The 71274-nt window shown below is 49.0% G+C and overlaps 2 protein-coding genes across 5 annotated transcripts in view; one reads left to right on the top strand and one right to left on the bottom strand.

Moving 5' to 3' along the window:
• The window catches only part of cmpk2 (cytidine monophosphate (UMP-CMP) kinase 2, mitochondrial), a 14867-nt gene extending 3377 nt beyond the window's left edge, over window positions 1–11490 (top strand). The window contains exons 2-5 of one of the 2 annotated variants that reach the window (XM_085996369.1): window positions 504–618; window positions 2953–3154; window positions 8618–8851; window positions 10826–11490. In XM_085996369.1, the coding sequence (XP_085852495.1) occupies window positions 504–618; window positions 2953–3154; window positions 8618–8851; window positions 10826–10955 (681 nt within the window). In that variant the 3' untranslated portion in view covers window positions 10956–11490. The remainder of the gene's footprint in view (window positions 1–503; window positions 619–2952; window positions 3155–8617; window positions 8852–10825) is intronic. The other variant, XM_085996370.1, reaches the window with a different exon arrangement.
• Window positions 11491–21005: 9515 nt separating this feature from the next.
• On the bottom strand, window positions 21006–54605 carry LOC147112260 (uncharacterized). 3 transcript variants are annotated; one of them, XM_085996368.1, is made up of 5 exons: window positions 53635–54605; window positions 52496–52906; window positions 46439–46840; window positions 45562–45709; window positions 21006–21209 (listed from the first exon to the last, which is right to left on the bottom strand). In XM_085996368.1, the coding sequence occupies exons 3-5, from the start codon at window positions 46683–46685 to the stop codon at window positions 21128–21130; spliced, it is 477 nt and encodes a 158-aa protein (XP_085852494.1). In that variant the 5' UTR covers window positions 46686–46840; window positions 52496–52906; window positions 53635–54605; the 3' UTR covers window positions 21006–21127. The 3 variants fall into 3 exon arrangements, with proteins under 3 accessions (XP_085852494.1, XP_085852492.1, XP_085852493.1); XM_085996366.1 differs by lacking the exon at window positions 46439–46840 and having other exon boundaries at window positions 53635–54602; XM_085996367.1 differs by lacking the exons at window positions 46439–46840; window positions 53635–54605 and adding an exon at window positions 53527–53602.
• Between the last annotated feature and the right edge of the window lie 16669 nt (window positions 54606–71274).

Here is a 71274-nt window from a genome sequence, read left to right as displayed (position 1 = left end):
GAAACAGAGTTAACGTTTCAGGTCGATTGGAACTTCTGATGAAAGGCCAGGGCTTGAAACGTTAACTCTGTTTCTCTCTCCACAGATGCTGCCTGGCTTGCTGAGTATTTCCAGCATTTTCTGTTGTTATTTTGAATAAACTCTATGCTCATTTTCATGAGGAGAGCCCGACTTCCTCGTGAGTGAGATGGGAGATTCCATGTCAAGGGCTTTGGCGACTTGAATATAAATCCTGTGACCGTGAGCCATGCAATAGGATGGATTCCACCAACTTAACATAATGTGCTCCTTTAAAGGCTGCGATAAAAGCCTAACTTATTTTTTTTTACTGATTGCATCTTTCTTTACTAAACATAATTTTTTTTAGAAGTCAGATACATGGATAACAGGGCTAAGCAATAGCATTCAGACACCAAGAACTAAGAAAAATAGCAATGATTTACAGACTGCTCTGAAGATTTCTCTTATGTTGAATGCTGTCTTTGTATTTCTGCTCATCAAAGTGTGCAGAACTGATTCCCAAAGCCAAGGATGTTCTGCAATTAGCTGATCAATGCAACAGGACTTCCAGAAAGGGCCCACTTCCAGTAATCGTGATAGAGGGACTCGACGCGACAGGTGAGAAACATCAAGACCTTTTATATTTTACACAACTGGAATACGTACCATGTAACATCCCTCACAAAATATGCTGTGAATTCAGTTCAAGAGTCTGTGTAAATTAGTACTGTATAAAAGTCATAAACTAAACCCGACGTGAACAATAGGGCAGAATTCCATTGAAGGAGCTACAGGAAACTTTTTTTTATCCGGCACGGACGGGACCGACGTGGTGCCGGTTCATCAAAAATTCCAGATAACCGAAAGCTACAGTAAAAGATACGGAGCTGAGAGCTGAGAGCTCCATATAAAACAACAAACCCTGTTGCTTAGCAACAGGTTCAGAACAATGGCCACAAGTTGCAAGCGTCTCTGTAGCTTAGCAACAGCTGCAGCCACACCCTTGCACAGCAACACATGGAGGAAGGCAAGTAATAAAAGTTACCTGAACCTACTCCTGAATTTTGCCGGTTAACCGAGATTTCCGGTTATTTAGGTGCCGGTAAATTGAAAGTTTCCTGTAGTTCCATTAATGTAGTGTAACTCAAGCCATCTAAAGTTTAAATGTCAGATATCATTAGACTGATATTGGCAGTCCTGACCTGAAAGTGTTGGGGAGTGATTAAGTCAATAAAACAGGTTTTTATAGCATCTTACAACACAGAAGGAGGCCGTTCAGCCCATCGTGCCTGTGCCGGCTCTTTGAAAGATCTGCCCAGTGTAGTCTCACATCCCAGCTTTTTCCCCATAACCCTACGAATCAGTCCTCTCCAAGTACATGTCCAATTGCCTTTTGAAAGTTCCTCTGGAATCTGATTCCGCCGCCCTTTCAAGTAGTGCTTTCCAGATCTTAACAACCCTCCGTGTGAAAAAAACTTCTCCTCATTTCCGCTCTAGTTCTTTGCCAATTATTTTAAATCTGTGACTTCTGGTTACTGACCCACTTGCTGTTTCTCCCTACTTGCTCTATCAAAACCCCTCATAATTTTGAATACTTCTATTAGATCTCCCCCGAACCTTCTCTGCTCTAAGGAGAACAATCCCAGTTTCTCCAATCTCTCCACATAACTGAAGTCCCTCATCCCTGGTATCATCCTGGTAAACCTTCTCTGTACCCTCCCCAAGGCCATGACATCCTTCCTAAAGTGTGGGGGCCAGAATTGTACACAATTGCCCAGAATTGTTATGTAAGTAAAACAAATCAGTAAATTAAATTATAACACTATTTGTTCAGGTAAACCTTGCAACTGAGATTTTAGTCATTTCAATGATAGTATTCAGCTCCTCAGATATATTCGGGGTGGGGGGGCGAGTGTGAGGGAGACAGAACAGTTGCCAATTTCTCCCCCTCCTCTCCAAAAGGTATTTTCATGTTAGGACACCTCGCTCAAGTGCCCCTTTTGTTCGTACGAGCCTAGCTAGTGTGTGTGGGCAGGCTATTCAATGATAAAGGGCCTCAGAGCTCACCCAACAAACACATACATGTCTCCTACTGAGTTGCTGGATAGAAGTCAGAGAGGGAACCCTGGCTGATTTTTCGTTCCCTAGTCTAGAGGTCAGTTGTGGTGTCTGCTGTCCCAGATCGACTAAATCTCACCTGGGACCTTCTGGCTTATATGGCTCACCAGATAATCCATTTAACCTTCTTCTTCTTCTTAGGCAGTCCCTCGGAACCGAGGATGACTTGCTTCCACATTAAAAATGAGTTCGCAGGTGACTGATGAGTCCAATGCGGGACCTACAGTCTCTGTCACAGGTGGGGCAGACGGTGGTTGAAGGGGCGGGTGGGTGGGGTGCTTGGGTTGACGTGCGCTCCTTGCGCTTAGCTTCCGCTTGCTCCCGGCGAAGAGACTCGAGGTGTTCGGCGCCTTCCCGGATGCTTCTCCTCCACTTTGTGCGGTCTTGGGCCAGGGATTCCCAGGTGTCGGTGGGGATGTTACACTTTTTCAAGGAGGCTTTGAGGGTGTCCTTGAAGCATTTCCTCTGCCCACCTGGGGCTCTCTTGTCGTGTCGGAGTTCCGAGTAGAGCGCTTGTTTTGGGAGTCTCGTATCGAGCATGCGGACAATGTGACCCGTCCATCGGAGCTGATCGAGCGTGGTCAAAGCTTCGATGCTGGGGATGTTGGCCTGCGCCAAACACTGACGTTGGTGCGCCAGTGTTCCATTTAACCACTGGGTTGTTGGGTAGCGGAGCATGTAGAATTTTAAAACCTATATATTTTCCTCATTCAATGCTCTGGTTATATGTAGCCCGTGCACTTTAACTGAATAACAAACAATTAAATAGAACTCCTCTATTATGTGTTATGGGAGCAGTTTTTAACTCTTTATATTTATTGGGGCAATCTATAGGAAAAAGTACTTTGACTGAGGCTTTAAAGGAATCTATTCAAGCAACACTTCTGAAGAGCCCACCAGACTGCATTGGCCATTTGAGAAAAACGTTTGATGCAGAACCACCTCTCATTCGACGGGCTTTTTATGCTTTGGGTAATTACATTTCTGCCGCTAGCATAGCGAGTGAATCTGAAAAGACTCCAGTAATCGTGGATCGGTAAGTCTTAACCTTTAGAAATACCCAGTGAGTGGTCATTAGTGAATAACCTTCATGGATATCCAATGATGGTCCATTAGAGTGTAACTTTCAATGGTGTCCAGTGAAGATCTAACAATGTAGATCTCTAATGAAATTGATGAATTTATAACTTTCAACATACACTTGTTCTTTAAGTTCTTAAGCACATAAGAACATAAGAACATAAGAAATAGGATAAGGAGTAGGCCAATCGGCCCCTCGAGCCTGCTCCACCATTCAATAAGATCATGGCTGATCTGATCCTAACCGCCAATCCACTATCACAGAACCATCTCCTGAATCTAACAGAATTAGACACACGAAATAGGAGCAGGATCAGGCTACACGGCCCCTGGGCCCGCTCCGCTACCCATAGGGCCATGACCGATCCGAACCTAGACTCGTGTCCAAATTCCTGCCCGCTCCCCATAACCCTTAATTCCCTTTACTTCTAGGAAACTGTCTATTTCTGTTTTAAATTTATGTAATGATGTAGCTTCTACAGCTTTTTGGGGCAGCATATTCCATGGACCTACCACCCTCTGAGTGAAGTAGTTCCTCCTCCTCTCAGTTTTGAAAGAGCAGCCCCTTATTCTAAGACTATGCCCCCTAGTTCTAGTTTCACCCATCATCGGGAACATCCTCCCCGCATCCACCCGATCCAACCCCTTCACAATCTTATATGTTTCAATAAGATCGCCTCTCATTCTTCTGAACTCCAATGAGTAGAGTCCCAATCTACTCAACCTCTCCTCATATGTCCATCCCCTCATCCCCGGGATTAACCGAGTGAACCTTCTTTGTACTGACACATTTAGCTGTCAGCATCATTACTGCTGCAGTAAATGGAAATTCTGCTGGAAGGAAAGGCAGTCTTACAATGTGATCCCTTTCCCAGGGTTCGTACAGAAACACAAACACTGCAAATTTAGGAAAACAATGAAGAAGATAAGATTACTATAACCACAGAACTAAGGGATATTGGTTTAAGATTCACAAGCCTAAAGCTACTTTTATATTTGAGCCCAAGTCTTTGGAGAGCAAGCTACTTGCACCGTCCTCCCACATTTAGTTATGGATAGTGCAGCCTGTCTTCACATAAACCAGCTACACTCTGGGGGTCACTATTCCACACATGCTCAAATTAGCTCTGGCATTTTGGCTGGTGCGCATATGAAAGTCATGACAAATATGATGTTGTGTCACAGAAGTGATTAGCTTCTCATATACCTAATTCCATGAACACATCGCTGCCATAATGTAATGCTGCAGTCAGAACAGCTTGTTTACTGGTCCCAGGAAGGCTCGGTAGGAAACAGATCTTCCGGGCTGCTAGGAAGTTTATCTTAACGTTTCTGCAAACTACAAAAGACCCGTGTTACAGGAGTCAGCAGCTAAAGAAGACCAACAGAAAAGCAGCTTCTAGTGAATCTAAATATCTCCCACCGAGAGTAGTGGACATGTAGAAAAGGCTGTTAGTAAAAGCATTTAAGGCTGAGTTCGATAAAGCAGTTCCACAGTTGTCAGGTCGGAGATGGGATTGATGTTTAAAGGGAGGATTGATGGGTTGCATTGTTGAAAGAAATAATCCATGGTTCTTGAGCCATGGGGTATGAATGGGGAACATAGTGCGGAGGGTATCAAGGCAGGGTGAATAGCGGAGAGCTGAGGGCTAAAGAATACTCTGGAATTTTGATTGATTACTTTTGGGGATCATGAAATATTTACATTTCCCTCAGGATAGTGAATAGGTGGTGCAGAGTACATGACAGGAATTTTCCACTTCATGACTTTCTGCTTCCAGCTTCACGATGTATAAAAGCTCAGTTGTTGCAAAGGCGGCAGAAGTGGTGACATACACTTGGATACAATTTGGAAATGATCACAATCTATTTATTTATGATTCAATATTATTTACTCACGTCCCACTCAATAATCTTATTTACTCACATTCAAGTCCCACTCCAGGGACTTGAGCACATAAAGCTTGGCTGACACTCCAGTGCAGTGCTGAGGGAGTTATCTTTCGGATGAGACATTAAACCGAGGCCCCGTCTGCTCTCTCAGGTGGATGTAAAAGATCCCATGGCCACTATTTTGAAGAAGAGCAGGGGAGTTCTCCCCGGTGTCCTGGGGCCAATATTTATCCCTCAATCAACAGAATAAAAACAGATTTTCTGGGTCATTATCACATTGCTGTCTGTGGGAGCTTGCTGTGCGCAAATTGGCTGCTGCGTTTCCTACATTACAACAGTGACTACACTTCAAAAAGTACTTCATTGGCTGTAAAGCGCTTTGAGACGTCCGGTGGTCGTGAAAGGCGCTATAGAAATGCAAGTCTTTCACGTCTTTCTTTCACAATTATTTCAGCGGTAGATGAATACGTTTTAAAGCAAATTTACACACAAATTCCAAATTCATTACTTCTTCTCCTTCTTAGGCAATCCCTCAGAACCGAGGATGACTCGCTTCCACATCAAACATGAGTTCTCAGGTGACTGATGAGTCCAATGCGGGACCTACTGTCTCTGTCACAGGTGGGGCAGACGGTGGTTGAAGGGGCAGTTGGGTGGGGTGCTTGGGTTGACTTGCGCTGCCTGCACTTGGCTTCCGCTTGCTCCCGGCGAAGAGACTCGAGGTGTTCGGCGCCTTCCCGGATGCTTCTCCTCCACTTTTGTGCGGTCTTGGGCCAGGGATTCCCAGGTGTCGGTGGGGGATGTTACACTTTTTCAAGAAGGCTTTGAGGGTGTCCTTGAAGTATTTCCTCTGCCCACCTGGGGCTCTCTTGCCGTGCCGGAGCTCCGAGTAGAGCGTTAGTTTTGGGAGTCTCGTATCGGGCATGCGGATAATGTGACCCGTCCAAATTCATTACACAGATTAACAGGCAATCAATTAATACTTTCGGCCCTAAATTTCCTCAGGGTTCTCCTGATCTCCGACTAACTTCAGCACAACCCCGAGAGAATGGCATCAACGGCTGTTTCTCCAGCAGGGGGTCAGGAGAAATCCCACAGAAACGTAGGGGGGATTAATTGGGGGGGGGGCCATTTTGGGGTGCTAACGTCACCGGGCGCTAATTCCGTGTACAGAAATTACTAAAAGCTTGTGGACAGGTTCAAAAAATTAATAAGGCTAATGCAATATTGGCCTTTAAAAGTTATGTTACAGTGGTGTAAAGTTCTGGTTAGATCCCATTTAGAGCACTGCGTTCAGTTCCAGGCCTCGTACCTCAGGGAGGATATATCGGCCTTGGAGGGGAGCAGTGCAGATTCACTAGAATGATACCGGGGCTAAAAGGATTCAATTATGAGGATGGGTTACATAGACTAGGCTTGTACTCCCTTGAGTATAGAAGATTAAGGGGTGATTTGATTGAGGTGTTTAAGATTATTAAACAATTTGATCGGGTAGAGGGTGAGAAACTATTTCCTCTGGTGGGGGGAGTCCAGAACAAGGGGGCATAACCTTAAAATTAGAGCCAGGCCGTTCATGGGGTGATGTCAGGAAGCACTTCTTCCCACAAACGATAAGGGAAATCTGGAACTCTCTCCTGCAAAAAGTTGTTGATGCTGGGGGTCAATTGAAAATTTCAAAACTGAGATTGACAGACTTTTGTTAGGCTAGGGTATTACGGAATCAAGGCGCGTGCAGGTTTGGTCTCCTTATTTAAGGAGGGATATACTTGCATTGGAGGCAGTTCAGAGAAGGTTCACTCAGTTGATTCCGGAGATGAGGAGGTTGTCTTATGAAGAAAGGTTGAGCAGGTTGGGCCTATACTCATTGGAGTTTAGAAGAATGCTAATGCAACATATAAGATTCTGAGGGGACTGACAGGGTAGATGCTGAGAGGATGTTTCCCCTCGTGGGGGAATCTAGAACTAGGGGGCATAGTTTCAGAATAAGGGGTCGCCCATTTAAGATGGAGATGAGGAGGAATTTCTTCTTCTCAGGGTCGTGAATTTTTGGAATTCTCTACCCCAGAGAGCTGTGGAGGCTGGCTCATTGAATGTATTCAAGGAGGAGATAGACAGATATTTGAGCTACAGGGGAGTCGAGGGTTATGGGGAGCGGGCGGGAAAGTGGAGTTGAGGCCAAGATCAGATCAGCCATGATCTCATTGAATGGCGGAGCAGGCTCGAGGGGCCAAATGGCCGACTCCTGCTCCTGTTTCTTCTGTGTCTTAACTCCATCTGCATAAGAACATATCAGCCATGATCAAATTGAATGGTGGAACAGGCTTAAGGGGCTGAGTGGCCTACTCCTGCTCCTATGAGTTGTGTAGAGACCAATAAGTTTATTGACTAGCTTTCTTATTCTTTGAACTAGACGATGCAGTTTCACAAGATAATTCAATTGCTATTTAGTTGATGAACTAGTCATCAAAAACTAGCCATTAAAAATCCAATGACATGTAATTCGCAGACTATGCTGCGTATTATTTGTTAGGTTTTCTGGTTTCTTAAGTTAAAAAATTACATGATTAGATACACTGACACTCGTCAATACGTCTTTTGACAAAGCAGAACATAACCCTGTGTAAATTGGCAGTGCTTTATTCCATTTAACGACAGGCCTCCATGAAGTCAACAAAGAAGCTGGGCCTTGTTGCCAGTCTAAGTTAAACTATTCTGAACTAAGATCACAAGAAGGTGATCAGCTTTGCGAGGTTAAGACATTCATTAATAATATCAATTGCACAAATTATTGTCAATCTTTCTCACAAGTTACCAAACTTTTTTTTTATAGATACCGTGGGGGGAAAAATTCAGTTGTTTGCACCTCCCGTTAGCGCCTTAAGAGGGCGCTAATAGGGCACAAAGCAACTAGCGCCCGGGCACGGCGATGTTTGCGCGAAATTAACTAGACATTTTGCAGCGGCGCTAAACACTACCGCCAGCAGATTGTGACGTCAGTCGAGTGTGCAACGCCCCGGTAGTGCCCCGGACCGGATATTGAGTGGCGCCGCCTGCCGCTAGCAATGACAGGTTGAGGGGAGCGTTTTGCAGTCAGAAAGGGACTGGGGGAGCCCTATTTAAAGGCGACCGCTTCCTGCCTTTTTTTGTTGGTGACATTTTTGCACCACGCATTCTGAGAGAGAGAGAGAGAGAGACTTCTGGAGAGATTCAACGCTGTGTGAAGGAGTTTTGAGTACTGAGCAGCACTTTGCAGGTTCTTTTTGATTTGCCAATCCTTGCTTCGCCAGCGCCCTGAGGCAGTGCCTCGCTGCTCAGCCTTTGCACCTTAAGACAGGTGTGAAGCACCTGATTTAGCGCTCCAATCACCGCCAGGGGCGATAAAAGCCAAGTTTGCCGTCGGAGGCGATAATTAGCGCCAGGCGCTAACCTTTGCGCACGGCCGATAATGGCGCCCCAAATGGGGCGATACTGAATTTTTCCCCCTGTATGTCTTTATAAGGAATGGGTATGTTGTGTTATGTTCTAGATTCTGGCATAGCACTGCAGCCTATGCAATCGCAACGGAGGTCAGTGGAAAGGTGGAGAACCTCCCGCCTCCTCACCATGAATTGTACCAGTGGCCCCAGGATCTAGTGCAACCAGATTTGGTGCTGCTGCTTACAGTCAGTGCAGAGGAGAGAGTCCGCCGCTTGGAACGAAGAGGAGAGATGAGGACAAAGGAAGAAATCGAGCTGGAAGCAAACAGTCTATTTCGACAAAAGTAAGGCAGCTGTTACTTAAAATGGAGGAGACAGTGCAGCCATTTTTTGGGTTATTTGCTTAGGACTTATCCAGAATATGCTGATTACTCTGCCTCTTCACCTCCCTCTCCTCGTTTGACGCTCCTTAAACCCGCCTTTTTGACCAAGTATTTGGTCCTTTCTTTGCTTCAGCATCTGTTCCCATGTCTCTGTGATGATTTTCTCCGCTAAAGGTGCTATATAAATACAACTTGTTGTTAACTGGAATTTACTTTGCATTCATTAGCGGGCAACAAAGTAGTCCCAGCATTCCAAGATCCCTGTCCTTGTTTTGGAATCCTTCCATGACTTTCTTCTCCAGCAATATGTACCCTCTGCTTCTCTGACCCTCCCCCTCCCCAATTCCATTACTCCCTGTTCAGTGTTCACCTCCCAGCTTTGTAAAGTGTTGGGACGTTGTTACATAAAGAGTACTATATAAACATATATTTATGATTTATGATAATTTTAAGATTGTTGGGTCCCTGTTTGCTTTCTTATTGAAATGTTTCTGCAATTGGGATTGGCCCAGAGTGTTGTGGGGACTGATAACTCAGCACGTGGGAGACTGGTGCAGCAGCTCAGTGCTGGGCCCTCGACTCCAATAGTGGCGGCAGGATGTCAGTCAGTCAGCAACAGCTGGGACTGTGTCTCTTCTCTTGGAGAAAATCAAAAACTGCATTCCAGGCCCCTGTGAGCAATGCAATAGGATATTATATTATATGAAGAAATAATTCACGCTGACTGACGTAAGAAAACTACTAGGCACTTGGTCTAAGCGTTAAACAAAGCTTTAATCAACTGTTTTACAACATGGAGGTCTAGTTGTGTCCTTCACTAGTTCCTGTTAAAGAATGTCCTGAGCAAGCTGGGCCCGTGCCCGAGTATTTATACTCTCCCTGGACAGCGCCCCCAGCAGGCCGCCCAGTATCATTTCATAAGTCATTTCCACATGAATGACAAGATTCATGTCACTGACGTTTATGGAACAGCTGATCATAAAATCATACAGCACAGAAGGAGGCCGTTCAGCCCATCGTGCCTGTGCCAGCTAATATCATTTATAATGATTTATTAAAAATACACTACCAATTTATAGGACACACACCATGCTTTCATGTGAAGTTGTGCTCATTAGTGCTGATGGAAATAGTAATGGAATGTGCCACAAACAAGTCCTTCAAAATATTTGTTTGAAATTGTACCTCGATGACCGAGTTTATTTTCGTGTAATAATAAACATTTGCAATTCCGTAGCTAGCCTCACAATTAGAGCCGCCATCATCTTCTCGGTGGTTGTGAGGTTCTGAATACTCCTGGTGGGTGCAAACCTTCACGGATAAGGTAACAGTAGGACGTTACTCTTCTTTAAAGAGAACCACTTTGGTCCTGTAATTCCGTGGTCTCCTGCTGAGGTTACTGCAGACCAGGAGAACCTCCATAGTCTTTGCGGTGACTCAGTAAAGTACCCTCAAGTCACTTTGCAGCGTAGTTTAGACACTACAGTAAACTCTTGTTTAAACGGCACTTAATTATCCGGAATACTTTAATAACCGGTAAAATAGATAACTGGTAATCTTGCCGAATCCATCCAGCACTCGTTTTGCCGAGTCCGAGTCTCCCGCCTTCGCCGAGTTAGTCAGTGGTTTTTATTTTTGTTTGTGTTAAAAGTTGCCTTGGTAGGTATACCTCTGTGTTATCCAGAATTTTTCATCAACCAGCACCATCCTGGTCCTGTAGATGCCGGATAAGAAAGAGTTTACTGTAGTTCCAAGTACTGAAGATGAAACTAAGAACCAGATTCTGAACCACAAAAACCAGAAGTTCATAATACTGAAACTTCAGGTTACTTATTGGCTGACAGGAACTGACCAACTCAAAACAAATTTCATGGTTTGTACCAAGAACTGTGTTGACCTTTCTTTAAAATGTGCTTCTAATTTTTTTCACAATAGGGTGGAAGCAACTTACAGAAGAATGGAGAATCCAGCTTGTGTCGTACTCGATGCCAGTGCTTCAAAGGAAGAGGTCCTCAAAAATGCTCTTCTTGTGATCGAAAGATACTGTGGCATTGAAAGAACTTGACTTCATACATTGGAGAATCTGAGCTGCAATCATCTCCTACTAAAATACATTTCATGTCTTTATTTAGTACACTTTAACAGGGCACCAACTTCGCATGAACAGAGTAATTTGAAGTTGAATCATGCAAAACACTGAAGTAAGTTTGTTACCCCAGAGTGCCTTGCAAACATAGTTGTCCACTCTTTTCTGGTCACAGTGCCATTGATGTCAGGGATGCGAATGGTCTATTCAACTAATTTTAGAATTACTTTTTGCTTAACATATTTCAGATTTTAGAAGTTGCATCAAGTTTCATTCCAGTAAAACATCGCACCCACACCTAATAGGTCTGCAGTGCCTTAACCTGCTCTGCAGTAAACAGTGTACATAACAAATATATTTTATCTCACTGTATTGAGTACTTCTGTTATGTGTCATCATCCTGTAGTCTGGTTATATTTTGTAATGAATAAACTTAAAATACATCCGTCCAACATTATTTGTGCATCGATTTCATTGTATGGAAATCTCTGAAATAAAAAGAAAGTGTTCAATCCACGTTGCCTCAGGAAGTGATTTTTGTTGTTTTTAGGAAAGGCAGTACTTATTGCCCACCCAATGTTTCCCGGAGAGCGTTCGGAGTCAACCACATAGTGTGGGACTGGAGTGACATGTAGATCAGACCAGGTAGACACGTGGCATGTCCCTTCCCTGAAAGGCAACTTCAATGGAAAGGAAAATTGGGCTGGGCGGATAACGGGCGGTCGATCTTATATCACCCGTTTTGTGCCCCGTCAACACGTTCCAGCGATTCTCTCTGCTTCAGCAGTACTGGTCACACTTGTAAGAGTTTCAAGTGCCTTACGTTCGGAAGCGTGCCTGTACTGCCCAATATCAAACTATACAACAGTAGGCGTAATAATAGGAACAACAGAAAATGCTGGAAATACTCAGCAGGTCAGGCAGCATTTGTGAAGAGAGAAACAGAGTTAACCTTTCAGGTTGATGATCTTTCATCAGAACTGCCCACCCTCAAGCCTTGAGGTATGGGTTCAGAGAAACCCTCTCCTGCCCATTGTCAAAATGAACGGGGGCCATCCCGATACAGTGAATCTGGGATTAGTCAACTAACTCTTAGGGCTGGGTTTTACCAGCCCTGAGGAGGTGGGTCTGGAGGCGGGACTGCTGGGAAAATCCAAAAGAATGGTCTCCAACCAATCTTCCCAGGAGTCGGGTACCCGATTTGTGCAGGGACCCGACTCCTAGCGGCGGGAAGGGGATTACAGCCAGGTTAACAGGCAGTTAAGAGGCTTTTACCCATTTTGAGACTTCTGCTGTGGGCTTCTCGATGTCGGGGACCCCTGCCAGGGTAAGTGAGGCGTGCTGTGGGTCTGTTGTAATGTGACAGCTGCAGAAGTGGTGTGAAGGACGAAATGGGACACTGATGAGTATCAGAGGTGAGATGTTGGGAAAGTCATTTTAATGTGTTTAGATTTTTCTGTAGGTGACAAGCTTTGAAGTGTTTGTGTGGCCTCACCTCTTTGGGAGAAGTGACAGATCGCTTCTGTATCTTCACCTACAGCTGCCATCTGTTTTATCCTAAGGAGAGAGTCATTGGAGAGCCTGGGAGCAAGGGCTCACCTTTGTACAGTCATTGTCAGTGTTTGACAGCACCTCAATGCTGTCAGCTGATTTGACAGTGTTTGACAGCATTAAGGTGCTGTCAAACACTGTCAAATCATCTGTCAAAAAAAAATTGTGCGTGGCCCCTTTAAGAAAACCAGCAGATGAAGCATCATCAACTGACGTCATCTGACACCGGCTTTCTCTTAATTGGCCGGCAAGCCCGCAGGGCGGGCTTAACAAGGCCAATCAGGGCAAAATAGCCTCTGTGCGTCGGACGTCGCTGGGGGCGGGACTAGAACCCGAAAGGCAGCAGTCCCGCCCCCAACTCATCTCGGCAGGTAAAATCCAGCCCTTATTGTTTCAGTTTGAAGTAATGTGTGAGTGGTGACATTCTACAAACTGGTCCGTCTACCTTTAATACACATCTTCAGTGCTCGGCCCTTTAACAAATATGTTGCTCTTCGTCTCAGCAGCTGCAGTATATGACTGAAAAAACATTTAAAACTTCATGAAACCACTTTGATTTAAAACACACCACGCCCTACGGGCTTGCTGGCCAATTAAGAGGACCAGCCACATAAATACTGCGGCAACAGAGGCTGGGTATTCTGTGGCGAGTGTCTCACCTCCTGACTCCCCAAAGCCTTTCCATCATCTACAAGGCACAAGTAAGGAGTGTGATGGAATACTCTCCACTTGCCTGGATGAGTGCAGCTCCAACAACACTCGAAGCTCGACACCATCCAGGACAAAGCAGCCCGATTGATTGGCACCCCATCCACCACCTTAAACACTCACTCCCTCCACCACCGGTGCACCGTGGCTGCAGTGTGTACCATCTACAAGATGCACTGCAGCAACTCGTTGAGGCTTCTTTGGCAGCACCTCCCAAACCCGCGACCTCTACCACCTAGAAGGACAAGGGCAGCAGGCGCATGGGAACACCACCACCTCCAAGCTCCCCTCCAGGTCACACACCATCCTGACTTGAAGTATATCTGCGTTCCTTCATCGTCGCTGGGTCAAAATCCTGGAACTCCCTCCCAAACAGCACTGTGGGAGTACCTTCACCACACGGACTGCAGCGGTTCAAGAAGGCGGCTCACCACCACCTTCTCGAGGGCAATTAGGGACGAGCAATAAATGCTGGCCTCGCCAGCAACACCCACATCCCATAAACGAATAAAAAAAAACTTAAATTTAACTCATTTCCAAATCGTTGCTGTGGTAAAACGCCTTAAAAAAAAAACCCTGAAACAAAACACATTAGAGATGTGACTTATACTGACGTCACATTGGCGTTCCAACATGTTGGATCTTGGTGTGCTGTAGCGTGGGTTTGCAACCACAACCTGACTGTTCAGCAGACGCCATACACTTACACAAAGGAATGGGAGTACGGAATCAATTCAGGCCGCTCGTTCACATCCAAATTCACAGGCGTTTGATGGAAGTACCACATAATAGACTTGTTAGCAGAATTGAAGCCCATAGGATTAAAGGGGCAGTGGCTGCGTGGATACAAAATTAGCTGAGACAGAAAGCAGAGAGTAATGGTCAACGGTGCAGATACTCAGGACACTAAAGGTGCAGACACTCAGATCATTATGTATTAATGACCTGGACTTGGGTATACAGGGCATAATATCAAAGTTTGCAGATGGCAAATACGCCACATCCACTGGTTCTCCCTTATCTAGTCTACCAGTTACATCCTCAAAAAACTCCAGTAGGTTTGTCAAACATGATTTCCCTTTCATAAACCCATGTTGACTTTGTCTAATCCCATTGATATTTTCTAAGTGTCCTGTTATCACATCCTTTATAATACTCCAGCATTTTCCCTACTACTGATGTTAGGCCATCCGGTCTGTAGTTCCCTGTTTTCTCTCTCCCTCCTTTTTTTAAATAGTGGGGTTACATTTGCAATTTCCTCCAATCTGCAGGAACTGTTCCATAATCTATAGAATTTTGGAAGATGACAACCAATGCATCCACCATTTCCATGGCTACCTCTTTTAGTACTCTGTGATGCAGATTATAAGGCCCTGGGGATTTATCGAGATTTAGTCCCATTAATTTCTCCAGCACTATTGGAAGTAGATCGCCGATCCTTCATCGTCGCTGGGTCAAAATCCTGGAACTCCCTGCCTAACAGCATTGTGGGAGCACCTTCACCACACGGACTGCAGCGGTTCAAGAAGGCAGCTCACCGCCACCTTCTCAAGGGCAATTAGGGATGGGCAATAAATGCTGGCCTTGCCAGCGACGCCCACATCCCAGGAACGAATATTAAAAAAAACGAATGTCCTGTTCCTATCTAGGAGCCACCTGATAAAGCCGAAACGTGTTTTGTTCAACAATTTAAATTCACCTACGGGTCTGTAACACAAAAAGATTCTAGTTAAGCACATTTAACTGAACATATATTATTTAATTTATTGACAATTTAACATTATTCTGGGATTTTTGTGGGTGGATCTAATCATTAGTAAATCTGGTTTCTTAACAAGAGATCATCCTTATCGAGGTTTGAGCTTCTCCAACGACTCTAACAGAACTTTTACAGAGATGAGCAGGAAGATTTATTTTTAAAACGGTGAGTTTCTAATGCAGCTTATTGAAAGATGAGTAATAATGCAAGTCAGCAATGCCAGAGATTGATAAAGATTAATAAGAGGTCTGCAATGAAGTCTGTAATAACATGATTTGCAGTAACAAGAGGTTGTTATCACAAGGTTTGTAATAGCTCAGTGTAATAACAGGGTTCCACTGTATTATTTTAAATTACCTCAAGTAGGGCATTTAAACTAGTTTATAAGGGCAATAATTTCCTTATTTCCCAGTAATTCTGAAATCTATTATTATATTACCAAGGAACATCTAATGGATTAGATTTTCTAAAAAGTTAAGAGCTGAAATTTTGATGGGGTTTCTTCTGATCTCCCACGATAACTTTAGCCAAAGTCACGCCGGGACATTGGGAAATTCTGAGTTGTAAATAATCCTTGTGAAGTGCCAAACTTTTGACAGAAATGCCCAAAAATGGCCGGAAGTCTCTTGGACAACACTGATCAGACCTGTCGACTGACGTTATGGTTCTGATTTTGTAATTGAAGTTTTAGGTAGAGAACGATAGATATCCAAGAGTGATTATAAGGCACTAACTCATATTGATCAATTCAGTTATTCTCATCTGTTGGGAGGAGATTGCAGTTTGAGGAGGGTTTTATAACTTACTTTGTGGATTTTATGGAAGTGGGATTATGACTTTTTTGCTCACACTGGCTTGGAGTAAATGATGAGGAAATACAACCTGTTCATTGATGTGTGATTACATCCACACTGCATAAATAGTTTTATTTAACAAATACAATCCTACTGGCCAATAATCAACAGTTGATGAATGGGAAATAATGGCCCAGAAACTCGGGTCGGGGGCTTCCCGCGGGTGCAAGCCCCCGACCTGCACTTACCTAGCGCGCCGGTCGTTGTGCTGTGGGCCCGCGTGGGATTCCGATCCTGGGCCTCCTCCAACTGCCGGCGCGCAGTGCTTGCGTATCCCAGGGGCGCAGTTAGTTCAAAGCATCCCCTGAGATCACGTGGGCCATGGAAAGCCAATGGTAGCAGGGAAATGCCCATTCATAAAATTGACAGGAAGAGCTGTCAAAACTATAAATACTATAAGCCCCAAAACATAACTAAAACTTCAAATAATTTTTTTTTTAAATCACATTTTTAAAATAACTATATAAATTACATAAAATAACTATTTTAAACAATAATTTAAATTTTTGAAAAAATTACATTTTCTAACGGGGCTAAAAATAAACTTACCTTTCTTTAAAGTATTTAAAAATAATAAACCTGTGGAAAAAATGTTTTAATTTTAATTAATTCACCACTTACCTTGTTAAAAGCAGGCCTTGCGCCTGCTTTTTAAAAGTGTAACTGCTGGAGACTTACCCTCCCGGAGAAACCTGCAAAAAAAACGTAAGTTCCAGGCGCACGCGCTGCCTCTCCGGCGCACGCGTTCAACCTCTGAACCCCTTCCTTTAAGGGAATGGAAATTCCGGTTTCCCGCGCATGCACAATGCATGCACAAAACCGGCACTTTCGTTGGGCCTACGGGTGAGTACCCAGCGTGTACTCACCCGTGGAGACCCGAATTTCTGGGCCAATATATTTGGTATCTAAAAATTACTTAGAAATCTGCCAACAATGTTGCAACTTGCAGTCCAAAAACCTTGGTCAAGCCTGGCCTCTTAGTACCTGGTGACTATTTAGCCTAACCACTGCATACTCTTAACCCCAAAGCAACCCAATGTTCAGCTTGAAACAGCACGGCACTAACCTATGTTTCAGAGCGTGCTGTAATAAATCTTTGTTCATTGATGGCACTTTATACCTATTTTTCCATCTGGGAGAATGAGATGCACAGGAGATGGATACGCCACAACAGGAATTTTAGTAAAATTATCTTTACTGAATGGGACAAAATAATAAGAATTTCAAAATAAACAGAACTTTGTGTTACATTGACACCTTGAGCATAACCACAACTGAGCGCATAAAGCACTGACTGGTTAAATGTTTTTTAAGTTCTGTTCTAAAGTAGGTGTAAAAAGCCCAAGTGTCGCTCTATAAAGCTGCTAATAGCTAGTTCTTCTATGGTGTTTCTCAAGATTTTTCTCCAATCCTATTTGATCAAACTGCATACTTACTGTGTGTTAACAGAGGTGCTATTACGGTCGAGCCTGCAATTGATTTTTTAAAATTATTCGTTTATGGGATGTGGGTGTCGCTGGCAATGCCAGCATTTATTGCCCATCCCTAATTGCCCTTGAGAAGGTGGTAAGCCGCCTTCTTGAATCGTTGCAGTCCGTGTGGTGAAGATACTCCCACAGTGCTGTTAGGGAGGGAGTTCCATGATTTTGACCCAGCGACGATGAAGGATCGGCGATATACTTCTAAGTCAGGATGGTGTGTGACTTGGAGGGGAACTTGGAGGTGGTTGTGTTCCCATGCACCTGCTGCCCTTGTCCTTCTAGGTGGAAGAGGTCACGGGTTTGGGAGGTGCTGCTGAAGGAGCCTTGGCGAGTTGCTGCAGTGTATCTTGTAGATGTTACACACTGCAGCCACGGTACGCCGGTGGTGGAGGGAGTGAATGTTTAAGGTGGTGGATGGGGTGCCAATCAAGCGGGCTGCTTTGTCCTGGATGGTGTTGAGCTTCTTGAGTGTTGTTGGAGCTGCACTCATCCAGGCAAGTGGAGAGTATTCCATCACACTCCTGACTTGTGCCTTGTAGATGGTGGAAAGGCTTTCTCTGTAAAATGGTTAAAGTGTAGAAAGTACCTCAATGTACATTATCGGTATAAATGTATGGGTAAATCAGTAAATTCAGAAGTGCTGAAAGGAATTGAACAGATATAATACAAGCATTCGTATGCATTAAAAATAAGCAAAAATAAACTAGCTATAAGAAATTTAATGCTATTTATTTAATATGACTATTTGCACAAAGTAATCACCTTGCATTACGACAAGTAGCCATATTTTCCCCAACATGAACTTTGTTACACTGTAAACAGGAAATAACATCCCCCAAACCCACAGAGTGTTGACAGAAACAATTTGCAGTGATAGAAATATCCATATTTTTGCATTAATTGTTATTTGTGTCCTATTTTGAAAAATACACATAACTATTTATGAATGATCTCCTCGTTAAGCTAGGTTCAGTTCATTGTCTATACAGCCAAACCATTGCATTAAGTAGAGCAACAATTGTACATTACTGAAATCCATATTAGACCCTCTTAAATAAATGTGGGCAATTAGTTACATAGAATCATAGAAAAATATGAGGAGTAGGCCATTCAGCCCTTCGAGCCTGCTCTGCCATTCAATATGAAAATGGCTGATCCTCTATCTCAATACCATATTCCCGCTCTCTCCCCATACCCCTTGATGCCTTTTGTGTCTAGAAATCTATCTATCGCATTCTTAAATATATTCAGTGACTTGGCCTCCACAGCCTTCTGGGGTAGAGAATTCCACAGGTTCACCACCCTCTGAGTGAAGAAATTTCTCTTCATCTCAGTCCTAAATGTCCTATCCCGTATCTTGAGACTGTGACCCTTCGTTCTAGAACCTGTAGGGATTTCGCAATAATTTCTAAATTTCCTACAGTTCCGAAGATTGATTTTTTGATTAAAGAATACCTGGGTAATATACCTTTAAAAATCCAGGGATCAAAATGGCCACCAGACCACGTGGCAGAAGACAAGGACTTGAAAAGGCAGCCTGCTGTGTCTGTGAAAAAGGTTCAATGGAGCAGTCAAACTGCCAATCAACGGCAGTTCAGGGAGTTCCCCTCCCTGCAGCAGACAATCAATGTGTTTACAGAAACTGCTACAATGTTTACACAAAGGATTAACCACTGGAGACTGAGGTTTCAGTCCGACCACAAGGACAATGACTTTTGTTTCTGTTTACTCAAGCAATCAAGGAAATAGACATGTTTTTTTTCAAACCACGGCAGCTTTATTCAAAGCCCATCACAGACAATGAGGACACATTTAAACTGCAGCTTTATTCAAAGCTCATCACAGACAATGAGGACACATTTAAACTGAGAAAAAAAACAGTTTAAATGAATGGGTAATTCATCCAAACCCATTACAGACAATGGGGACAGTTTGGATCCCTTTTGTTTAGCCCAGATACATCCGGATTTGGGCGGGAAGGGTTCGGCCCCAAATGGGGTACAAAAGATAGCTTCTCAGAAGCCTCTCTCGCTCTGTGGCCTCGTCTCCGTGCCCTCTACAACGTGGGAGCCTGCCTAAAGGAGTGGAACACCAGCAGTTTACTTTAAAAAAATTCTGGGGTGTTTTTACTTCGGGGCAGTGAAGATCAAAGATCGCAGGGCACGGAGCAGGCATTTTTCATTGGTGAGCATATATTTTTCTGGCCCATTACAAGGCAACTTAGAATAGGTATAGGGGTGGGAATTAAGTGGGAATTTTGTTAGAACTGTGATTTTAGTCGATTTTCCCTCATTGTGTCCGTTCTCTCCTCCCCTATTTAAGTAAAAGTGTTGCACTAGCAGATAAGGCTGTAGTGAACACTGAGAGTAGCTGTATTAAAGTGCTGTTTTTTTTTAGTAAAAGCCACTAAGCAAAGGTGCTGTAGTGAGCAAGGTGTTTTTATATTGAAATGCTATTAAAAGGGTGTTGCACTAAGCAGATAGTGCTTCAGTGGACACTAAGTAGCTGTATTAAAGTGCTGTTTTTAAGTAAAAGCCACTAAGCAAAGGTGCTGTAGTGAGCAAGGTGTTTCTATATTGAAAGTGCTATTAAAAGGGTGTTGCACTAAGCAGAGAGGTGCTTCATTGGACGCTAAGTAGCTGTATTTAAAAGTGCTGTATATTTAAATAAAGGAGTGTTGCACTGAGCAAAGAGCGCTCTAGTGGACACTAAGTGTACTGTGTTAAGCAAAAGTGCTGTGCCAGGCACAGGTGTGCTGTTTCGATTATTTTAATTTGTTTCTTTCTTTTTTTGTTTCAATAAATGCTGGTCTGTTTTGCAGCCAAACCACGAGTCACATTTTCTGTCTACATCGCTACCGAATAAGTCCGGCGGTCAGAACCAGGAATAGGGGAGCGCTTCGAAACCGCACGGGGGTCCCTGGAGCAGCTCAGAGGCTTCTGACTGGCCAGAGACAATAACCCCAACCCCGCAGTTAATTCCTACAAACCCCCCCACCACCCCCCCCAGCCAGGGGAAACATCCTCCCTGCATCCAGTCTGTCTAGCCCTGTCAGAATTTTATACGTTTCAATGAGATCCCCTCTCATTCTTCTAAACTCTATTGAATACAGGCCTAGTCGACCCAATCTCTCCTCATCAGACAGTCCTGCCATCCCAGGAATCAGTCTGGTAAACCTTCGCTGCACTCCCTTTACGGCAAGTATATCCTTTCTTAGGTAAGGAGACTAAAACTGCACACAGTACTCCAGGTGTGGTCTCACCAAGGCCCTGTACAACTTTTGGTGTTCTAATTAGGTAACCTTTGCCTGTCAGAAATCTGCTGTTGATTTGAACACTTCTTCAGACAATGGCAAAATTGTTTTTGTGAAATTCAATGAGTTGGTTTTCTAAACCCTTTTGTACACCTGGACCTCTTTAAATGTAGAGTGATGGGGGAGAGAAAGAGAGACCAAAGCCTCCACCGGTGGAATGAGTTAGCCCTTTTCCCACTTCCTGACCCTAAACCTAAATACACATAACTTGTTAATATTACAATAAATTTTGGCAGCAAGTATTTATAAAAATTGAATCATTTCACCCTGGGTATTGTGGAGTTCAGTTGCTCAATCAGCTTCCTATAATCTTCAACCGCATGAAACTTATCTGAAACACCAGGAAGAAGCAAGAAAAAAAAATGAGGATGCCCTTTTTGTTTATATATTGATACAGCAGCAAGCTAAATGAATGGAAACAGTACAAGACAGTGTGGAAGGCATGTAAAGACGAGACACTAGCGAGGTGAGTTGCACTGGTAGTTTCACCTTCGTTTGCGTATAGCTGTTTTTATCTTTCGATGGGAGAAACCATTGGGTTGACCTGAGTTCAGCAGTCTTGGTGCCCTGTTACAAGAGGAAAAATGGAGAACATCCATTTCAGCATTTTGGTTCTCAGTGCTCTCTTTCAAGTTACACATGGAAAGATTAGTTGCTTTCTTCCATATTTTGTTTCTTATATAGATGGTGGTTAGGTGCTAAAGTCTCATCAACTCCTGAAATATGTCAGAGTCTCTGCCTCAGCTTCTTTGCAATAGAGACGATAAGGAATTTACTGAAATATTAAACTTGACCATTGCTGACCTTCAGGAAATTAGCATTTGAAAAAATACATACCACAAATGCAAAGGTAATGAAGGGATGTCTGGCCCAACTGTGATTATTGTTCTAAAGAAGAACCTCTGATAAGGACTGCCCCAGATTGCCATTATCTGACATGGATTGAAGACCTGTGCTGACGACAGCTTCAGGTTTGTATTAACATCACTCCTCATTTCAGATCAGATAAACAGGAGTGAGTGCCGATTACCACAGCCTCGCTCCTAATTTACGTAGAAATCATTGCTGATAGAGTGTGGTCTTGGCAACGGGTCGGCAACCCACCCACACTCCCCCCCCCCCCCCCCACCCCGACCCCCATCCCGCCTGAGTGAAAGGTGAAAGAGGGCGGGTTGGAGGCAGGCTGGGGTCGGGGATCATATTTTTGCAACTTTCACTTCTCCCGCCCACACCTCCAACCCACTCGCTCTTCCCTCTGAAAATTCCGGCCAATGTGTAAGTCAGGTTTGGAGTGCGTGTGTGTAAATGCACAAAGTGTGGTTAATGAGGTTCGTGAGCCTCCGGTGCAATTAGCCTCAGGGGAATAAGATGTAGTGGTGATAACGGAGACCTGGCTCATAAAAGGGGAGGATTGGATGCTGAATATTTCTGTGTACAAGGTATTCAGGAAAGATAGGGAAGGAAAAAAAAGAGTAGCAGTTTTGATTAAGGAAATTATTACAGTACTAGAAAGGGAGACTGTCCTTGAGAATCTATTTGGTTGGAGTTAAGAAACAATAGAGGAGCTATTACGCTACTTGGTGGATTTTTTCAGTCACCAAATAGGGCTGTGTTTTGTTATGTATTGTGTGTTCTATTGTGTGTTCTCCTCCCACCTGTGGTGGCGCTGTCACAGGAGATAAATGGTTGGGTGTTCTCTGTTAAGTTTTAGCTCTCTTTGTTCGGAGCTTCCCAGAACTTCCTTTCCTTCCAATAAAGCACTTCATGTTTGAATCTCTGAGTTCTGAGTCCTAAATTGTGTCTAGGTAGAAAGGTACCGACACAACATGTTTATTTGCACCATAAGTGGGTTGGACCAGATTTCTGATTGGTTCCCTTGGAGGACAAGACACACCCGACAGTTTGTCTGGACTGTGCAATTTGATCCTGTCTGCTGGAGTGTAATTCAAAGTCTCTGCAATGTGCAATTTGATCCAGTCATTGTCACAGGTAGGCTGCTCCAGTGAAGCTGCTCCAGTGCAGCCATGACAGTGGCATCTACCTGTTGATCTGAAGGATCATCTAGAAAGGCAAGGTAACTCTCCTAGGGCCAGGTACGTCCTGCCCTGTCGACCTCCTCCCAATCATCAGTTGAGTGATATAACATAAACTGCTCAGCAAGTCAGGCAACATCTGTGGAGAGAGAGGAGCAGCTTCGGTGGAGAGAGAAGCAGTGTTAACGTTTGAGGTCGATTACCTTTCATCAGAACATGAAACGTTAACTCTGTTTCTCTTTCCGTAAATGCTGCCTGATTTGCTGAGTGAAATTCACAGCAGTGACTATTTGACATAATTTGAGCTGCGAGGTTGGTTTAGTGAGGCGCCTTTCATTCAACCAGAACAGGTGAGGGTGATGTCATTGCAAGTGACATCATTAGCAGAACCTTAGATTTTTAGCCTGCGCTTAGAATGACATCATCGAGTGGCCCGGCTCATGTGCAGGATGATATCACGGGTCAACCGAAAACCGGAAGCACCCACACTGTCGCTAATCACTCCGTCAAACTAAACACTCTGGGTGAGAGCTGTGGTGACTGATGGGGCATTGTGAGTGAGTCATAGATTGTTAATAGGTTTATTGGGTACGAAGTGAATAGTGACAGTGTCATGACTTCCGGATTTTGTCCAGTCCAATGATGTCACTTGTCGCTCATGCGCCGGACTATCCAAGAAGTCAAGTCACTGCCGTTCATGGTCAAGAGCATGCTGCGCCATGATCTTCACAGAAACCTGGCTGAACAATGGCATCCCTGACACCACCATACAACTAGAAGGACGCACGGTCTTCCGCGCCGACAGAACTGCAGACTCCGGCAAGAGCAAGGGAGGCGGTTTGTGCATTTACACCAACAATGCCTGGTGCACCAACAGTGATATAATTGATAGATCCTGCTCGGCTGATTTGGAATTCCTCGTGGTAAGGTGCAGACCCTTCTACCTGCCTCGGGAATTCACGAATGTTATCATCACTGCGGTCTACATTCCACCACACGCTAATGCCAAACTAGCACTGAAGGACCTCTACAGGGCCATCAGCGAACAACAAACTGCGCACCCAGACGGAGCTTTTATCGTCACGGGGGACTTCAATCACACAAACCTAAAAACTGTACTACCGAAATTCCACCAAAATGTCTCCTGCCCCACAAGAGGGGAGAACACATTGGATCAAGTCTACACGAGCATTGTAGACGCTTACAAGGCCATTCCCTGCCCCCACCTTGGGAAGTCTGACCAGCTCTCCCTGTTTCTAGCCCCGGCATACAAACCGCTCATCAAAAGAGAGAGAACATCAATGAGAGCAGTGAAAGTATGGCCAGAGGGGGCAGTATCGGAGCTTCAGGATTGCTTCGAACGCACTGATTGGGGCATGTTTGCCCACAATGACATCGAGGAATACGCATCCACAGTGCTATTCTACATCAACAGCTGCGTCGAGGTCGTCACGACCCACAAAAATATCAGGTCATACCCCAACCAGAAACCCTGGATGAACGGAGAGGTCCGCTCACTGTTGAAAGCACGCGACGCAGCATTTAAATCTGGCGACGCGGCGGCTTACAGAGCAGCTAGGACCAACCTAAAAAAGGGTATCAGGACTGCCAAATGGAAACAGACACTACGGATAGAGGATCACTTCCGCAACAACTCGGACCCCCGGCGCATGTGGCAAGGCATCCAGTCCATCACTGACTACAAGGGCAAAAACACCAGTCCCCCGGTCAGCGACGCCTCCCTTCCGGAGGAGCTTAACAACTTCTACGCTCGCTTCGACAGGGACAACAAGGAGCCGGCTACCAAAGCCTTGCCACCCCCGGAAGACCAGGTGCTCACTCTGTCGACCTCCGACGTAAGGGGCGCTTTACGCAGAGTGAACACACGAAAGGCTACTGGACCGGATAGCATCCCTGGACGGGTACTCAAGGAATGTGCTGATCAGCTGGCTGATGTCTTCACCGCCATCTTCAACCTGTCATTGGCCCAGGCAGTAGTCCCTACATGCTTCAAGACCGCCACCATCATTCCTGTGCCTAAACAAGCGGCTGTGACGTGTCTGAACGACTATCGACCTGTCGCACTCACACCCATCATAATGAAGTGTTTCGAGAGACTGGTCTTAGCCCACATCAAAGCCAGTGTTCCTGCCTCCCTTGACCAACACCAGTTTGCCTATCGGGCAAACAGATCAACGGAGGATTCAATCACAACTGCTCTACACTCGGCACTGAATCACCTAGATGGTAAGGAGACCTACATCAGAATGTTGTTTATAGACTACAGCTCAGCATTCAACACTATCGTCCCCAACAAGCTGGCCACCAAACTCCAAACTCTTGGCCTGAACACTTCCCTCTGCAACTGGACCCTGGACTTCCTAACAAACAGACCCCAGTCTGTCAAATTAGGCAACCACACCTCCCCCCCCCTGACCCTGAACACGGGGGCCCCACAAGGATGTGTGCTGAGCCCCCTCCTCTACTCCCTCTTCACCCACGACTGTGTGGCTGTTAATGGTTCCAACACCATCATCAAGTTTGTAGATGACACCACGGTAGTAGGCCAGATCACCAACAACGATGAGTCAGCCTACAGGTGTGAGGGTGCCAGTCAGTTCCTTTTTGTAACCTCTAGATGGCACATTCACTTGCTTCTTTGTGTTAAACAAACAACAAATTAACAAAATAAACTCCAGTACCCCTTTAAATAAAACCTTAACCCCTCAAATTAAAATTTGATTATTTAAACTAATTATGCACTCCAGTCCCCGCGGCGCCCACCGGTCACGCAAAAGCTCGAGCGCGCCGGCGGACACCGCGTGCTCCATCTCTAGGGCCACCCGGGCGCGAACATGGCCACGGAAGAGGGGGAGGCAATCCGGTCGGACGACCCCCTCGACCGCCCGCTGCCTGGACCAATTAATGGCTTTCTTGGCCAGGCCCAGGAGCAGGCCCACGAGGAGGTCCTCCAACCTGCCCGCTCCCCTCCGCACGGGGTGACCGTAGATCAGGAGCGTGGGACTGAAGTGCAACCAAAATTTGAGGAGCAGCCCCCTCAAAAAATGGAAGAGGGGCTGCAACCTCTCACACCCCGTGTACACGTGAAAGACGGACTCCTCCAGACCGCAAAACAAACAAGCGGTCTGGGAGTCCGTAAACCTGCTTAAAAATCTATTGCACGGAACTGCTCTGTGCAACACCCTCCAGGCCAAATCCCCGATAGAACAGGGGAGGACTCCCGCATAGAGAGCCCCCCATTGGGGACCTCCGCCTCCGTCCGGAGGTAAAACGGCACGCCACGGCGTGTCCGGACGGCAGGCGAAGATGGCAAAGTGGAAGGTGTGCAAGAGCAGCCCGTACAGGAAACCACTCCGCGCAGAATGAAAAAGCACGGAGGGTATTTCCTCGAGACGGCTCAAGTTGTGAGGCGCCGATCCCCGAGGGGAGTCTCGGGGCAAGGCGCCGATAAGGAATTCCATCCGAACGGGAGTAAGCTCGGACGGGATCTCCCCACGTGCCCGAGCCGCCTCGACACACCTCGTGGCGCCGGGGGGCAACATCGCTTTCACCGCCCCGATGGCATTGACCGCGAGCTGGACGTTGTCCCATGACATGCGTCGCGCCAGCTCCTCTGGCGCCATCCAGCCCGCTCCTCCGCCATCGAGTAGGTCCCCGACTCTAGTCACCCTGCCAGGCACAGCCCTGCGCTCCGCCAGCCACCCGAACTCGCGGACGTGGAGGTGCGGATTCCTGAACAGCGGCTCCCGGAGGACAGCCGCCGCTCCTGACGGGGGAGAGCTCCGCCTGGAGGCGACGGAGTTCCAAACCCATAGTAGTTCCTGGTAAAAGACAGGCAGCTCCCGCAGGCTCTCACGCCTGCCGCTCACCTCCAAAAACAGGAGCTGCGTGTCGTAATTGAGGCCGTGCAGCTGGCGGAAAAAATACGTCGCCAGCGCACACCATCTTGGAGGATTCTCGACGTACAGGTATCTCTGCAGCGTCCGAAGACGGAAAGTCGCAGCCTGGGTGCGGAGGCACACCAACGCCTGACCGCCCTCCTTAAGCGGGAGACTCAGAACCGCGGCAGCGACCCAGTGTTTCCTGTTGTTCCAGAAGAAGTCGACGAGCTTCTTCTGTATCTTGGCGACAAACGCAGGGGGGGGGGATCAGAGTAACCAACCGGTACCACAACATGGCGGCCACCAGTTGGTTTATGACCAACGCCCGACCCCTGTAGGACAACACTCGGAGCAATCCTGTCCAGCGTCCTAAGCGAGCGGTGACTTTGGCCTCCAGCTCGTGCCAGTTCGCCGGCCAGGCGTCCTCGGCCGGGCTGAGGTAGACTCCCAAGTAGAGGAGGTGCGTGGTACTCCAGGCGAAGGGCCCGAACTCCTCCGGCAGAGAGTCCACCTGCCACTGACCCACCAGGAGTCCAGAACATTTCCCCCAGTTGATCCTGGCGGAGGATGCGTCCGAGTAAATCTGCTGGCATTCCCGCATCCTCCGCAAGTCAACGGGATCCGTGACCACGAGGAGCACGTCATCGGCGTAAGCCGAGAGGACCACCTCCACGCCCGGCCCTTGCAGAGCCAATCCCGCCAACCTCTTCCGCAAGAAGCGCAGGAAAGGCTCCACGCAAATGGCATATAACTGGCCGGACATGGGGCATCCCTGACGCACCCCCCTCCCGAAGCGAAGGGGCGCCGTCAAGGACCCGTTAACTTTAATCAGACACTCCGCGGCAGCGTACAGAAGTCGGATCCGGGCGACGAAATGCGTCCCGAACCCGAATGCGCGCAGAGTCCCGAAAAGATACTCGTGATCCACCCTGTCGAACGCCTTCTCCTGATCCAGGGAAAGGAAGGCGACCGACAGACCAGCCCTCTGGGAATGGTGGACCAGGTCCCGGACCAGATGGATGTTATCGTGAATGGTCCGGCCCGGGACCGTGTAAGACTGGTCGGGATGGATCATGCGGGCCAGCACGGCGCCAAGGCGAACAGACATGGCCCTGGCAAAGATTTTGTAATCAGTGCTGAGGAGGGAGACCGTGCGCCAGTTCTTGAGGAGGCGGAGATCACCCCTCTTAGGCAGCAGGACGATCACCGCCCTGCGCCACGAGAGGGGCATCTCCCCGGTCGCCAGACATTCCCCCAGGACCCGCACGTAGTCGCCCCCCAGGATGCCCCAGAACGCCCTGTGGAACTCCACGGTCAGCCCGTCCAGCCCCGGGGACTTCCCCCTAGAGAGCTGGCGGAGGGCGCCGGACAGCTCCTCCAAACTCAGAGGAGCGTCCAATTTTTCGGCGCCCTCCAGGCCGACCTTCGGCAGGTCCTCCCACAAAACTCCGCGCGCGTCCTCGCTGGACGGATCCGGAGAGAACAGAGCCCCGTAATAGGCGCGGGTCTCCACGCGGATTCCCTCCGGATCCGAGACCGGAGATCCGTCGTCGGCCAGCAGCTCCAAAAGCTGCTTACGGACCCCCTGTCTTTTTTCCAGCGAGTAGAAGAAGGGGGAGCCGCGGTCCAGGTCCCGCAGGAGCTGGATCCGCGACCTCACGTACGCGCCTCGGGACCCGACGAGCCGCAGGTCCTTCAGCGCACCCTTCTTCTCTTCGTACGCCAGCCGCAGGGCCGGGTCCTCGGCGACTTGACCGAGACGGGACTCCAGGTCGAGCACCTCCTTCTCCAACTGCCCGACCCGGGCCTCCCGCCTCTTGGTCGACCCCTTCGCGTACTCCTGACAGAAGAGACGGATGTGAGCCTTGCCCACATCCCACCATAGCCTCAAGGAGGGGAAGCCCCCCCGCTTCCTTCTCCAGCCGGCCCAGAACCGACCGAACGAATCCCGGAACCGCGCGTCCTCCAGCAGCAGGTTGTTAAAGTGCCAGTACGCGGACCCCCCCCCGGCGCGCGGCGGCACGAGCTCCGCCCACACCAGGTGGTGGTCCGTGCACGGCACCGGCCGCACGGAAGCCGTCGGAACGCAGGAGACGTACGCCCGGGAAATGTAGAGGCGGTCGATCCTGGACGCTCCTCCCCCAGACCTCACAAAGGTGAAGGCGCTGGAGTCGGGATGGAGATTACGCCAGACGTCCACCAAGTCGAGGGACCCGACCAGGTCCCTCAACTTCCCCACCGACGCCGGGCTCGGCTGGGTACCCGTGCGGTCCCTCGCCTCGAGGGTACAATTAAAATCCCCCCCGAGGATGACACATTCGCCCGCGTCGATGGAGCCCAAAAGAGTGGACACTTCTTCAAAGAAACGCGCTTGCTGCGCACCGGTCTGAGGGGCGTACACGTTCACTAGATGGAACGGCACGCCCCCCAGGCGAACAGTGACCTGGAGCAAGCGGCCCGGCACGAGCTCCTTGACCCCCAAGATCTCCGGCTGAAAATGCGGGGCCAACAAGATAGCCACCCCACTGGAAACACTGGAGAGGTGACTCATGTTGACCCCTCCTTGCCACTCCAGGAGCCACGTGGCCTCGTCTCCCGGAACGGTGTGGGTTTCTTGCAGGAAGCACACCGCATATTTCCCGTCCCGAAGGACCGAAAAGTTATTAAATCTGCGGCTAGCTTCCCTGCTGCCGTTGACGTTGAGGCTGGCTATGGTTATCTTCATTTCAGAAGCACAACCAACCCCTACATAAATCTAACGGGGGAAGGGAGGGCGGCCGCTAGTCGACCGCCACTCCCTTAGCAGCCCGGTGAGGAATGCCCGGAACCGACACAGCTCGGACGGGCTCACGCCCGCGTCCGCACCCATGGTCTTATAGGCGACGCGGGCCAACCCGACGAGCAGCGCCAGCCCCGACCATCTGTCGAGGGCCTGCTGGGTCCTGCGGCGACCCTGGCTCGTGGCCACAAATTCCCGGAGCTCCCTGATGGGAATAAGAACGAGGGGGGGCCCGGCGAGGGGCGCGAGGTCATCCATCGCCTCGTCGGTGATGGATTCTAAATCTTCCTCCGCCCCCACCACCGAGTCCCCGTCCTCCTCCGGGGGGTCGCCACCGGCGGCCGAACCGTCCGCCACGCAGTGCGCATCGGGCGGCCCGGCCGCGACAGCCGGCCCCGCCTCCGCCCGGGTCCCACCCCCAGGATCGGCAGCGGAGGATTCCCCCCCGGGCTCCTTTAGGGGGGCCGGGCCAGAAGGCGGCGGCGGCTCGGAGACCCCCTCCGCCCCAGGCGCCGGAACGACCGGAGAGACCGGAGAAAACAAAAACCCGGCCCCCTCCAAGTCGCCCGGCGCCGGAGACACAGGCAGAGGGCCCTCCTCCGCAACGCCCCCGGCCTCCGACCCATCAGAGGGGGTAAAATTTTGACAGACCTCGACGAGGTCGAGCAGCACCTGGGAAAAATCCGGGTCGCTCTGGGCGAGCTCGTCCTCAGACGACCCGCCCGACCCGGTCCCCTGGCCGCCCGACCCGTCGAGGGGCAATGCCACCAGTAATGGATCGATACCCGCCGCGGGTTGTTCCGCGACCCCCCCCACGGGCAGGGTCTCGTCCCCATCCCCGGGAGGCACGAGCCGGGCAGACGCTTCTGCCTCAGCTTCCCCAGGGACAGGCGACCCCTGCCGTTCGCCCGTAATAGTGTTAGCGGTGGGGTGGGGTGCAGTGTCCGCGGCGGGCGACGACTCCCCCTGACCGGAGGGACCTTGCACCTCCCGGTCCCCCCCCCTCGTCCCGGGAGTCGCGCCTTCGCTTGAGCGCGGAGGGGTAGAGGGAGGCCTCCATGTCTTCGGGGGCCTCCCCTGCTCCTTCCAGAGGAGCGAGTTCTTTGGGTCCCCCGGACCCAAGCCCGGCCGCAGGTTCCGGTGGTCCCGCCTCGGCGGTCACGGCCACGGGCTCAGGCACGGGGTCCCCCCCAGCTCCGCACTCCACCAACAACGCCGCGATGCTCCCGGGCGTCAGGGGGTCCATATTAAAGGGTTCGCCCTCCTCGGGGGGACCCACCCTACGGTGTTTAATTTTCCCCAGCGCCTTTTTCGCGACCGGACCTCCCTCCTCCCCCCCGCTGGAGGCCTGGATGACGATGGCCTCCGACGACGACCGCGCCCCGTTAGCTTTTGTTCGGGAGGGGGCGCAGCTAGACCCGGAGGGAGGAGCGGCGGCGGCGCCAGCCTTGGTCGCGCCGGATGACTTGGCGGCCTTGGAGGCGGGGCAGTTTTTCCGCACGTGCCCCACCTCCCTACAGGCGTGGCACCGCACGCCGTCCGTGGTCCAAAAGACGCGGTACGGGGTCCCCCCGTGGAGGACCGTGAAAGCCCCGTCCGTCTCCCCCTCCCGCGCCAGCTGGACAAAGGCCTGGCGCCGGAAGGAGAAGACATGGCGAAGGCTCCTTTCCCGGAGCCCGAGCGGGATCGGGGAAATCCCCGACCTCACCTCACCGAGTTGACGAAGGTGGGGGAGGAGGAGCTCACCGGCGATATAGGGCGGGACATTCGACAAGACGACCCTCTGCGCGGTGGCCTCCAGCGGGTCCACCGGCAGGAAAGTCCCGCCCACGGTGAGCCCCTGGGCGATGGCCAGGGCCACCGCCCGCTCGGACTCCAGGAAGAAGACAGCCTTGCCGTACATTTTTGAGGCGGCGACTATGGCCGGAGGGCCGACAACCCCGGCCATAGCCTTCACGCACGCCTCAATAGTCATGTCGGGGTGGGTGTAGCTCTTCACCCCGAGCTTGATGGTCATCAGCCGGAACGGCGCCGGGGCGGCGGCAGCAGCGGGAGCAGCCGAGGCTTTGGCCGTCGCCGCCGCATAGGTCATCGCCGGCCCCGTCACCGCCAAAGAAGTACTGGCCATCATGGGGTGGTTCTTAAAAAAAGAGCTACACACACCCCAACTTTGTCACAGGCCTGGAGGTTTTTAATGGCCTCGGAAAAAAAGAGTCCTGAGCAGAGGGAGTGTAAATGTACTGGGCCACCTCTCCCCTTGATGGAATAAATTGGGAGGGGGCCCTTCCTTCCCTCTGCTCAATTGGTCAAAATAAATGAGAAGGGAGGTGCCTTTTGGAGAGGCAGAGAGAGGACAAAGAGAGAGAGAGAGAGGGGGGAGGTGGGAAGGAGGGGAGGGGCCGCAAAGGCAGGGTCCCCGCTCAAGGATGGTAGACGGTGGGTGGGCGTCGGCAGGGGGTGCACTCCCCGATGGAAAAATAGATAAAGTCTCTGCGGATGGTCTTCAGGCAGGGGGAGAAGACGTCTTCGCCTGGGAAGCTGGAGAAAAAGCCCAGGCTCCACCCCACACCAGGTCTTCGCGATGAAGGCTTCGCCTGGGCAGCTCCAGCTAACCCAGGCCAGGCAATGGAAGGGGCTTTTGACACCCCTTGGTCTTCCGGCCCGGTCTTCTTTCCTCCCCCTACCCACAATACAAAGTCTTTGGGGAATGCACCGAATGACACCCCCCTGCAGAAGTTCAAATGGAAAAGAAGTTGCTCCTACCCTCCTTCCAAGTAGTGGGTGTTGAAGGCCGCTCCTCTCCTCTCCCTCTCCTGGAATGGAGGCCAATTTGGGGAGGCAGTGATGGAAAAGCCTCTCTTGTTGTAAATGCTGGCCTCCTTGTTCCCTCTCCTCCTCTCCCTCCAGGCACCTCGGTAGATGAAGTTAGTAGATGATGGTTGATGGTGGTGGTGGCCTGGGGTCTCTCCTTCCCCTCCACTCCCAGGTCAAGGCGACCACCACTTTCCACACAGCAGCTGCTGCAGCACAACCTGCTCCACAGACAGCAAAGTCCAGAATGAGTGTGAGGGTGCCAGTCAGTTCCTTCTTGTCACCTCTAGATGGCACCTTCACTTGTTGGTTCCTTTGTTAATGTTTCTCGTTTTCTTTGTTAATTGCTCCTTGCTTTCCTCTTCTTTGTTTAAACCAATAAAAAAAAACATTAAACAAATACACTAACAAAAAACCCAGAAACAAGACTTAACCCATTAAATTAAAGTTTGGTTGTTTAAACCAATTATGCACTCCAGTCCCCGCGGCGCCCACCGGTCACGAAAGAGCTCGAGCTCGCCGGCGGACACCGCGTGCTCCATCTCCAGGGCCACCCGGCCGCGAATGTGGCCGCGGAAGAGAGGGAGGCAATCCGGCCGGACGACCCCCTCGACCGCCCGCTGCCTGGACCAATTAATGGCTTTCTTGGCCAGGCCCAGGAGCAGACCCACGAGGAGGTCCTCCGACCTGCCCGCTCCCCTCCGCACCGGGTGACCGTAGATCAAGAGCGTGGGACTGAAGTGCAACCAAAATTTGAGGAGCAGCCCCTTCAAATAATGGAAGAGGGGCTGCAACCTCCCACACCCGACATAAACATGGAACACGGACTCCTCCAGACCGCAGAACAAACAAGCGGCCCGGGAGTCCGTGAACCTACTTAGAAACTTGTTGCACGGGACTGCTCTGTGCAACACCCTCCAGGCCAAGTCCCCGATAGAACAAGGGAAGACTCCCGCATAGAGAGCCCCCCATTGGGGACCTCCGCCTCCGCCGGAAGGTAAAACGTCACGCCACGGCGTGTCCGGACGGCAGGCGAAGATGGCAAAGTGGAAGGTGTGCAAGAGCAGCCCGTACAGGAAACCCCTCCGCGCAGAATGGAAAAGCACGGAGGGCATCTCCTCGAGACGGCTCAAGTTGTGAGGCACCAAACCCCTAGGGGAGCTTTGGGGCAGGGTGCCGATAAGGAATTCCGTCCGAACGGGAGTAAGCCCGGGCGGGATCGCCCCACGCGCTTGAGCCGCCTCGATACACCTCGTGGCGCCGGGGCGCAACTTCGCCTTCACCGCCTCGATGGCATCGACCGCGAGCCGGACATCGTCCCACGACATGCGCCGCGCCAACTCCTCCGGCACCATCCAGCCCGCTCCTCCGCCATCGAGTAGGTCCCCGACTCTAGTCACCCTGCCGGGCACAGCCCTCCGCTCCGCCAGCCACCCGAACTCACGGATGCGGAGGTGCGGATTCCTGAACAGCGGCTCTCGAAGGACAGCCGCCATTCCTGACGGGGGAGAGCTCCGCCTGGAGGCGACGGAGTTCCAAACCCATAGCAGTTCCTGGTAAAAGACAGGCAGCTCCTGCAGGCTGGCACGCCTGCTGCCCACTTCCAGAAACAGGAGCTGCATGTCGTAATTGAGGCCGTGCAGCTGGCGGAAGAAATACGTCGCCAGCGCACACCATCTGGGAGGATTCTCGACGTACAGGTATCTCTGCAGCGTCCGAAGACGGAAAGTCGCAGCCTGGGTGCGAAGGCACACCAGCGCCTGACCGCCCTCCCTAAGCGGGAGACTCAGAACCGCGGCAGCGACCCAGTGTATCCTGTTGTTCCAGAAGAAGTCGACGAGCTTCTTCTGTATCTTGGCGACAAACGCAGGGGGGGGAATCAGAGTAGCCAACCGGTACCACAACATGGCGGCCACCAGTTGGTTTATGACCAACGCCCGACCCCTGTAGGACAGCACTCGGAGCAATCCTGTCCAGCGTCCTAGGCGAGCGGTGACTTTGGCCTCCAGCTCGTGCCAGTTCGCCGGCCAGGCGTCCTCGGCCGGGCTGAGGTAGACTCCCAAGTAGAGGAGGTGCGTGGTACTCCAGGCGAAGGGCCTGAACTCCTCCGGCAGAGGGTCCACCTGCCACTGACCCACCAGGAGTCCAGAACATTTCCCCCAGTTGATCCTGGCGGAGGATGCGTCCGAGTAAATCTGCTGGCATTCCCGCATCCTCCGCAAGTCAACGGGATCCGTGACCACGAGGAGCACGTCATCGGCGTAAGCCGAGAGGACCACCTCCACGCCCGGCCCTTGCAGAGCCAATCCCGCCAACCTCTTCTGCAAGAGGCGCAGGAAAGGCTCCACGCAAATGGCATATAACTGGCCGGACATGGGGCATCCCTGACGCACCCCCGTCCCGAAGCGAAGGGGCGCCGTCAAGGACCCGTTAACTTTAATCAGACACTCCGCGGCAGCGTACAGAAGTCGGATCCGGGCGACAAAATGCGTCCCGAACCCGAATGCGCGCAGAGTCCCGAAAAGATACTCGTGATCCACCCTGTCGAACGCCTTCTCCTGATCCAGGGAAAGGAAGGCGACCGACAGACCAGCCCTCTGGGAATGGTGGACCAGGTCCCGGACCAGATGGATGTTATCGTGAATGGTCCGGCCCGGGACCGTGTAGGACTGGTCGGGATGGACCATGTGGGCCAGCACGGCGCCAAGGCGAACAGACATGGCCCTGGCAAAGATTTTGTAATCCGTGCTGAGGAGGGAGACCGGGCGCCAGTTCTTGAGGAGGCGGAGATCACCCCTCTTCGGCAGCAGGACGATCACCGCCCTGCGCCACGAGAGGGGCATCTCCCCGGTCGCCAAACATTCCCCCAGGACCCGTACGTAGTCGCCCCCCAGGATGCCCCAGAACGCCCTGTGGAACTCCACGGTCAGCCCGTCCAGCCCCGGGGACTTCCCCCTAGAGAGCTGGTGGAGGGCGCCGGACAGCTCCTCCAAACTCAGAGGAGCGTCCAATTTTTCGGCGCCCTCCAGGCCGACCTTCGGCAGGTCCTCCCACAAAACTCTGCGCGCGTCCTCGCTGGACGGATCCGGAGAGAACAGAGCCCCGTAATAGGCGCGGGTCTCCGCGCGGATTCCCTCCGGATCCGAGACCGGAGATCCGTCGTCGGCCAGCAGCTCCAAAAGCTGCCTACGGACCCCCCGTCTTTTTTCCAGCGAGTAGAAGAAGGGGGAGCCGCGGTCCAGGTCCCGCAGGAACTGGATCCGCGACCTCACGTACGCGCCTCGGGACCCGACGAGCCGCAGGTCCTTCAGCGCGCCCTTCTTCTCTTCGTACGCCAGCCGCAGGGCCGGGTCCTCGGCGACTTGACCGAGACGGGACTCCAGGTCGAGCACCTCCTTCTCCAACTGCCCGACCCGGGCCTCCCGCCTCTTGGTCGACCCCTTCGCGTACTCCTGACAGAAGAGACGGATGTGAGCCTTGCCCACATCCCACCATAGCCTCAAGGAGGGGAAGCCCCCCTGCTTCCTTCTCCAGCCGGCCCAGAACCGACCGAACGAATCCCGGAACCGCGCGTCCTCCAGCAGCAGGTTGTTAAAGTGCCAGTACGCGGACGCCCCCCTGGCGCGCGGCGGCACGAGCTCCGCCCACACCAGGTGGTGGTCCGTGCACGGCACCGGCCGCACGGAAGCCGTCGGAACGCAGGAGACGTATGCCCGGGAAATGTAGAGGCGGTCGATCCTGGACGCTCCTCCCCCAGACCTCACAAAGGTGAAGGCGCTGGAGTCGGGATGGAGATTACGCCAGACGTCCACCAAGTCGAGGGACCCGACCAGGTCCCTCAACTTCCCCACCGACGCCGGGCTCGGCTGGGTACCCGTGCGGTCCCTCGCCTCGAGGGTACAATTAAAATCCCCCCCCGAGGACGACGCACTCGCCCGCGTCGATGGAGCCCAAAAGAGTGGACACTTCTTCAAAGAAGCGCGCTTGCTGCGCACCGGCCCCGGGGGCGTACACGTTCACTAGATGGAACGGCACGCCCCCCAGGCGAACGGTGACCTGGAGCAAGCGGCCCGGCACGAGCTCCTTGACCCCCAAGATCTCCGGCTGAAAATGCGGGGCCAACAAGATAGCCACCCCACTGGAAACACTGGAGAGGTGACTCATGTTGACCCCTCCTTGCCACTCCAGGAGCCACGTGGCCTCGTCTCCCGGAACGGTGTGGGTTTCTTGCAGGAAGCACACCGCATACTTCCCGTCCCGAAGGACCGAAAAGTTATTAAATCTGCGGCTAGCTTCCCTGCTGCCATTGACGTTGAGGCTGGCTATGGTTATCTTCATTTCAGAAGCACAACCAACCCCTACTTAAAACTAACGGGGGAAGGGAGGGCGGCCGCTAGTCGACCGCCACTCCCTTAGCAGCCCGGTGAGGAATGCTCGGAACCGACACAGCTCAGACGGGCTCACGCCCGCGTCCGCACCCATGGTCTTGTAGGCGACGCGGGCCGACCCGACGAGCAGCGCCAGCCCCGACCATCTGTCGAGGGCCTGCTGGGTCCTGCGGCGACCCTGGCTCGTGGCCACAAATTCCCGGAGCTCCCTGATGGGAATAAGAACGAGGGGGGTCCCGGCGAGGGGCGCGAGGTCATCCATCGCCTCGTCGGCGATGGACTCTAAGTCTTCCTCCGCCCCCACCACCGAGTCCCCGTCCTCCTCCGGGGGGTCGCCACCGGCGGCCGAACCGTCCGCCACGCAGTGCGCGTCGGGCGGCCCGGCCGCGACAGCCGGCCCCGCCTCCGCCCCGATCCCACCCCCAGGATCGGTAGCGGAGGATTCCCCCCCCGGGCTCCTTTAGGGGGGCCGGGCCAGAAGGCGGCGGCGGGCCGGAGACCCCCTCCGCCCCAGGCGCCGGAACGACCGGAGAGAGGGGAGAACACGTGTACCCGATCATCTCCAAGTCGCCCGGCGCCGGACACACAGACGGAGGGTCCCCCTCCGCCATGCCACCGGCCTCCGACCCAGCAGATGGGGTAATTTTCCCGCAAACCTCGACGAAGTCGAGCAGCACCTGGGAAAGGTCCGGGCCGCTCTGGGCGAGCTCATCATCAGAGGACTCGCCCGGCCCGGTCCCCTGGCCGCCCGACCCGTCGAGGGGCAAAGCCACCAGCAGTGGATCCATTTCCGCCGCGGCTCGTTCCGCGACCCCCCCCACGGGCAGGGTCTCGTCCCCATCCCCGGGAGGCACGAGCTGGGCAGACGCTTCTGCCTCAGCCTCCTCAGGGACAGGCGACCCCTGCCGGTCGCCCGTAATGGTGTCAGCGGTGGGGTGGGGCGCAGCGCCCGCGGCGGGCGACGACTCCCCCTGACCGGAGGGACCTTCCTCCTCCCGGTCCTCCTCCTCATCCAGGGGGTCGCGCCTTCTTTTGAGCGCGGAGGGGTAAAGGGAGGCCTCCATTTCTTCAGGGGCCTCCCCTGCTCCTTCTGGAGGAGCGAGTTCTTTGGGACCCCCGGGCCCGAGCCCGGCCGCAGGTTCTGGCATTACCGCCTCGGCGGTCGCGGCCACAGGCTCGGCCACGAGGGCCCCCCCCCTCCGCACTCCGCGATTATCGCGGCGACGCTCTCCGGCGTCAGGGGCTCCATATTGTGGGGGACGCCCTCCGCGGGGGGACCCACCCTACGGTGTTTATTCTTCCCCAGCGCCTTCTTCGCGACCGGACCTCCCTCCTCCCCCCCGCCGGAGGCCTGGATGACGACGGCCTCCGACGACGACCGCGCCCCGTTAGCTTTTGTTCGGGAGGGGGCGCGGCTAGACCCGGAGGGAGGAGCGGCGGCGGCGCCAGCCTTGGTCGCGCCGGATGCATTGGCGGCCTTGGAGGCGGGGCAGTTTTTCCGCACGTGCCCCACCTCCCTACAGGCGTGGCACCGCACGCCGTCCGTGGTCCAAAAGACGCGGTACGGGGTCCCCCCGTGGAGGACCGTGAAAGCCCCGTCCGTCTCCCCCTCCCGCGCCAGCTGGACAAAGGCCTGGCGCCGGAAGGAGAAGACATGGCGAAGGCTGCTTTCCCGGAGCCCGAGCGGGATCGGGGAAATCCCCGACCTCACCTCCCCGAGTTGACGAAGGTGGGGGAGGAGGAGCTCACCGGCGATATAGGGCGGGACGTTCGACAAGACGACCCTCTGCGCGGTGGCCTCCAGCGGGTCCACCGGCAGGAAAGTCCCGCCCACGGTGAGCCCCTGGGCGATGGCCAGGGCCACCGCCCGCTCGGACTCCAGGAAGAAGACAGCCTTCCCGTACATTTTTGAGGCGGCGACTATGGCCGGAGGGCCGACAACCCCGGCCATAGCCTTCACGCACGCCTCAATAGTCATGTCGGGGTGGGTGTAGCTCTTCACCCCGAGCTTGATGGTCATCAGCCGGAACGGCGCCGGGGCGGCGGCAGCAGCGGGAGCAGCCGAGGCTTTGGCCGCCGCCGCCGCATAGGTCATCGCCGGCCCCGTCACCGCCGAAGAAGTACTGGCCATCATGGGGTGGTTCTTAAAAAAAAGAGCTACACACACCCCAACTTTGTCACAGGCCTGGAGGTTTTTAATGGCCTCGGAAAAAAAGAGTCCTGAGCAGAGGGAGTGTAAATGTACTGGGCCACCTCTCCCCTTGATGGAATAAATTGGGAGGGGGCCCTTCCTTCCCTCTGCTCAATTGGTCAAAATAAATGAGAAGGGAGGTGCCTTTTGGAGAGGCAGAGAGAGGACAAAGAGAGAGAGAGAGAGGGGAGGTGGGAAGGAGGGGAGGGGCCGCAAAGGCAGGGTCCCCGCTCAAGGATGGTAGACGGTGGGTGGGCGTCGGCAGGGGGTGCACTCCCCGATGGAAAAATAGATAAAGTCTCTGCGGATGGTCTTCAGGCAGGGGGAGAAGACGTCTTCGCCTGGGAAGCTGGAGAAAAAGCCCAGGCTCCACCCCACACCAGGTCTTCGCGATGAAGGCTTCGCCTGGGCAGCTCCAGCTAACCCAGGCCAGGCAATGGAAGGGGCTTTTGACACCCCTTGGTCTTCCGGCCCGGTCTTCTTTCCTCCCCCTACCCACAATACAAAGTCTTTGGGGAATGCACCGAATGACACCCCCCTGCAGAAGTTCAAATGGAAAAGAAGTTGCTCCTACCCTCCTTCCAAGTAGTGGGTGTTGAAGGCCGCTCCTCTCCCCTCTCTCCCTCTCCTGGAATGGAGGCCAATTTGGGGAGGCAGTGATGGAAAAGCCTCTCTTGTAAATGCTGGCCTCCTTGTTCCCTCTCCTCCTCTCCCTCCAGGCACCTCGGTAGATGAAGTTAGTAGATGATGGTTGATGGTGGTGGTGGCCTGGGGTCTCTCCTTCCCCTCCACTCCCAGGTCAAGGCGACCACCACTTTCCACACAGCAGCTGCTGCAGCACAACCTGCTCCACAGACAGCAAAGTCCAGAATGAGTGTGAGGGTGCCAGTCAGTTCCTTCTTGTCACCTCTAGATGGCACCGTCACTTGTTGGTTCCTTTGTTAATGTTTCTCGTTTTCTTTGTTAATTGCTCCTTGCTTTCTGTGTTAAGTCTTAACGGCCTGTTAGCTGTTCATGGGTTTCACCTGGTGTCTTGGTATATAAGTTTTGTTGTTGTTTCACTCTTTTTTCAGTCCTCACTAGGGTGAACCAGGGAGTTAGTCTTGACAATGTTCTTTGTCTTGACTAGGTGCTCTGTGTGACTAGCCTTTCCTCTATGGCAGCTTGCCTTCACAAGCTGGCTGCCATAGTTCTCTTGAGCTATGTATCTAAGTCTGTGTTCTAGTTCTCTCGAGCTATGTACCTAAGTCTGTGTTCTAGTTCTCTCGAGCTATGTACCTAAGTTTGTGTTCTAGTTCTCTTGAGCTATGTATCTAAGTCTGTGTTTTTGTCTCTGGATTTAAGATGTATTTAAGTCGGTTGTTCTGTTAAGTTGCTTGTCTTGGTAAGGTGCTGTTTGGACTAGCGTGTTGCTATGTGGGAGCCGTTGGGATCTTGTCTTGAGCTTTGCATTGATAAGCCGATTACCCCTGGGGTAGCTTGTCTGGAGTTTAGCCTCGGCAAGCCGGTTGCCCCTTGTGGTAGCTTGTCGCAAGCTCAGTATAGACAAGTGGGCTTCCTCATGGAAGCTGTCCTGAGTTCCTATCTTGACTAGCTGTCTTGTAACTTGTCTCTAGTTCTTATGTTCCTGTCTCTAGTTCTCTTGTCTCTAGTTCTTATGTATATTGCTGTGTCCCTTGTGTTAATCTGGTTATGTGTGAATCTAGTAAAGTTCAAACAAAGTACTGTATATGTGTCTCTTGTCTGGTTTCTGCACTTGGGTCCAGATCCTACCTTGCCCGGAGAGCACGGCCTCGTATTTATACGGCCCCGTGGCTCCCCAACCCTGACAACAGGGAGGAGGTCCAGCATCTCGTGAAGTGGTGCGCCGACAACAACCTGGCCCTTAACACCAAGAAAACAAAGGAAATAATCGTGGACTTCAGGAAGTCCAAAGGCGGAAGTCACACCCCCATCCACATCAATGGGGCGGAGGTGGAAAGGGTGGCCAGCTTTACGTTCCTCGGACCCACATCACGGAAGACCTCTCCTGGTCCCTCAACACCTCCTCTCTGGTGAAGAAGGCCCAGCAGCGCCTATATTTCTTGAGGAGGCTGAAGGGATGTAATCTGTCACCCCCGCTCCCCTCTAACTTCTACCGCTGCACTATAGAGAGCATCCTGACAAACTGTATCACGGTATGGTACGGCAGCTGTAGCTCCCATGACCGGAAAGCCCTGCAGCGGGTAGTCAAAACTGCCCAATGCATTACCGGCACCCGGCTACCGACCATAGAACATATATATCAGAAACGCTGCCTACGGAGGGCACGGTCCATCATCAAAGACCCTACCCACCCCAGCCACAGTCTGTTCGCCCTCCTACCATCTGGAAGACGCTACAGATGCATTCGCACCCGTACGACCAGATTTAGGAACAGCTTCTTTCCCAGGGCTGTCATCCTACTGAACTCCACAAATAAACACTAAAGCCTGCACATCTGCCGATGCACTTTATTATGGTCGTATTTATGCTAATATATATTTACAAATGTATGTTGAAATGTTTAAGTGTCCTAATCCAAATTGTACACTCGGGAGCCGCAAGCCTACATTTCGTTGTACTGCACTTGTGCACTAACAATGACAATAAAAGTTGATTTGATTTGATTTGATTTGAGAGGAAGAAGGTGGTGCAGTGTAAAAGGGGTGGGGGTGGGGTTGGAAGAACGTGATCCACCTCTAAAGTGGGGGAGGACGTGATTGGTCTTCCCATCTGGATCACGTTCTTGGTCTCATTCCCCCCCCCACTTTAGACCTGGATCACCGTTGTTCCCCCATCCCCACTGTTCTCTCCGTGGTCTTTCTCCCCCGGCCCCATGAGCTCCTGACCTTCTCTCCTCTCGAGCTCCTGACCTTCTCCCCCTCCTCTCACTCCGAGCTGCTCTCCTCTCCCCCACTCCGATACCCTGTCCTCTGCCCCCCTTCTGATTCTAGTCCTCTCCCCCACTCCTATACCCTGTCCTCTGCCCCCCACCCCCTCCAATCCCCTGTCTTTCTCCACAGGGAGGAAACGTAGCTGAGGCCACAGGCCACAGGCCACAGCCCTGCGACTAGGCACATGCGGGATTGGAACCTCCGGTGCACATGCGCAGCCGTAACGTTGGGTGCGCATGCACGGCTCCGGTGGGGGTGGGGCGGTGATTAGGCTCCGCCCCCATACAGTGCGCAAGCGCAGAATGACTCTAATTTGTTCTTACAAATAATCACTCTGACCAAATAGTGGGAAGGAAATAGAGGAGCAGATTTGCAGGGAAGTTACCGAGAGCTGCATCAACTATAGAGTAGTGATAATGGGAGACTTTAACTACCCCGATATTGAATGGGGTAGTGATTGTGTTAAGGGCAGAGAAGGGGAAGAATTTCTGAAGTGTGTTCAGGAGAATTTTCTTGATCAGTATGTTTCCTGCCCAACGAGGAAGGAGGCATTGCTGGATTTAGTCCTGGGGAATGAAGTGAGTCAAGTGGAGAATGTCACAGTGGGGGGAGCATCTCGGGAATAGTGATCATAGTATCATAAGGTTTAGGTTAGTTATGGAGAAGAACAAGGTGTAATCTAGAATAAATCTTAACTGGAGGAGGGCTAATTTCAGCAAATTGAGGAGGGATCTGGCCGAGGTAAATTGGAGTCAAAGAGTGGCAGGCAGAAATATAATGGAGCAATGGGCGGCCTTTAAAGAGGAGATGGTTCATAAGGAAACTGTCTATTTCTGTTATAAGAACATAAGAAATAGGAGCAGGAGTAGGCCAATCGGCCCCTCGAGCCTGCTCCGCCATTCAATAAGATCATGGCTGATCTGATCCTAACCGCCAATCCACTATCACAGAACCATCTCCTGAATCTAACAGAATTAGACACACGAAATAGGAGCAGGATCGGGCTACACGGCCCCTGGGCCCGCTCCGCTACCCACAGGGCCATGACCGATCCGAACCTAGACTCATGTCCAAATTCCTGCCCGCTCCCCGTAACCCTTAATTCCCTTTACTTCTAGTACAGTCTAGTTACATTCCCAAAAGGGGGAAAGGGAGGGAAACCAAAGACAGACCTCCCTGGATAACGAAGGAGTTAGAAAGTAGGATGAAGCAGAAAAAGGGGGCATATGACAGATGTCAGCTTGATAACACAAAGGAGAATCAGGCAGAATCTAAAAAGTACATAGGAGAAGTGAAAAAGGAAATAAGAGGGGCAAAGAGACAGTACGATATAGATTGGCGGCTAACATAAAGAGGAATCCAAAGGTCTTCTGTAGGCATATTAACAGTAAAAGGGTCGTCAGAGGAGCAGTGGAGCCAATTAGGGACCAAAATGGAGATCTATTAGTGGAGGCAGAAGGCATGGCTGAGATACTAAATGAGTACTTTGTATTGGTGTTTACCAAGGAAGAGGACTTTGCCAAATCTACAGTAAACGAGGAGGTTGTCTAGATACTGGATGAGATAAAAATCGATAAAGAGGATGTAGTAGAAAGGCTGGCAGTAATTAAAGTGGATGAGTCACCCGGTCCGAATCCTAGATTGCTGAGGGAAGTAATGGTAGAAATTGAGGAGGTGCTGGCCACAATCTTCCAATCCCCCTTGGATGCAGGAGTGATGACAGAGGACTGGAGGATTGTAAATGTTACACCCTCGTTGAAAAAAGGGGAGAAAGAAAGACTTGCATTTATATAGCGCCTTTCACAACCACCGGACGTCTGAAAGCGCTTTACAGCCAATGAAGTACTTTTTGGCGTGTAGTCACTGTTGTGATGTGGGAAACGCGGCAGCCAATTTGCGCACAACAAGCTCCCACAAACAGCAATGTGATAATGACCAGATAATCTGTTTTTTTTTGTTATGTTGGTTGAGGGATAAATATTGGCCCCAGGACACCGGGTGAACCCCCCTGCTCTTCTTCAAAATAATCGCCATGGGATCTTTTACATCCACCTGAGAGAGCAGACGGGGCCTCGGTTTAACGTCTCATCCGAAAGACGGCACCTCCGACAGTGCAGTACTCCCTCAGCACTGCACCGGGAGCGTCAGCCTAGCTTTATGTGCTCAAGTTCCATGGAGTGGGGACTGTGAACCCACAACCTTCTGACTCAGAGGCGAGAGTGTGCTACCCACTGAGCCACAGCAGACACAGCTGACACTGAGAAGGATAAACCTGGTAATTACAGGCCAGGCAGTTTAATGTCGGTGATGGGGAAGCTTTTAGAAACAATAATCCAGGAGAAAATGAACAGACACTGGACAAGCATGGGCTAATAAAAGAGAGCAAGCACAGATTTGATAAGGGCAAATCATATTGGACTAACTTGATTGAGTTTTTTGATGAGGTAACAGAGAGGGTAAATGCAGTTGATGTTGTGTATATGGACTTTCAAAAGGCATTTGATCAAGTATCACATAATAGGCTTGTTAGCAAAATTGAAGCCCATGGGATAAAAGGAGCAGTAGCAGCATGGATACAACATTGGCTAAGAGATAGAAAACAGAGATTTGTGGTGAATGGCTGTTTTTCGGACTGGAGGCAGGTATACAGTGGAGATCCCCAAAGCTTAATACTGGGACCACTGCTGTTTTTGGTATACATTAATGACTTGGACTTGGGGGTACAGGGCACAATTTTGAAATGTGCAGATGACACGAAACTTGGAAGTGCAGTAAACAGTGAGGAAGATAGTAATAGAGTTCAAGAGGACATAGACAGGCTGGTGGATAGGCGGACACGTGGCAGATGAAATTCAACACAGAAAAGTGTGAGGTAATACATTAGGAAGAATGAGGAGAGACAATACAACAACAATAACAACAAGTTGCATTTATATAGTGCCTTTAACATAGCAAAACAAGCTAAATGGTACAATTTTAAAGGGGGTGCAAGTGGGTGTTTGTGCACAAATCTCTGACGGTGGCAGGACAGGTTAACAAAGCAGTTAATAAAGCATACGGGATCCTGGGCTTTATCAATAGAGGCAGAATACAAAAGCCAGGAGGTTATGCTAAACCAATATAACACACTCGTTCGACCTCAGCTGGAGTATTGGGTCCCATTCTGGGCAGCACAATTTAGGAAGGACATGAAGGCTTTGGAGAGGGTACAGAAGAGATGTACTAGAATGGTTCCAGGGATGAGGGATTATCGTTACGTGGATAGACTGGAGAAGTTCTGGGGTTGCCCTCCCTGGGGCAGAGAAGGAGATTTGATAGAGGTGTTTAAAATCATGAATGATTTAGACAGTGTAAGCAAAGAGGAACTGTTTCCACTGGCTGAAGGGTCGATAACCAGAGGGCACGGATTTAAGGTAATTGGCAAAAGAACCGGGGTTGACGGGGAGGAAAAACTTTTTAATGCAACGAGTGGTTAGGATTTGGAATGCACTGCCTGATAGGGCGGTGGATACAGATTCAATAGTAGCCTTCAAAAGGGAATTAGATAAATACTTGAAGGAGAAAATATTGCTGGGATATGGGGAAAGAGCTGGGAGTGGGACTGACTGGATTGCTCTTCGAAAGAGCCGGCACAGACTTGATGGGCCGAATGTCCTCCCTCTGTGCTGCACTATTCTATGATTCAATGATTCTTTAGTGACACCCATTAGTAGAACATTAATAACTACATAAATTTTTACCATATTTGGAGACCTTTGTGTCCAATGTCAACTGGGCAATTGAACATTTGTCATGTGACTGGACAAAACTCTTCCTAAACGTTAATGAAGCAGAGATGTGTTTCTGTAGTGTTGAGAATGGGACAAACAGCAAAGTAAAGCGTTAACTGACTGAACTTACCCAGTGGTGACGGCAGGTGGGATATTGAACGGTCCATGGGAAACTAACTGATTGTTGTTATTCGCTCCAAATCGAAAGACGGTGTTATTGGCTGAACAACCAAAATTAAAATTTGGAACCAAATTACCAGAAAATGGAAAACCAGGCCCTGCAATGAGATTAAGAACAAATGTTTATTCCAGAAAATGCCATTATGCAAAACACTCCTATTAGGCTATTTGATAATCAAATTCATTTTCAACACATAATTCAAACATTTTTCAATATTTTAAACTGATTAGATGACATATTTGAGCATTTAATAAACAGAAAAGTTACGTGTCTATTGTTAATGATGATATCATAATGAACGAAAGGACTTGCATTTATACAGCGCCTTTCATGACCTTAGCACTGTGGCAGTACCTTCACCACACGGACTGCAGTGGTTCAAGAAGGCAACTCACCACCACCTTCTCAAGGGGCAATTAGGGATGGGCAATAAATGCCAGCCTTGCCAGCGATGCCCACATCCCATGAATGAATAAGAAAAGGACTTCCCAAAGCGCTTTACAGCCAATGAACTACTTTTAAAGTCTAGGCACTATTGTAGTGTAGGAAGCGCGGCAGCTAATTTGTGCACAGCAAGGTCCCACAAACAGCAATGTGATAATGACCAGATCATCTGTGTTAGGTGGTGGTAACCATGCATAATCCTTCTGTGGTGAACTGTGTTAAATTTCATTAAATTTAAGCCTCTGACCTTGGCTATTCTTTTAAGTGTGCCTGAGATTTTTCTGACCTCACACCAAAGTTAAGACAGTGAATTGGAAGAATCCCCACAGAAATTCAACTCCAAAGGCTTTAAGAAAAGCTACTTGCCAGAAAATTATCAAACTTTTAACAGCACAGTTCATGCCAGTAAGTGGCAATGATGAAGGATTCCCAGTGATGCCAGTGTTAGCCACTCCAGTGTTAAATGGGGGATTAGTCAAAGCTGAGCTTCCCTGTCCAAAGGCAGAAGGGAAGCTGGCAGAGGATCCAAACATTCCAGAACGAATGTTGCTGTTGCTTGTTTCGGTAGAGCGCCCAAGGAGAAAAGGCGGCATCTGAAATGGTGCTCTGGAGACTGCTGCTGTGGCCATGCCTGACCTGGTTGGTGCAGGGACATTAAACGTAAATAGTACAGGTACTGCAGTGCTGCTTGTCGTGTAGACAGGAGGCGGGCCAAAAACATACGGGAAAGATATTGAGGCCGATGAATCTTGGATTCTGCAGGGTTAATTTGCTGCAGGTTCACCTGCACAGAGATGGGGAAATTCTTATTATTTCAATAAACTTCTAAATTACTCATGGTCAGAAAATAATTATTATCAGAGCTGAGGTTACATAACAGCTTTGCATGGTTTGACAAGAGTTACAAAATAGGAGAAGGTGAAGTTACGAATTTAGGTTCTAATTGAATGATCCGCTTCAAAGGTAACCTCAGTTCCCATCTGACGAGTGACATCATACACTACTTATTTTCTCCTTTTGCAGGTTGCATGCAACAATTATAGTTTGTATCAAACTGAGATTTTGATTTGATTCTCATTTGTGCCACAAGAGTTACTGAAGGGATAATTACTAGTCCTAGCCCTTTTCGGGCTACCCCAGATCAGACGTATTCCCCAGACGTTCACCTTCAACTAAAGTTATAGATAGCGGAATTCTATAAGACGCTTAATTGGGTCTAAAGGTTCACACTATCTCTCCCTAAAGGAAAGGAACGACGTAAAGATGTTACCGTCCTCCAGGAAGCACTTTTAATAAGTTTAACTGGACTGTAACCTTCCGGATATTATGAGGGTCCGGAAAACACCCCCAGAATTCTGCAACTCCTTACAAAAGAGTGTACAGAAATTGAGTTTGTGAGTTTGATACAGAAATACTACTTGAGACAATTCTAAAAATATACAGATTTATTTAAGAGCCGACATACAATTAACAGCTGTTGAGTCAATCGCAACTTTAACAGTTCAAAATACAAATAGCTTACATTTCTTATTCTCAGAGATCCTTATTCTCAAATCTTAACTTCGTACATTTTTATATTTCTTATTCTTAATCCAGAATAACCACCAAAATCAAATAAAAGTACCTTTTTGATCCCCGAGACTCAAAGAATTAAAACCTTACACAGCGTGCCTCTGAAGTTGAGAATTGCTTGCCCTTTCCAGCGACTTCTGACTTTCCATCTGAAAAGCTCTATTTTTATACCTTTTTTTAGTGCTTTATCCTTTGAAGTTTTCTGCTGATGTAAGCTAATTATCTCTAGTCATCTTCTGTTGAATTATTTTCTATCCTTACTGTCAATTTAACTGTTAGCTTGCAGACTTCTGTCTGTTGTATAGGTGTTTCAAAAACTTATCATAAAATGGCTATTACAGATTTATCTCTTTGATGTCATTCTTACGAAGTATTTTAATTCAACTCTTAATATTGGCTTAACTGGTTATAATCAGATGTTGTGTCTCCTAACTATTCCATTTTCAATACAAACATAATGTGATTGCTTGGTGTCATCTTTTGAAGTCATATTTTCAAAGTGTTCTGTTGGTATCTTTTACAATATGTAAATCAAAACCACTTCAACCAGGGTGTTCCATGCATTTCTTAGCTACTTCAATTGGTTGCATATATAATCATGTTTCCTGTTTCATTTTAAGTTACTTTTACAAAGGCACATGGTTTTTTAATATTCTGTGTTCCTGTTCAAAGTGTTAGCTTTTAACACTTTACTTGGGCATTGCTATTGTGTTGGTTCCAATGTTCAGACATAGAGGAACCTCCAGTCTGCTGTTTCAATAGGGCCATTGTCTCAGTATTAACAATCAATTCCTATTTCAAAAGCTTGTGTGGTGTTTACAACTTTTGTGTTAACAGTTCATCTTATCTCAAAAGCCTGTGTTCTATTTGCAGCCTGTGTCGTCGAGGCTTTCCAGACTTTTAAACCCAGTTTTCATGTTTTAATAAAGTCAGAATTCTGTTCATAGGATGGTGTATCTCTTGGAATATGGCTATTTCCTTTATATTTCATCCTTGTTTTAAAGGATACCCATTCCTTTTTTGATCTGCTGAGCCACCACCAAGTTAGATACACAACAGATTTCACCTCAGAAAGAGCAGCAAAGTCTTCAACACTTAAATTAATGGATGGAAATTCTTGACATGTGTTTTCGGTGCTCTAAAGATGAAACTACCTGTTTTTTTAACCTGCAAGATGTACACATTTCCAATCTGTTGTTGTTTGATGTGCCGCATGTAAGAAACTTTCATTTACATTTCCATTCTTATTTCTGCCAATTTTCATCTCTCCTCCTCTCCTGACAGCACTGACTCCTCATTACGTTATAGTTCCACGAATGCCCTCCAACACCTCACTCAATTGACTATTGTTCAGTTGTGAGACCAGGCAGTGAGGACCAGCAGGGGTTTATTGACTCGGGAGGACAGTGAATGGGGGTAAGCCCAGGGCAGGGAAGGCCCCAAGGTTTCCCTGTGGAGCTAGGATTAATATGTTGCAAGATGAGTGTCACAAACCCCCTAGAACCACTGGGGAGGTGATGTATCAGCACGGTGAGGGAGTCTGTAGACGGACGAGCACTCCTGCTCCACAAGGAAACCACAACCGAATATAACAAAAGGAAACTTACTTCCTGGGCCTCTTCTCACCCCAAACCCTCTTTGCTGCCAGGTTTATTTGGAGGCTTTGGTAATAGTTGAGACACATGTTACTGTGAGTTAAAATCCTGTCAGTGTCCAATTTGCATCATAGGACCCCAACCGTTGCATTTTTATGAGGCCCTTGCCTGCCAGTCGTGAGCGCCCCCAGCGTCTCCCGAACTCAGGAGTTAAACTGGTGGCGGGAGGGGCGGGGACGGCACGCGGGGGTAAACAGGGAGGCAAGTACTCTGCCCCCATTTAAACTCCCGCATGCCCTGTTTTTTGTTGTTGGGTATGGTGGGGGGCGTGGGTGGGGTGTTAAAATTGGGAGTTTATAGTAGCAAATGTTGAGAGCACTGTTGTTCAGCATTTATAACATACAAGCCAAAAACTGTTACCATAGCTCCTCCTCTTTCACTCTTTCTCCAGTAGGCCAACAATAGTAAGAGGGGGAGAAATTCAGTTGGCTGCACCACCCGTTAGCGCCTTAAGAGGGCGCTAAGTGGGTTGCAAGCCAACTGGCGCCCGGGCGCAGCACTGTCCACGCCTCCTGCTAAATTCCGCGGGACGCTAGTGGTGGCGCTAACCGTTAGCGCTGCACTGCTACCGATGACGTCATCAGTGTGCGCAGCGCCCCCTGATGCCCCGGCCGCGATATTTGGAAGCGCCCCCTGATTTACCGCCGGACGCTATATCCGACCGGTTCAGGGGGGCCTACATGCGGCCGGGGAGGCGCAAATTAAAGGAGAGGTGCGGGGCGGACATTTTTGTTGTTGGCCGCCTGCCGGCACCTGCCTGCGCTCCCATCCCCAGCCTCCTGAACCCCCCCCCCCCGCAGAGTGCTGGCTGCGTTCCAAGAGCCCAGCACTTCTCCTCGGTGCTGGGCTCTTTTGCCTCCACTCGTGATCCTCAGGGGCCCAGCTGGGCCCCAGATCGCGCTGCACAAGGCCACTGCCCTTTAAGAAGGGGAGGAAGGCCTGCAATACCGCAGCACAACGTGCCGCAGCATGTGGCGCTGCGGCACATTGCGCCATGATATTCAGTCGCAGCGCCCCAAGAGGGATGCGGGGCACCTCCAGTAGCGCCGTGCTTCCCTTTGGGGCGCTGCCACTCAATTTCTGGCGGGCAGCCACGAATGCTTCTGGGGTGCTACTTTTAGCACCCTGGCGAGGCTGGCGCCCCAAACGGGGCTATACTCAATTCCTCCCCCATAGAGTCATGGGGGAGAAATTCAGTATCGCCCCATTTGGGGTGCAATTATCGGCTGGGCGCAAAGTTTAGTGCCTGCCGCTAATTATCGCCTCCGACTACAAACTTGGCTTTTATCACCCCTGGAGGTGATTGGAGCGCTAAATCAGGCGCTTCACACCTGTCTTAAGGCGCAAAGGCCGAGGAGCGAGGCGCTACCTCAGAGCGCTGGCGAAGCTCAGGTGATGTCAGTCAGCAATGGAACACAGACACACTGGCGCTGGCCAGTTCTTAAAGGGGAGGGTCAATCTTGCTCTCCATCCACACCCTGCTCATTGCAGCCTTGAATCTCGGCCTGGAGAGACCTGTACATCAAATCTGCTGGAAAGAACAATGGAGAGACCCAGGGAAAGAGCTCAGAGTGCAGCCCCCACAGGCTCTTCTAAATCGATACAAGGAAGGGCAAATCAAAATGAACCTGCAAAGTGCTGCTCAGTGCTCAAAATTCCTTCACACAGCATTGAATCTTTTCAGAAGTCTCTCTCTCTCTCTCTCAGAATGCGTGGTGCAAAAATGTCACTGACAAAAAAAGGCAGGAAGTGGTCGCATTTAAATAGCGCTCCCCCAGTCCCTTTCTGACTGCAAAACGCTCCCCACAACCTGTCGTTGCTAGCGGCAGGTGGTAAGGCAGGGGGCGCCACTCAATATCCGGTCCGGGGCGCTACCAGGGCATTGCGCACTCGACTGACGTCACGATCTGCCGGCGCAGGAGATCGTGGCGGTAGTATTTAGTGCCGCCGCAAAATGTCTAGTTAATTCCTCGAGCGGTGCAAACATCGCCGCGCCCGGGCGCTAGTTGCTTTGCGCCCCATTAGCACCCTCTTAAGGCACTAACGGGAGGCGCAAACCAACTGAATTTTTCCCCCTGAGTGTCTCCGCTTCCACCACTTCCGTTGGCAGCGAGTTCCAGGTCATCACCACTCGCTGCGTAAAAAGTTTTTCCTCACGTCCCCACTGTATTTCTTGCCCAAAACCTTAAATCTGTGTCCCCTAGTCTTTCTAACATCAACTAGTGGGAACAGCCTCTCCCCGTCTAGCCTATCGAAACCCGTCATAATCTTGTACACCTCTGTCAAATCACCCCTCAACCTCCTTTGCTCTAATGAAAACAAACCCAGTTTCTCCAACCTGTCCTTGTAGCTAAGATCCCCCATCCCCAGAACAATTCTGGTAAATCTCCTCTGCACCCTCTCAAGGGCCTTCACATCCTTCCTAAAGTGTGGTGACCAGAACTGGACACAATACTCCCGTTGTGGCCTAACAAGCAATTTATAAAGGTTCAACATAACTTCTCTACTTTTGTACTCAATACCTCTATTTATGAAACCCAAGATGCCATATGCTTTGCTAACCACTCTCTCAATATGTCCTGCCACCTTCAGGGACCTATGCACATTAACTCCCAGGTCCTTCTGTCCCTGCACACTCTTTAAAACTGTGCCATTAAGTGTATATTGCCTCTCCCTGTTCCTTCTGCCAAAATGCATCACCTCACACTTCTCTGTATTAAATTCCATCTGCCACTTGTCTGCCCATTCTGCTAGCCTTTCTATGTTCTGTTGCAGTCGATTGGTATCATCATCACTGTTTGCCACACCCCCAAGTTTGGTGTCATCGGCAAATTTAGAAATTCTACTCTGTATTCCAATATCCAGATCATTTATATATATCAAAAAAAGCAGTGGCCCCAGCACTGACCCTTGGGGAACACCACTGTCTACCATCCTCCAGTCTGAAAAACAGCCATTTACCACAACTCGCTGTTTTCTGTCCTTAAGCCAATTCCTTATCCAAGCTGCCACTGACCCACCTATTCCATGAGCCTCAATTTTGTTAACCAGCTTTCTATGAGGTACTTTGTCAAACATCTTCCGAAAGTCCTGTAAGGGGAACTGCTGAATTGCTATTTAATAGAGAACTCTTACAAGAACTAAGAAAATTAGTTATTAATCATCACTATCAATTGAAATAAAGCTGAGCCATGAAACAGAATTTCACACACCTGGAACGAGGGAATCTCTATCCTCTCGGACACTTCTCCTTCGCTTCCCCTTTCCTGAGGGGACACCCTGTTGTGTTGGCTTTGCAGGAGATGATGTAGCACCAGCCAATTGTTCATCAGGCCCAGTTCCGGTGGACACAGATGACAACCTGTAAACAGTAGAGTTTATTTCAGCAGGTGAGAGAATGGTCGCACACTCTGTGCCAGTTGGAAGAAGTTCCATTGTCGTTCTGTCTTCTGTACGAATGCTTGAAGTGCCGGCTGAAGAGTCCATTTGTGGGACAGAGCAGGTTACATCAGTCGTGTGTGAAGCGGAGGAGGTCGCCAAGGACGTAGGCATCTCTGCTACATTGGTAAGCTGAGGCATTGCTTCTGCACCGTTATCCACCCCGCACATGTTGGTGCTTTTTTCTGTAAATAAGAAGTCACGGATTCAGTAGGTTTTCTCAGAAATCTGACCATGATTTCCGCACTCTAAACCACCAATGTAAGGCTATCACTATTTTAGCAATTCAGCTATGTTCAGATTTCCAATTCCTTACACAAAAGTTTGGCTTTCAATGAGATTGGTCCTGATTTAAGAGCTGGATTCCATTATCCATCAACATTCACTCCTCGGTCAAACACTGCACATTATAGAAGTTACAACAGACACTCGACCTTTCAAAGTGTACTTCTAACAGCACTTGAATGCTGTGTCAGTGAGGATCCACCCTTACGCCATGGCAGAATTGTGCATTAAAAATGTAGATCCACAGACTTTGTGTAAGATTATGTTGCAAAGTGTGACAAAGATGCATCTGTGTGGCTCCAAGTGATGTCTGAATTAATTCTGTAAAATTAACTATTCTGATTTTGGATGAAGTGCATGAACTTTGCCACTAACATTCTTAGCCGATGAAACAATGTGTAACTTTGATACTTTATTTAGAGGATACACCAAGTAAATATCTATCTCATCCAAGCAGACAAATCAGTAAGCAACTTCTTTCAGCACAATACTTGATATGACTAAGAAAGTACTTCAGCACCAGCCAGACCACTCCCTGTAGACTATTCAAACTTTAGCCAAGTATCGGAAACCTCCAAAAACACGTACAATTGCACTAGCAGCCAGAAGAAACAACCCAGCAACTAACCTGTAAGTACTTCATGACCCCTTTAAATAGCGCTGGTGGTGGGGTTGTTCTTTCCAGTTAACATTGGGTTCAGCCGTGCGCGGTTAAGACAGGGCGTTGGCTGGAGTGGGGAGTTGGAAAATGGCAGCGGTGGTTTCAAATCAGCGTTGCACACTGATCTGTGTCATCGCTTCGCTGCTCCGCATGTGTCCGGCGGTCGTTAGGCGCGCGCGCGCACAAACCCCTTTACCAAGGTGGCGTCCTGAGCACTTCCTGTCGGACGTGTGCCCGCGCATCCTGGACCCCATTTTCAAGTCTTATATAGCCACATTGCTCCTAAAAAACGGGCAGGACACGGCCCAATTTAGACGCTATCATTTATACATTAAAGTAGAAGGTCACGCCTATTAACTCCACCATCTTGAGGAAGCTATTTGTATCTACGGAACAAGAAATTCTTGGTAACAACGTTTACCATTTGGCTGGATCCCTTTACAGCTTGTGCCTATGCTCACATCAGCTGCTGGGATCCACTGTCTTTGCAGTCCGACTCCATATTTCAGTGTTTCGCAGCCCCTACATCTCACCGCCGGAGCTTTATTTGATATCAAACATGTATCGCAAGTCCATATCTCAGATGAATTCAGAGGTTTTTTCTCATCACAGTTATTGGATCCTCTGGTTAAACTGATCCCGGGCGCGCTGACTAGCCTTTTACTGAAGTGAGAATAAAACAAAGTCCTTGGGTTTGCCTTTGAGTTAGTCTTCGTCCGTGTTGCAAAGAGCTTCTTTTTTTTGACCTGGATCACTCTAAATGGGGAAATGGTATATCTGTTCTTTTGGTTCACACGGTTGTTGTTGTTGGAATTCTGGCAACTTTGCGACAACTTGGGTGGTTAAAAAAAACACGAAGACTGATGGGTTTTGAAACATCCTCTATTCAATGTTAGAAGAATGATTTACACACAGATATTAATAGGTTTAGAATGTGGTCACTGTCAAGGCACAAGTATATACCTTCCCCCCCCTCCCGCCCACTGCACCCAAAGTCAGGGGGAGTAGATGATTATAGGTCCAGCAGGTCCAAGTGTCCGGGTGTGAACCACACTAAACTTTTAAAAGCTGGTGGAAAAGTCAAGCAAAATGGGGACTCCAGAGACACCATGTTAGTCTCAGTATAAATCCAAAAACTCAACAAGACTCTTCTCAACTCTAAAATGAGTTCAGGGACATGAAAACAAAAAAGTACCTAACTTTAAAATTAAGATAATGGCCCTGATATTTCAGGGCAGATGGGGAGGAAGCGGAGGAGGCTGAAAACGGCCAAAGGACCCGGAAAGGCCTGGGGTCGCGGAGGTCCTACCGAATTTATAGAATCATAGAATGATACAGCACGGAAGGGGTCCATTCGGCCTCTTTGAATGAGCGATCCAATTAATCCCACTCCCCTGGTGACATGAATCAGTCATTCATGAAAGAAAGACTTATGAAATAATACTGAGCGGCCTACGGGTGGCGCTGTCCAGGGAGAGTATAAATACTCGGGCACGGGCCCAGTTTGCGCAGGACATTCTTAACAGGAACTAGACCTCCATGTTGTAAAACAGTTGATTAAAGCTTTGTTTAATGCTTAGACCAAGTGCCTAGTAGTTTTCTTACATCACCTGCTTTTTCCCCATAGCCCCGTAAATGTTTCCCTTCAAGTATTTATCCAATTCCCGATTGAATGTTACGATTGAATCTGCTCCCGCCGCCATTTCAGGCAGCACATTCCAGATCACAACAACTCACTGTTAAAAAAAATGGTTTCTCATGTCGCCGCTGGCTCTTTTGCCAATTAGTATCCTCTGGTTACTGACCCTTCTGCCAGTGGAAACAGTTTCTCCTTATTTACTCCATCAAAACCATTCATGATTTTGAACACCTCTGTCAAATCTCCCCTTAACCTTCTCTGCTCTAAGGGCAACAACCCCAGCTTCTCCAGTCTCTCCACGTATCTGAAGTCCCTCATCCCTGGTACCATTCTAGTAAATCTCTTCTGCACCCTCTCCAAGGCCTTGACATCCTTCCCAAAGTGCGGTGCCCAGAATTAAACACAATGCTCCAGCTGAGGCCTAACCAGTGTTTTATAAAGGCTCATCATAACTTCCTTGCTTTTGTACTCTATTCCTCTATTAATAAAGCCAAGGATCCCATATATTTTTTTTAACAGCCTTCTCAACTTGTTCTGCCACCTTCAAAGATTTATGTACATACACCCCCAGGTCTCTCTGTTCCTGCACCCCCTTTAAAACTGTACCATTTCATTTATATTGCCTCTCCTCATTCTTCCTACCAAAATGTATCACTTCACACTTCCCTGTTTTAAATTTCATCTGCCGTGTGTCTGCCCATTTCACCAGTCTGTGTTCTCCTGAAGTCTGTTACTCTCCTCCTCACTGTTTACTACATTTCTGAGTTTCGGATCATCTGCAAACTTTGAAACTATGCCCTGTATACCCAAGTCCAGGATCATCATTAATATATATCGAAAAGTCCCCTGGGGTACATCACCGTATGCCTTCCTCCAGTCTGAAAAACAACCGTTCACCACCACTCTCTGCTTTCTGTCCCTTGGCCAGTTTTGTCCCTTTAATCCCATGGGCTTTCATTTTGCTAACGAGTCTATAATGTACTTTGTCAAGCGCCTTTTGAAAGTCCAGAGACACAACACCAGCCGCACTACCTGATCAAGTTGGTCAAACACGATTTGCCTTTAACAAATCTGTGCTGACCTTTAGCCCGTATTTTGCAAATGCCAATTAATTTTGTCCTAGATTATTGTATCTAAAAGATTCCCCACCACCGACTTTAGGCTAACTGTTCTGTAGTTGTCAGGTTTATCCCTCTCACCCTTTTTTTCTTAAACGGGTGTAACATTTGCAATCCTCCAGTCCACTGGCACCACCCCCGTAGCCAAGGAGGATTGGGAGATTGCAGCCAGAGCCATCGCAATTTCCACCCTTACTTCCCTCAGTAAGCTGGGATGCATCCCATCCGGACCAGGCGACTTTTCTACTTTGAGGACTGTCAAACTTTCAAGTACATCCTCTTTATCTATTTTTATCCTACCCAATATCGCTACTGCCTCCTCCTTTACTGCTACAGTGGCAGCATCCTCTTCTCTAACGAAGGCAGATGCAAAGCACTCATTTACTACCTCAGCCATGCCCTCTGCCTCCATGAGAAGATCTCCTGTTTGGTCCCTAATTGGCCCCACCCTTCCTTTGACTACCTTTTACTATTTATGTGTTCATAAAAGACATTTGGGTTCCCTTTTATGTTAGCCGCTAATCTATTCTCATACTCTCTCTTTGTCCCTCTTATTCCCTTTTTTAGATCTCCTCTGTGCTTTCTATATCCAGCCCAACTTAATGGCAGGACCTCATTAACATTTTCTTGTTCCCTTTCCCATCCAGAAGCTGGCCAAATTGACAGCCTGGCCGGGCGGGTACACTAGCAGCAGGAAGCCACAGCTCGGGACCCTTGGGGACGGTCCCCGGCAATTCAGAGGGGGGAATGTCGGCAATCAGGGCTGGGTGGAGGGTGGTTGGCGACTGGGACGGGGGAGAGAGAGGCCGCAATCAGCAAAGGGAGGCTGAGGGCTTCCTTGAGGGGCCGCGGGTTGGTGGGGGGGGAACGCCTGCTCCTTCTGGTCCACAGGTAGTGCTGAAAAAGGCACTTGCCTTGTGAGGCCGGCAGCTCCCGCCTCCCTTTCACTGCCGAGTTTCCCGACCCCTGGGAAACCCGGGAAGCAACAGCAAATTTTAAATCAAGCTCTCAATTGCACAGTGGGAGCCCAATTTAAATATGTTAATTAAGTGTCCCACCGTGCAGCAGCGGGACACTTGGACGTCCCGATATCCACCGCCATAAAAATGGCGGCAGGTGGATGTGCGGCGTGTTGGGAATGCGTTCCCCGTATTCAAGTCTTTAACCCTCCCACGAACCTCTCCCGCCTGTTGTGAGGGGGAAGGGGGTTAATATTGAAGGCCAATGTCAATATCGATTAAGATACAAATCCCATAATGAGGTTTGAATCTTTTCTGCAGCTGGTAAACATTTGCTCATGGTTCTAACTGCCATTAGCTGATTCCCCCGCCACCCCCCCACCCCATCCCACCCCACCCACGGCCCCTCAGGATTGTAATCAGACCAAAACTGTAGTGTATGTACCCGTCTACCTTTAAGAGAACTATTGTATGTAACCGTTCACCTTTAAGAGAACTATTTTAGGTGTGGCACTACTTTGTTGGCTTCTGTATACTGTAATACCGACGGTGACCACACCGGTATGTAAGTGTTGTGTCAGGATTTATTGGGCAGATTCGCCCTGACCTTCGAATAGTAAAGTCCTGTTTTAAGTTACTCTTGGTAGTCTGTGTATTAATTAACTAAACAACCCACAGACTTTACAGTGGCGACGAGTCCGATCGTACCCTGTGGCAACAATACTTCCGAAGCAGTTAACGAGCGTCGAGAAGAGGCAACCGCCCTCGTCGTTCTGCTGGGAGAAAACTCGAGGCTGCAGAACTAGACAGGAGGAAGAATTTAGAGACAAAGACTTCCATCAGCAACAGGCACTGACTGTCCCTTCTGCCACGGTGAGGAGTGAGCCGATCAGCACGAGAAGCAAGGCGGCCACGGTGACTGTGAGTAAGGGAAAGTAAAAAGAATAACCGGAGGATAAGGGCGGTGCACTCGACCACGGTCGAGGGGGAAAGGAGCCGGACAGAAGTCGGGTCCAGAGGCGCTGAGACTGGGGCAGCGTGGAGCAAGGAAGCCGCGGTACAGACAGGCTGGGGGACGCAACGGCGTCGTGACACAGCTAGACCGCGACCGGTGAAAAAGGCCGGGCAGCGACCGAAGCCACGAAGCGCTGCGACTGGGAACGTAGGCGCGGGAAGAGATAAACTCAGCCGCAGCCGGGGAGGGAAGCACCGGACTGCGAGAGGGCTGGGAGGCGCGATTGGGAGCCGAGCGAGCGGGAGAGGCAGAGCCGACCAAGGGAGACTGAGCGAGAGCCAGTCCAGCGGCTGAAACTGTTCTCCGTCAACGGGGTGTACCCAGCGCCGGTAGAGCCGAGCGAGCGGGAGAGAGACAGAGCCCGAGCAAGGGAGACTGAGCGAGAGCCAGTCCAGCGGCTGAAACTGTTCTCCGTCAACGGGGTGTACCCAGCGCCGGTTGCCCTGCCGAGAAAAGGGAAAGCACTGAAGCCGACGCGCAGGCTGTGAACCTGAAAGCCAGCGGCCGTCGCCCGTGGGGAAAGTGTACCCCTCCCGCCAGGGAAGAAACGCGGGAAGCCGCCATTAGGCGGGGAAGAAGACAGAAGCAGGAAACCGCCATTGAAGTGGGCGGGGAGAGAAGATAAGTGCGGGAAACCGCCATTTTCGCGGGAACCGCCATCTTGGAAAAAAAAAATTTTTTAAAGAAATAATTCGTGGTGTTTATCAGGAAGAGAGGAAGATGCCTAAGCGTGGTAACATCAACGATTTTAATTCCGAGGTAGAAGACTGGGCCACGTATGGGGAACGCATTGAGATCTATTGTGAGGCCAATAAAATAGAAAAAGATGACAAAGCTATAACCTTGCTAAACTCGATGGGCGCGAAGACATACGGGCTCTTGAAGCATCTACTATCACCAGCTAAACCGGCGGATCAGACTTTCGATGATATTGTGGCTGTTCTGAAGGATCACTTGAACCCCACACCGTTGATGTTGGCGGAACGATTCAAATTCTATGCGAGAACGCAACGGAAAGACGAAAGCAACGCAGAATACTTGGTCGAACTGCGTAGACTAGCGAAATACTGCCAGTTTGGAGGGAATCTGACAGAGGCATTGCGAGACAAGTTCGTGTGCGGATTGGCAAAGGAAGGAACGCAAAAGCGACTACTCGAAGAGAACGACCTTACACTTGACAGGGCTGTCCTTATGGCAGCATCGCACGAAGCCGCAGCGAAGGGAACTGCGGAAATGCAGCTAAAGACAGCGGCACTCAGTGTGGATCAAATTACCTCGACAACAACAAAATGTTATCGTTGTGGGAAGACAACACACGACCAGAACCAATGCTGGTTTAAGAACCAGGAATGTAGGAAATGTGGCAAACTGGGTCACATAGCTAAGGTATGCCGGTCAGGGAAGAAGACCAACAACCAAAGGACCAACAACCAAAGGAAGCCATCACAGGAAAAGTACAACAAGGTACACAAGGTGGCTGAGAAGAGTTCAGATGAACAGAATTCGGACTCAGACCCAAACGGCCAGGAGCTGGGTAGTCTGAGAATTCACAATGTGAGTAAGGAAGCTGACCTACAAGCTATCTGGGTCATGCTAAAAATAGCTGGAGTCCAAGTGAAAATGGAGTTGGACACTGGATCAGCTCTATCAGTCATAAATCGAAGGGATTACCACCAGCTATTCTCACATATACCCTTAAGAGATACCAAGTTCATATTGCAGACATACACGGGGCATAAAGTATACCCCATGGGAAAGATAAGAGTCAAGGTGAGAGATAGGGGGAAAGAACACCCAAGAATGAACTTATACGTACTACCTGAGGGAGGACCACCACTTCTAGGACGGGAGTGGATCAAGAAAATAGACATGGAATGGCACTATCTAAAAGCCATAACGAGTGAGGACTCGGTGCAGACAATCAGCTCAGATTCTGAATCGGATGACGATAAGACCAACCCAAATGTGAAAGACAAGGCTAAAATGGACTTGCCGACTAAGGTTGGAAAAACGAAGGCATGCAGAAAGGCTTATGCTCCAGAGAAGAACAAAGTTTCAGAACAGATCTCCACCGAACAACGACAACATAGTTTGACAGAGAATTCTGAGTCTTTTCAGTTTAAGGACATATCCATGACGGAAGAACACCGAGCTCGGACTCAACTTTATTTCAAATTACGACAGCAATTAGAACAATTGAGTTACCGTCTCGTACAAGAGATGAAAACAATGAAAAAAGTCTATGACACCGAATGGGAGAATCTGGAAAGACAACAGAAGCAGCTAGCTCAAGCAGAGAGCGACCATAGAGCCATCGTGACCAATCACCGATCACATCTCCCTTATGATGTTCAGGAGTTAGAATATTTGCAGAAAGAAGCAAATGAAGAGGAACCTTCAGGAAGCCAGGATTTTATTCCAGTTCTTCTCTACGACTCCTTACAAGCAGAGTTTGAGAAGTTGAAGGAACAGTATGAACAGGCCCAGGCTACAATCCTGGAGGGGGTTAACTCGGCAACCTCCGAAAAGCTAGTTTCAGTGGAAGCATATGAGCAACTAAAGGTTGAACATGAGCAAGAAGTCCAAAGGCTGCAGGAAATTCTTGATGAGCTCAAGGCCAAGACAGACTCATCGGTAGAAGTTCCATCCATAGATGAGAAATTAGAGGTGAAAGACATGGCAGAACATGAAAGTCCAGATGTCCAAGAACTCATAAAAATATTGAAGGAAACCCAAGACAAATATGAGGCGGCAATGACTGAGGTTCAACAACTTGAAGAACAGATTCAACTGGGAATTCTTTCAGTGAAAGAAAAGGCAACTGTAAGAAACACAGAGACTGTAAGAATGGCCCCTGAACATGAGCTAGAGAGCATCAAGGCGCAACTTCTCCGAGCGCTTAAAGCCAAAGTACAAGAGGAAAAAAAGGTGAAAGCATTGGAGGAAAAGGTGGACGAAATGGAGAAGACTCTGATCCACAGGGTCCCCGTGGAAGAGTTAACGGTCAGCCAACTCCTTCATATGCTGAGAGACAGGACTCTGCAATGGGAACCATTTGAACACGAGCTTCAATCTTCAAAGGGAAGGTGTTCGGAGCTCTCAAAAGTTTGGGAAATAGTTGAGGTTGCAACACAGATTTTACGGGGCTGCCGAAAGTACGCTGAATCACGTCAATGTGAACTACAGAATGTTGAAACAGCTGCTCCAGTAGAAGGATTGAATAGCCCGATCAATCAATCCCCGATGGAAGGGGAAGTATTGGAATCACAAATGAGGTCATTAGTGAAGGATTGGCAGGAAACCCAGGAAGAGCGGGATGAATATGAACGCATGAAGAAGTCTCTTCAGGAAAGATGTCTAGGGAGGGAACAACAGTCGGCTAACGTCCAGTTAGGTAAGGAAGAAGTAGCAGGCCCTCTCGCTAGACTAGCTCAGGACGACACCGAATATTACCATGACCTGTTGAGTGACACGGAATATTACGATGACTTGGTCTGCCCAGCTTGTGATGAAAACTCCCAAAGTGCAGAAATCAGGGTGAAACACTTAAAGTCTAAGGAACATAGGGAGATGGTGGCGCTACAGCTGGCAGCGGATAAGGGAGCCCCGAGAGTCTCCAAGAAGCAGAAAAGAAAAAGACGAAGCAGAAGACGATAACCATCTAAATCATTATCACTTCTATCAGATCATGCACGTGGGCCCTACGAAGGGGGCCAAATCAGTTGGAAAGTAGGAAAAATTACCAAGGTAGTCCAGCTGTTTGTAAAAGTCAGCACTGCTGGTTCAGCAGGACGGAAGTTCAAGCTGTTAAGCCAAGGGAAAGACTATTGGATGAGTCACGCTAGAAATGTGAACCGGCTACACCACAGAGATGTTTTTCGGACCGAGTCAAGACCAGAGACTAAATCTGTGAACTGTTCCCGCAGAGACTGAATCTGTGAACTGTTTCCCGCAGAGACTATATCTGTGAATTGTTTTACATGAAGTTGATTATATGTTATGTTTAATGGGGAATAAGTATGTTGTAAGCTAAAAAGGGAGGATTGTAGTGTATGTACCCGTCTACCTTTAAGAGAACTATTGTATGTAACCGTTCACCTTTAAGAGAACTATTTTAGGTGTGGCACTACTTTGTTTGGCTTCTGTATACTGTAATACCGACGGTGACCACACCAGTATATAAGTGTTGTGTCAGGATTTATTGGGCAGATTCGCCCTGACCTTCGAATAGTAAAGTCCTGTTTTAAGTTACTCTGGTAGTCTGTGTATTAATTAACTAAACAACCCACAGACTTTACAAAAACGCCTCAAGAAATAACCAAAAATTGAGCAAGAGGATACCTAGGATTCGGAAGTGCAAAATATTAAACATTACTCGTGGTTCGAAGATGACTGGGTGGCACAAAACACACATTAAAAAGGATACAAATACTTAGTGATATGGATAGACTCCTTTGGAAATGTATAAGAATAAAAGGAATGGAGTGATAAATCCTATACAGTTCCATCTAGCTCGACCCATCAATGAGGTCCATATACTGGATCCAACTAGAGCATTTTCATCTCTCTCCTGCCTCTCTATCCCAAGTAACTGTGACCAAGATGTTCTATAAAAACCTGTTACCTTGGAAAAGGTTAACAGCGGAGTTGCAGACTGATTAATAAAGGTACTATTCCACACCACACTTTACTTTAAGACACTGCTGTCAGATCAGGACTACTTCAGCTGTCAAGTTTCACCTTCAGCACATCATTGAGAAAGTTCTCGGGTTTGCGCTTCACAACATCGAACATTCAGTCCAATACCAACAGGATTGCTGCTCATTCCACCAAGTACATCTGCAGACTGGGATCTCAGTTTAGAATTTGCCTCAATATGTGAATCGCTAACTTAAAGTTTACCCTAGAAGAAATATTTCAGTCAAACCTGCGATTCCTTAAAAATATGGCAGCAGGACTGCTGATAAAGTACATGAATATTTTAAAACACTTTTCAATTCATTTAAAAAGGCTACTCTTTTCCTTTTTAAAAAGGATTTATTCATCCATTTTAGATGTATGTTTCCTACCTTTTTAAAATATTAATCTATTGGATTGTTTTTATCAACACGCCCTGCTTTCACATTTAAGGAACAGCAGGTGGTCATTTAATCATTTCTTCTGGAGTAAACTTTCAGTTAGCGTTACGCATATTGAAGCAAACTGCAGAATGAGACCCAAGTCTGCAAATATACTCTGAAACAATTTCATGCTATGGACCACAATATCCCTAAGGAATGGCTGCCTCTGCTCTGCTACCCAGGAATAACCCTCAACTCAGCCTCGGAGCGCTCCCAACTGCACCAATTTGACATTCTCAATTTTCACATCATCTAACCACATGGATTCTTTGAGGATTTTTTTTTTAAATGGGGATGTGGGAATCACTGGCAAAGATGGCATTTGTTGCCCGACCCTAGTTGCCCTCGAGAAGGTGGTGAAGGGCCTTCTTCTTGAACCACTGCAGTCCGTGTGGTGAAGGTGCTCCCACAGTGCTGTTGTTAGGGAGGGGGTTCCATGATTTTGTCCGAGCACCGATGAAGGAACGGCGATATGATGTCCAAGTCGGGATGTTGTGTGACTTGGAGGGGAACTTGGAGGTGGTGGTGTTCCCATGCGCCTGCTGCCCTTGTCCTTCTAGGTGGAAACATAGAAACATAGAAGATAGGAGCAGGAGTGGGCCATTCGGCTCCTCGAGCCTGCTCCGCCATTCAATGCGATCATGGCTGATCATCCAATTTCAGTACCCGGTCGCGGGTTTGGGAGGTGCTGCCGAAGAAGCCTTGGCGAGTTGCTGCAGTGCTTCTTGTGGATGGTACACACTGCAGCCACGGTGCGCCGGTGGTGGAGGGAGTGAATGTTTAAAGGTGGTGGATGGGGTGCCAATCAAGCGGGCTGCTTTGCCTTGGATGGTGTCGAGTTTCTGGAGTATTTTTGCAGCTGCACTCATCCAGGCAAGTGGAGAGTATTCCATCACATACCTGACTTATGTCTTGTGGTAGAGAGGCTTTCGGGAGTCAGGCAGTGAGCTACCCGCCGCAGAATAACGGGCCTCTGACCTGCTCTGGTAGCCACGGCATTTATGTGGCTGGTCCAGTCAGTGAAATTGCTTGGGTTGGTCTCAATTACAACAGAACTGAAAGCAAGTTTGTGTTTTTGGACTTCAGTCCATTAAGGGAAACTGTAACCTTTATAAATGAGTTGTGCAAACTCCTCATATTTAAACAGTATGGGATTTGAAACATTTGTACTCAAACTAGAATTTGCAGAAATTTAAGGAACAAAGTTTTAAGTAAATTGAAAGAATGTTTGTAATATTTCTTTTTTTTTAATATAAATATTTCTAAACTCTCTCTGTTCTGCCTCCTCTTTCTAAGGTACTGCCTTCCTCACTAGTGAACACTCCCCGGGCAGTGGTGAGGCTCTGATACTTTGCCCAACTACACTTTATTCATGTGTGAGCCTCGACAGCAAGTACCAGAGAGCTCTGTACCTGTAGAGGGCAGCACAGTTCTACTTGATCCAGTCCTCACTTGACATCCCTCGACATCCACACCCCTTAAGGTTGGCTGTCCCACGATATGAAGTGGGAATGCTGACTTATATTGTCCTGCTGTGGCCAATTGTGGTCTGCCTTACTGCTGCCCTTTGCTGAGATTAGCTAACTCAGCACAGACCGCTGATTGAACTGGGACCGCTCCGGCCTGTCCTGCTCAGAAACAGACTTTTTGTTTTAAATCTCTGAATCATCAGGATAGCCGTTAGCATACTCTTCAATACGTGGGGGGCAGTGGGGGGAGGGGGGAGAGCTCGTTTTTCTAACCGAAATGCAGGTTTTGCAAAAATCATTTTGATCAGCTCATGTTTTGGAACACAGTTGCATAGAAAAACAGGAACTTCTACTGAATTGAGCAAAAGAAAAGGCTTGTCACCTCACGAGAGGTGGCACGGTCAAATGCTGCTTCTGCTGCCATTGTCTAGTATACCTGAATATAGTATAGGATTTGATCATCTTCTACGCCCCACGCTGAGAAGTGACCAGTGCTCAGCCGATTTGGCACAGGTCTCCTCTTTATCTTGACTGTACAGCCTCTACTGGGAGTGTGTACAGATGATATTTTGGGAGAAGAGGTTGAAAGATTCTTTTTTCTGTAAATAGTTCCATCAACAGTCAAAAATTAGTATAATTATCATAGCGTTTCACAAGACTTTTGAAACTTTCAGAGCACATACATGTGCAGAAGTCTGCAGTCTGTATACATTTATAATTAGACAATAATGAATAACGAGAAATGTGACAATGGGCACTTCACCACATGAAAAATAAACTGCAAATAGCTTTGTTGTGGTAAAGCCTGGTCATATTATTACCATTCGATCCAGGACGGTAATATCCTCAGCAATTAATATTGATTTCAAAGCGATGTTAAACAGAGTTAAATCAATGACAGTTTCATCAGTACTTGGCACAATGTGCAGATACACAGGTGAGCAGAGAACAGGGTGAAAACCAGGACACAGAGGAGTGGCAGAGTGATTTTCCAACACAGACAACCACGGTGCTGATAATGATTCCACAGTGACCGAACATTGGGTACAGTATAAAAGTTGAATTATATTTATATACAGAGCATCTTTATTATTCAGCAATTCATCACATTCTGAAATAAATAGATTTACAGTAATATTAAAGTAAAACATTAATATTAATGTAATCAGACGTAATTAAAATAAATACTTTCAACAAGCTAATAATGCAAATGATTGCACATTTTCTGGGCAATTGAACATGTACTTTATTAAATAAAAACAGAACTGACGAAGGGTCATCAACCTGAAACGTTAACTCTGTTTCTCTCTCTACAGATGCGGCCTGACCTGTTGAGTGTTTTCAGCATTTTCTTTTTTTATTTCAGATTTCCAGCATCCGCAGTATTTTGCTTATGTACTTTATTAACTTTATCTTTCAGCAGCTATCAATATTTAAATGTTACTCAGAATGAGAATTGAAAGGCAGTACCAAACCTCTTTGGCAGGACTTCATTGATTGGTGTTTCAGCCAGACGCTTGTTGTTCTGCATCTGGTTAGTTGAAACACAAATGGTGGTCATTGGATCCTGGAATTAGACACAAGAGGAATGAATGTGATTCTCTCCGCACTGCTGTGGATTTCCAGCCTGTCCTTACATTGCTACGTCAGATTTTCAGAATGTATTTGGGAGGAATATCCCTACAGAGTGCAGCATGAAGACTGAGGTCGCTGCCTCCTCAGGACAACGTAAATTGGAGGGTTTCTCTATTGGTGAGGGATGGGACACACGTGTTATCCCCAAACCAGGCTTCCATCCAGTCTCCACATGAAACACTCACAGGTCCGGTACAGCCCAGCTGAAAGAATAATGGTCCCCCTACTCTTCCCTAGCAGTTTTAACCCTTAACTCTGGCCCTAAGCTCTGGAATTCCCTCCCTAAACCTCTCCGCCTCACTACCTCTCTTTCCTCCTTTAAGACACTCCTTAAAACCAACCTCTTTGACCAAGCTTTTGGTCACCTGCCCTAATTACTGCTTATGTGGCTCGGTGTCAAATGTTTTGTCTTTTAACACTCCCGTGAAGCACCATGGGGCATTTTACTACATTAAAGGCGCTATATAAATACAATCTGTTGTTGTTAACCTTTCATACCATCAGTCGAGGCTGGATTCAAACCCAAAGTTCAGAGCTAAAGTGATAATGGGGTTGATTTTCATGCTGAGTGTATATAGGGTGTGGGCAGTGGGCAGGTCCATCTACTCCATCTAATCAAACTTTTGTGGTTGGGCTTCATTGACATTGAATAGGTGAGCTGCCAGCACTACTGGTGGTGTTTATAGGCAGCTCGATGATTGGGAGGGTGGGAAATCCGGCGGGGTAGCCGATCCTAATGGGCCTACTGCAGCACCTCAAAGGGCAGCGGGGTGAAAGAACCGGGAAGTGAAATGAAGCAGCAGTTTCCAGCAGCAGGGAAATGTCTGCAATACCGCCAGCAGCGAGGAGACAACATATCGGAAGCTGTTAAGGCTCAAAACACATAAGCGACCGCAGTAAAAATAATTGCCAGATGAACTTTCAGCTTTCCCTGGCTGAAGCTAAGGATCCTTCTCCAGATGGGGAACGGTAGCATAGTGGTTATGTTACTGGACTAGTAATCCAGACAGGCCGGGATTCAATAATCTGGATAGACGTGAGTTCAAACCCCACCAGGGCAGCTGAGAGAATTTAAATTCAGTTAATTAAATAAATCTGCAATTAAAAAGCCAATATCAGTCCTGGTGACCATGAAACTATCAGATTGTTGTAAAAACCTCACTGGTTGACTAACGTCCTTTAGGGAAGGAAATCTGCTGTCCTTACCCGGTCTTCTCTTAGGCAATCCCTCAGAGCCGAGGATGACTTGCTTCCACATTAAAAATGAGTTCTCAGGTGACTGATGAGTCCAATGTGGGACCGACAGTCTCTGTCACAGGTGGGGCAGACGGTGGTTGAAGGGGCGGGTGGGTGGGTTGATGTCCACTTGCTCCCGGTGAAGAGACTCGAGGTGTTCGGTGCCTTCCCGGATGCTTCTCCTCCACTTTGTGCAGTCTTGGGCCAGGGATTCCCAGGTGTTGGTGGGGATGTTAAGCTTTTTCAAGGAGGCTTTGAGGGTGTCCTTGAAGCCTTTCCTCTGCCCACCTGGGGCTCTCTTGCCGTGTCGGAGCTCCGAGTAGAGTCTGGCCTATATGTGACTCCAGACCCACAGCAATGTGGTTGACTCTTAACTGCCCTAACAGGTTGTATCAAATCGCTATGACAAAGTCAGCGCACGGACTACAGCGGTTCAAGAAGGTGGCTCACCACCACCTTCTCAAGGGCAATTAGGGATGGGCAATAAATGCTGGCCTTGCCAGCGACGCCCAGATCCTGGGAACAAGTAAAAAATTTTTAAAAACTTGTGCCACCCATGTTTGTGGGTGGGGCTGAGGAACTGGTGGTAACAATATAGAAAAGGATGAAAATGGCGGCGATGTCCTGACAACGTCTTTGGACCCCAATCTGCATATATTAAGGAGACCTCCGCCAGCTATTGATTGAAAGCTCTGGCTGCCTAAATCGAGATCCTGTGAAAGTCGGAATGGGGGGACCTCCAGCAACTAGTTGGCAGTTCAGTTTGTTCTGCTACCACCCAGTTCCTGACGTCGCGCACACGTCGTGGAGTTAAGCGCGCCAGGAAACCCGTTTCCCGCCCGTCGCAGGCGGGATCCGAGAAATTCCAGCCCCATGTGTATGTACCAGAACCTAATCCTAATCCTCGCACTGGCTGCATAACTTACTCCGGCTTACCTGCATAGGCACTTCTTTTGTCAGCACCTCTTTCTGTGGATCATATTCTTTACTTCCACCTTCTCTTGCACTGCACGGGTCACTGGGATTGGCAGATCTTGAATATGAGCCTCAACTGAAGGAAACTGCTGGGAGTGTAAACTGGCAGCTGGTTCAAGATCAGCCTTAAAGATTTCCTGACAGGGATAAAAAAGGGCAGCAAATATACAGTGAAACTTGTACAAAAACGGACGCTTATTGACAGTCCCCAAATAACTTACATTGCAACAAATTCAAGATGTACCTTAAAACATTACAAATCACGCACACCCTTTCAATGCACCAAGTCTGCTTACAACTTAAAACATGGGACACGCATGTCAGCGTGAGGTGGCAGCGGGTGAAAGAAGTGACTTTTGTGGAATGACGAGCTCTTTATGCAGCATCCATAGCGGCACAGCAACCGCCTTATCTCTGAGATTGAATCTATATATCTGTGCAAGCATTCAATCCCGGAGATAGAGCGGTTCCTCTGCAGCCGTGGATGCTGGGTAAAGAGCTCCCCCATTCGACAAAAGTCCGGAACTGCAGCCGGCCAAACCACAATATATATCACAATAGCAAAATACTGCCGATGCTGGAAATCTGAAATAACAACAGAAAACGCTGGAAAAACTCAGCAGGCCAGGCAGCAACCGTGGAGAGAGAAACAGAGTTAACGTTTCAGGTCGAAGACCTTTCGTCAGTTCTGACGAAAGGTCTTCGACCTGAAACGTTAACTCTATTTCTCTCTCCACGGATGCTGCCTGGCCTGCTGAGTTTTTCCAGCATTTTCTGTTGTTATTTCGCAATATATATCAATGATTTGGATGAGGGAACCAAATGTAATATTTCCAAGTTTGCTGACGACACAAAACTAGGTGGGATTGTGAGTTGTGAGGAGGATGCAAAAGAGGCTTCAAGGCGATTTAGACAAGTTGAGTGAGTGGGCAAATACATGGCAGATGCAGTATAACATGGATAAATGTGAAGTTATCCACTTCGGTAGGAAAAACAGAAAGGTAGAGTATTATTTAAATGGTGTTAGATTGGGAAATGTTGATGTACAAAGGGACCTGGGTGTCCTTGTACACCAGTCACTGAAAGCAAACATGCAGGTGCAGCAAGCAGTTAGGAAGGCAAATTGTATGTTGGCCTTCATTGTAAGAGGATTTGAGTACAGGAGCAAGGATGTCTTACTACAGTTATACAGGGCCTTGGTGAGACCACACCTGGAGTACTGTGTGCAGTTTTGGTCTCCTTCCCCAATAAAGGATAGACTTTCCATAGAGGGAGTGCAGCGAAGGTTCACCAGACTGATTCCTGGAATGGCAGGACTGTCGTATGAGGAGAGATTGGGTCGACTAGGCCTGTATTCACTAGAGTTTAGAAGAATAAGAGGGGATCTCATTAAAACGTATAAAATTCTGACAGGGCTCGACAGACTGGATGCAGGGAGGATGTTTCCCCTGGCTGGGGGGGTCTAGAACCAGGGCTCACAGTCTCAGGATACGGGGTAGGACATTTAGGACTGAGATGAGGAGACATTTCTTCACTCAGAGGGTGGTGAACCTGTGGAATTCTCTACCACAGAAGGCTGTGGAGGCCAAGTCACTGAATATATTTAAGAAGGAGATAGATAGATTTCTAGACACAAAAGGCATCAAGGGGTATGGGGAGAGAGCGGGAATATGGTATTGAGATACAGGATCAGCCATGATCGTGTTGAATGGCGGAGCAGGCTCGAAGGGCCAAATGGCCTACTCCTGCTCCTATTTTTTTTTTCTATCTCCCTCCACCAACACGTCAGGTACTGGTGAGCTGCCAGTAACCCCCTTACCCACCACCCCCCCCCACACCCATTACTTCAAACATTATCAGCTGCAGCACATGGAAGGGAGGGTGTCCTGGACAGGGGTCTGCTGGACATTAATCCCTCTAATTTGACTGGGATTATCCCAGGCACTACTTGCCCTGTCCAGGCCACTAACGTAGCCGGTCCCAGGTTCGCGAGATCCCTCCTGATGTATTAAAACTCACTACGCACTTGGTTTGAGTATAGAGCAAGGCTTTAATCAACTTGTTTCAAAACATGGAGGTCTAGTCATCTTTCACTAGTTCCTGTTTACACAATGTCCTGGGAAAGCTGGGCCCACGCCCGAGTATTTATACTCCTTGGACGGCGCCACCAGCTGGCCGTCCAGTGTTATTTCATGAGTCTTTCTTCATGGATCATAAGGTTCATAACACCTCCCTCAGTGCAAAAAAGGACCCTGGGATGGCAATGAACTAGGAAACCCAATGAGCAGAAAATGAACTGCAGTCACATATCGCTGGCAGGGCTCCAGAATTACCGATGATCCCAGGTGAGAGTGGAAAAAGAAGGAATGCACTCCCACAGTTCAAAGCCCATGTGTGTTTGTACCAGAACCGAACCCTAATCCTCACACTGGCTGCAGTCA

The sequence above is a fragment of the Somniosus microcephalus genome, chromosome 9, assembly GCF_052327205.1.
Source record: "Somniosus microcephalus isolate GS21.2 chromosome 9, FLI_Smic_1.0, whole genome shotgun sequence".
NCBI classification, from domain to species: domain Eukaryota; kingdom Metazoa; phylum Chordata; class Chondrichthyes; order Squaliformes; family Somniosidae; genus Somniosus; species Somniosus microcephalus.
Note: the sequence above shows the minus strand (reverse complement) of the source record. Positions and strands in the feature narration are given on the sequence as shown.

Coding starts and splice junctions, on each gene's coding strand:
- LOC147112260 (XM_085996366.1), bottom strand. CDS start 52,892: ATGTGCGGGGTGGATAACGGTGCAGAAGCAATGCCTCAGCTTACCAAT. Junction 45,710..52,495: donor TAGAGATTCCCTCGTTCCAG/GTGTGTGAAATT, acceptor ATCTCATTGCAG/GGCCTGGTTTTCCATTTTCT. Junction 21,210..45,561: donor CCACCTGCCGTCACCACTGG/GTAAGTTCAGTC, acceptor CTCTTGTAACAG/GGCACCAAGACTGCTGAACT.